Consider the following 72,089-nt stretch of genomic DNA (forward strand, 5'->3'; position numbering starts at 1 on the left):
GGAGGCACAGGTTGCAGTGATCTCAGATCACACCACTGCACTCCAGCCTGGCAACAGAGTGAGACTCTGTCTCAAAAAATAATAATAAATAAATAAATAAATAATAGTTCCACCACGGTCACAGCCTAAGTATCATCTTCTTGTTTATTTGTAAGTTTGGATATGCTGTAACATCCTAAAATAGAAGAAAAAAATGTATACCATAACTTTAGGATTTAATGTTCTTTTTTATTATTATTATACTTTAAGTTTTAGGGTACATGTGCAGAACGTGCAGGTTTGTTACATACGTATACATGTGCCATGTTGGTGTGCTACACCTATTAACTCGTCACTTAGCATTAGGTATATCTCCTAATGCTCTCCCTCCCGCCCACCCAACAGTCCCCAGTGTGTGATGTTCCCCTTCCTGTGTCCATGTGTTCTCATTGTTCAATTCCCACCTATGAGTGAGAACATGCAGTGTTCAGTTTTTTGTCCTTGCGATAGTTTGCTGAGAATGATGGTTTCCAGCTTCATCCATGTCCCTACAAAGGACATAAACTCACCATTTTTTATGGCTGCATAGTATTCCATGGTGTATATGTGCCACATTTTCTTAATCCAGTCTATCATTGTTGGACATTTGGGTTAGTTCCAAGTCTTTGCTACTGTGAATAGGGCCACAATAAACATACATGTGCATGTGTCTTTATAGCAGCATGATTTACAATCCTTTGGGTATATATCCAGTAATGGGATGGCTGGGTCAAATGGTATTTCTAGTTCTAGACCCCTGAGGAACTGCCACACTGACTTCCACAATGGTTGAACTAGTTTACAGTCCCACCAACAGTGTAAAAGTGTTCCTGTTTCTCCACATCCTCTCCAGCACCTGTTGTTTCCTGACTTTTTAATGATTGCCATTCTAACTGGTGTGAGATGGTATCTCATTGTGGTTTTAATTTGCATTTCTCTGATGGCCAGTGATGATGAGCATTTTTTCATGTGTTTTTTGGCTGCGTAAATGTCTTCTTTTGAGAAGTGTCTGTTCATATCCTATGCCCACTTTTTGACGGGGTTGTTTGTTTTTTTCTTGTAAATTTGTTTGAGTTCATTGTAGATTCTGGATATTAGCCCTATGTCAGATGAGTAGGTTGCGAAAATTTTCTCCCATTCTGTAGGTTGCCTGTTCACTCTCATGGTGGTTTCTTTTGCTGTGCAGAAGCTCTTTAGTTTAATCAGATCCCATTCATCAATTATGGCTTTTGTTGCCATTGCTTTTGGTGTTTTAGACATGAAGTCCTTGCCCATGCCTATGTCCTGAATGATACTGCCTAGGTTTTCTTCTAGGGTTTTTATGGTTTTAGGTCTAATATTTAAGTCTTTAATCCATCTTGAATTAATTTTTGTATAAGGTGTAAGGAAGGGATCCAGTTTCAGCTTTCTACATATGGCTAGCCAGTTTTCCCAGCACCATTTATTAAATAGGGAATCCTTTCCCCATTGCTTGTTTTTGTCAGGTTTGTCAAAGATCAGATAGTTGTAGATATGCTGCATAATTTCTGAGGGCTCTGTTCTGTTCCATTGGTCTATATCTCTGTTTTGGTACCAGTAGCATGCTGTTTTGGTTACTGTAGCCTTGTAGTATAGTTTGAAGTCAGGTGGCGTGATGCCTCCAGCTTTGTTCTTTTGGCTTAGGAATGACTTGGCAATGCGGGCTCTTTTTTGGTTGCAAATGAACTTTAAAGTAGTTTTTTCCACTTCTGTGAAGAAAGTCATTGGTAGCTTGATGGGGATGGCATTGAATGTATAAATCACCTTGGGCAGTATGGCCATTTTCATGATATTGATTCTTCCAACCCATGAGCATGGAATGTTCTTCCATTTCTTTGTATCCTCTTTTATTTCACTGAGCAGTGGTTTGTAGTTCTCCTTGAAGAGGTCCTTCACGTCCCTTGTAAGTTGGATTCCTAGGTATTTTATTCTCTTTGAAGCAATTGTGAATGGGAGTTCAGTCATGATTTGGCTCTCTGTTTGGCTGTTATTGGTGTATAAGAATGCTTGTGATTTTTGTACATTGATTTTGTATCCTGAGACTTTGCTGAAGTTGCCTATCAGCTTAAGGAGATTTTGGGCTGAGACAATGGGGTTTTCTAGATATACAATCATGTCATCTGCAAACAGGGACAATTTGACTTCCTCTTTTCCTAATTGAATGCCCTTTATTTCCTTCTCCTGCCTGATTGCCCTGGCCAGAACTTCCAACACTATGTTGAATAGGAGTGGTGAGAGAGGGCATCCCTGTCTTGTGCCAGTTTTCAAAGGGAATGCTTCCAGTTTTTGCCCTTTCAGTATGATACTGGCTGTGGGTTTGTCATAGATAGCTCTTATTATTTTGAGATACATCCCATCAATGCCTAATTTATTGAGAGTTTTTAGCATGAAGCGTTGTTGAATTTTGTCAAAGGCATTTTCTGCATCTATTGAGATAATCATGTGATTTTTGTCGTTGGTTATGTTTATATGCTGGATTACATTTATTGATTTTCGTATGTTGAACCAGCCTTGCATCCCAGGGATGAAGCCCACTTGATCATGGTGGATAAGCTTTTTGATGTGTTGCTGGATTCGGTTTGCCAGTATTTTATTTAGGATTTTTGCACCAATGTTCATCAAGGATATTGGTCTAAAATTCTTTTTTGTTGTGTGTCTGCCAGGCTTTGTTATCAGGATGATGCTGGCCTCATAAAATGAGTTAGGGAGGATTCCCTCTTTTTCTATTGATTGGAATAGTTTCAGAAGGAATGGTACCAGCTCCTCCTTGTACCTCTGGTAGAATTCAGCTGTGAATCCATCTGGTCCTGGACTTTTTTTGGTGGGTAAGCTATTAATTATTGCCTCAATTTCAGAGCCTGTTATTGGTCTATTCAGGGATTCAACTTCTTCCTGGTTTAGTCTTGGGAGGGTGTATGTGTCAAGGAATTTATCCATTTCTTCTAGATTTTCTAGTTTATTTGCGTAGAGGTGTTTATAGTATTCTCTGATGGTAGTTTGTATTTCTGTGGGATCAGTGGTGATATCTCCTTTGTCATTTTTTATTGAGTCTATTTGATTCTTCTCTCTTTTCTTCTTTATTAGTCTTGTTAGTGGTCTATCAATTTTGTTGATCTTTTCAAAAAACCAGCTCCTGGATTCATTAATTTTTTGAAGGGTTTTTTGTGTCTCTATTTCCTTCAGTTCTGCTCTGATCTTAGTTATTTCTTGCCTTCTGCTAGCTTTTGAATATGTTTGCTCTTGCTTTTCTAGTTCTTTTAATTGTGATGTTAGGGTGTCAATTTTAGATCTTTCCTGCTTTCTCTTGTGGGCATTTAGTGCTATAAATTTCCCTCTACACACTGCTTTAAATGTGTCCCAGAGATTCTGGTATGTTGTGTCTTTGTTCTTGTTAGTTTCAAAGAACGTCTTTATTTCTGCCTTCATTTCATTATGTACCCAGTAGTCATTCAGGAGCAGGTTGTTCAGTTTCCATGTAGTTGAGCAGTTTTAAGTGAGTGTCCTAATCCTCAGTTCTAGTTTGATTGCACTGTGGTCTGAGAGACAGTTTGTTATAATTTCTGTTCTTTTACATTTGCTGAGGAGTGCTTTACTTCCAACTATGTGGTCAATTTTGGAATAGGTGTGGTGTGGTGCTGAAAAGAATGTATATTCTGTTGATTTGGGGTGCAGAGTTCTGTAGATGTCTATTAGGTCCACTTGGTGCAGAGCTGAGTTCAATTCCTGTATATCCTTCTTAACATTCGGTCTCGTTGTTCTGTCTAATATTGACAGTGGGGTGTTAAAGTCTCCCATTATTATTGTGTGGGAGTGTAAGACACTTTGTAGGTCACCAAGGACTTGCTTTATGAATCTGGGTGCTCCTGTATTGGGTGCATACATATTTAGGATAGTTAGCTCTTCTTGTTGAATTGATCCCTTTACCATTATGTAATGGCCTTCTTTGTCTCTTTTGATCTTTGTTGGTTTTAAGTCTGTTTAATCAGAGACTAGGATTGCAACCCCTGCCTTTTTTGTTTTCCATTTACTTGGTAGATCTGCCTCCATCCCTTTATTTTGAGCCTATGTGTGTCTCTGCATGTAAGATGGGTTTCCTGAATACAGCACACTGATGGGTCTTGACTCTTTATCCAATTTGCCAGGCTGTGTCTTTTAATTGGAGCATTTAGTCCATTTACATTTAAAGTTAATATTGTTATGTGTGAATTTGATCCTGTCATTATGATGTTAGCTGGTTATTTTGTACGTTAGTTGATGCAGTTTCTTCCTATTCTTGATGGTCTTTACAATTTGGCATGTTTTTGCAGTGGCTGGTACCAGCTGTTCCTTTCCATGTTTAGTGCTTCCTTCAGGAGCTCTTTTAGGGCAGGCCTGGTGGTGACAAAATCTCTCAGCATTTGCTTGTCTGTAAAGTATTTTATTTCTCCTTCACTTATGAAGCTTAGTTTGGCTGGATATGAAATTCTGGGTTGAAAAATTCATTTCTTTAAGAATGTTGAATATTGGCCCCCACTCTCTTCTGGCTTGTAGAGTTTCTGCCAAGAGATCCGCTGTTAGTCTGATGGGCTTCCCTTTGTGGGTAACCCGACCTTTCTCTCTGGCTGCCCTTAACATTTTTTCCTTCATTTCAACTTTGGTGAATCTGACAAGTATGTGTCTTGGAGTTGCTTTTCTCGAGGAGTATCTTTGTGGCATTGTCTGTATTTCCTGAATTTGAATGTTGGCCTGCCTTGCTAGATTGGGGAAGTTCTCCTGGATAATATCCTGCAGAGTGTTTTCCAAGTTGCTTCCATTATCTCCATCACTTTCAGGTACACCAATTAGACGTAGATTTGGTCTTTTTACATAGTCCCATATTTCTTGGAGGCTTTGTTCGTTTCTTTTTATTCTTTTTTCTCTAAACTTCTCTTCACACTTCATTTCTTTCATTTCGTCTTCCATCGCTGATACCCTTTCTTCCAGTTCATAACATCTGTTACTGAGACTTGTGCATTCATCACGTAGTTCTCATGCTGTGGTTTTCAGCTCCATCAGGTCCTTTAAGGACTTCTTTGCATTGGTTATTCTAGTTATCTATTCGTCTAATTTTTTTCAAACTTTTTAACTTCTTTGCCATTGGTTCGAACTTCCTCCTTCAGCTCGGAGTAGTTTGATCTTCTGAAGCCTTCCTCTCTCAACTTTTTGAAGTCATTCTCCGTCCAGCTTTGTTCCGTTGCTGGTGAGGAGCTGCATTCCTTTGCAGGAGGAGAGGTGCTCTGATTTTTAGAGTTTCCGGTTTTTCTGCTTTGTTTTTTCCCCATGTTTGTGGTTTTATCTACCTTTGGTCTTTGATGATGGTGACTTACAGATGGGTTTTTGGTGTGGATGTCCTTTCTGTTTGTTAGTTTTCCTTCTAACAGTCAGGACCCTCAGCTGCAGGTCTGTTGGAGTTTACTCGAGGTCCACTCCAGAGCCTGTTTGCCTGGGTATCAGCAGCGGTGGCTGCAGAACAGCAGATATTGCTGAACCGCAAATGCTGCTGCCTGATCGTTCCTCTGGAAGTTTTGTCTCAGAGGAGTACCCAGCCGTGTGAGGTGTCAGTCTGCCCCTACTGGGGGGTGCCTCCCAGTTAGGTTACTCGGGGGTCAGGGACCCACTTGAGGAGGCAGTCTGGCCATTCTCAGATCTCAAGCTGCATGCTGGGAGAACCACTACTCTCTTCAATGCTGTCAGACAGGGACATTTAAGTCTGCAGAGGTTATTGCTGTCTTTTGTTTGTCTGTGCCCTGCCCCCAGAGGTGGAGCCTACAGAGGCTGGCAGGCCTCCTTGAGCTGTGGTGGGCTCCACCCAGTTCGAGCTTCCTGGCCGCTTTGTTTACCTACTCAAGCCTAAGCAATGGCAGGCGCCCCTCCCCCAGCCTGGCTGCCACCTTGCAGTTTGATCTCAGACTGCTGTGCTAGCAATGAGGAAGGCTCTGTGGGCGTACGACCCTCTGAGCCAGGTGCATGATATAATCTCCTGGTGTGCCATTTGATAAGCCCATTGGAAAAGTGCAGTATTAGGGTGGGAGTGACCCAATTCTCCAGGTGCCATCTGTCACCCCTTTCTTTGACTAGGAAAGGGAATTCCCTGACCCCTTGCACTTCCTGGGGGAGGTGATGCCTCGCCCTGCTTCGGCTCACACATGGTGCGCTGCACCCACTGTCCTGCACCCACTGTCCAGCACTTCCCAGTGAGATAAACCCGGTACCTCAGTCGGAAATGCAGAAATCACTCGTCTTCTGCGTTGCTCATGCTGGGAGCTGTAAACTGGAGCTGCTCCTATTTGGCAATCTTGGCTCTACCCCAGGTTTTAATGTTAAAGGCAGTCTCTTTCTAGGGCATGGGAATGCAATGGAAGTAAATCTCTTCCTACACAAATCCTCTTACTAAATGTAAAACTAACTTTTAGATCTGTTGAATCATCCTTTTGAATCACAGGTTCTATTTGAAAAATATAATAGAATGTCTCACAAATAAGTGCATTATCATCTAAAGGATAGCAAAATGTCTGAAATTGTAGAAAACAAAGTTCCAGAAATGTGTTTACTCACTAAGTACATTCTACAGCCCTACCTGTATCTGGTATTAAAGACAGTCACAGGGAATATAGCAGTAATGATCCAAAGCATTTGAAATAGGAACTTCTTGCTTTCGTGGAACTATTAATTTACTGGGAAAGACAAGAGATGCAGAACAACCATGACATGAAGATATAAATGTTCAGAACTAAGAGAGTGGTATGGTGTGATACAAATTTAGGTCACGAAAAAGGCTATTCCTATTAGCTTTGAAATGCCCACGTATGTTCAAGCATCCATCATTAATTCTATGCATATTCATATTTTGGTGTATAAGCCAAATATTTTGTAACTTGTGGTGTGTTAATTTTCTATAATGTTAATACTTTGACAAAGGAAGAATATAGCATGAGGGAAGTAGAGAGGAAGCTAGTAAAGTTGCATGTTTCTGAAAGGGCCCAACTCAGCCAACAAAAAATTTCAATTCAAATGTTAGTTAGTATGGTTATCAGTCCTATTCTTAATATTATTAAGAACCATCCCCCAGACCCACACCAAGATATAATTGAAGCTGCTATATTCTAAATATAGGTCAACATTTCCTAAATTGCATTCTGCAGAGTACTAACTCTGTGAAACATTTTTTAGGGTTATATTTTTAAAAAAATTTCTTCCACTGTTAAGTAGGTTTGAGAAATGCTGGCTTCATCATTCAGGGAAAGTCTTCAAGACTTTTCTGAGTCTTTAATATAATTATCCAATGTGGGGGACATAGCAATGGCACAACTCATTTGAGGACAGAATTCTTTTTCTCTTTGTTCATTGCTACACAATTTTTCTAAGGTACACAATTTGAACTCCTAAATGGATGCCTAAGGAAATTCTATTAAGCTCAAGACTAGAAACACGACATTGGCTAGAATTCACTCCCTTGTTGTCCCTGGCTGGGTCATTTAAGCCAACGTCTGTCTATCTATCTATCTGTCTATCTATCTATCTATCTATCTATCTATTTATCTATCTATCATCTGTCTGTCTGTCTGCCTATCTATCTATCTCTATCTATCTATGTGCCTGCCTGTCTGTCTATCCATCCATCCATTCATCCATTCATCCATCTCTCTATTATTTTTCTCTATTTATAAGACTTATGGGAAGTCAGATGGCACAGCACCAGGTTCCTTGAGATTAAGGCAGGTAGAGTTTTTCCAGAAGCTACAGTATTATTGGCACTAACATTATTTTTCTTAGGACAGACATGATCTGACATGGTAATCCAGGCTCTGAGGAGGAAAGTGGGTTACTGAAAGAAAATATGAATTGAAGATAATGTTTAGATTCAACGTGGTTTGCTTTAGTTTGCTTTTCTCTCTGAAATAAGAATTTAAACAAAGGCATTTTATAATATAGACATCGACACATATATAATCAAGGTTCATTCTTGTTCTTGAAGGAAAGAGAGCTGCATTCCAAGGAGGCTTGAAGCATGATTTATTGAAATATATTTCATTATGTATCACACTATGAATTCTGCATATCAGGGCACTCTACTAATGATCATCTTTCTGAGTATTAACTCTACATTTTTATTTCCTTTTCTGTCATTCTCCCCAGTGCAATTTTTTCTTATGTTGCTGTGACTCAACAGGGTATTGGTTTGAGTAGCTACCAGGACTGGCATTAGGGTGAAAATAGGTAGTAAGGTCCTGACCTCAGGGACAGAATAAGGAGATACCAAAATAACAAGCAAACCAGAAATTAAGATAAACAATATTTTAATGAAATATTTTAAAAGTCAAAATTAATGTCAAACATCTATGACAAACAAAACATAAACATTTTGAAAAATCATAGTGCTGATGTTTTAGTTTTGCCTTAGGCTCCAGTACGGCTCTGCATGGCATCAGTAGAAGCCTCTTTAATCAGAATTTCCCTGGGATGCACTCTGTCAACCTTGCATCTGAGGATGTTCGGTTGCCATAAGTTGATTTTTACATAACTGGTAGGAACAAAGACATTTGAAAACAGTTTACTTCAGTCATTTAAGGTGTTATTTTGTTAACGGCCATTAAGAACTCAGTAGCTAGATTAAACTGATTGTTTTCTTTCTCTCTAAACTGGTTTGTGAATATATAAACCCTACATTATAGATCAACGAAAAATATAAATATTACTTATTAGCATTCTCATGGAAAGCTCAAAGTCCAGGAAAGTTAACACACGGTCAAATAAATAGCATCAGATTCTGAACACTTCTAAGTTGCCTTTTCCACACTCAGGGTAAACCTTATTTTTGGCAAATAAAAAGCAAAAATCACGACACTAACTTTTTTTTTTTTACTTTTATAAATGCGTTAGAACTATTTTGATAATTTTTCTAATGGTTAGAATGAGGGATTTGGTTAGTTTTGTCTAAATAAGTCTTATGAACCATTATTCTACTGCCCTCTATTGTTTCATAGTGAATAATAATGTCCTTGAGCAGGATCAAGTATAAAGTAAAATATCTTTGACGGAGCTGTCATATATAACTGTCTCTATGTATTTATTAATAACCTAGAATATCTCCTGGAAGGCAAAACATATGTGGTTTGTCTTTGGAAATTTACGATTCACTAGGATTTTTGTAAAATGTTGACAGTCATACTTCAGCACAAAATATTAAAATTAACTACATTTAGTTTACTTATTTCGATAAAAATAGTACGTTTAAAAATAACTGTTGAAATATAGAAATGTACAAAGAATATCAAAGTTCTCTAAATCTTATATCCAGAGATAAACACTAATGAAAATTGACTCCATTCTTTCTGAGTTTACTGTACACAATTTTAGTTAAAAAAAAATCACTACCAAATATTGCTAAGTAAACTTTTGTCTTTACGCAACCAGTCTATTTTTCTTCTCAATCAGTTCTTGTTAATATTTTCAGTGGTCAATTGATTAAGAAAATTGCCCATGACGACTCTTGCTAGGAACAATGAGGGCTACTAAAAAAAATAAAACTACTCGGTAACCTCGAGTAGCATATGACAAGTATGGTTGAAACAACCCACTAAAGAACATGAATGGCAGCATGACGTTCTAAAAATGAATCACAACTAAAGAAATAAGAAGCAGAGTAGCAAATGTAGTGTAGCTCACTTCTGCTGTGTGATGATTATGAAAGGCTTTTCTATTTTGGAGAAAGCATGGATGAAGGGGAGGCAAAGGGCATTATTGCAGGTGTCATGTGAAGACTGAGTAAAGCCGAGCATGAGTCTTACTGAGAGTAGTGGAGAAAGGAAGAATAAAGAAGAAAGAGGCCGGGCACGGTGGCTCTACGTCTGTAATCCCAGCACTTTGGGAGGCTGAGGCGGCTGGATCACAAGGTCAGGAGCTCAAGACCAGCCTGGCCAAGATGGTGAAACCCTGTGTCTACTAAAAATACAAAAAAAAAAAAGAAAAAATAGCCAGGCATGGTGACAGGCGCCTGTAATCCCAGCTACTCAGGAGTGTGAGGCAGAAAGTTGCCTGAACCCGGGAGATGGAGGTTGTAGTGAGCCGAGATTGTGCCACTTCACTCCAGCCTGGGATACAGAGCAAGACTCCGACTCTAAATAAATAAATAAATAAGAAAAGAGGGAGGGAGGATCATAGAAAATACTGAGAAATACAGTATTCATATATTCAGATACGTGTTGGCATACTAAAGAGCACAGCTAATAAAAATGTCATCCATGCAAAAAAAGGAAACTTTAAATTTGATCTGAAGCACACGCAGGCAGACATTGAATTTCTGAGCAGGTGAATGATAGGGTAAAAATATAATTTGGCCTTTGGAGATATGTGCAACTGCACAATAAATAAATGTTGACATTAACTGATCATGCAGAATGGTATTTGTAATAACACATTATTGTTAATGATAATCTTCCTATAATTGTAATATACAGGGTAACATTTCCAACACTCCCTAGCCTGCTTAACCTGTCTGCTGTTTATTCATCCATTTATTCATAGGGTAAACATTCATTGTATATCTTATAAGTGAGGGGCATTGTTCCATATCTAACAAGAAAATGAAGATTATTTATTTATATATGTACTTGTGCTGTAGCTTTTCCCAAAAAGGATTTAAGGCAAGGAAGTGTATTAATATATGATTGCATTGTTTAAGAAGGTTATAATCCCAGTGGGGAAGATGATAGGCATGCATAATAAAACAAATAAAAATAAAGAAATTAATGCCATAAGTGGATGTATAAAATCATTCTGTGAATGCTCAAAGGAAGGTAAAACGAATTCCAAATTCCTGAACTAAGGGAGTCTATATAAAAGATATGGTGTAAGAGTAGAGATGTGAAGTACGTAGAATTTTAACAGGGAGAACAGAGAGGAGAGGAGACGAGAGGAGAGGAGAGGAGACGAGAGGAGAGGAGGGGGAAGGAGAGGAGAGCGAGGTATCACATATACACGATATCACCCATATAAATTGAGGTATTTGGCCAGGAATACGACAGCTACAAGTAACAGCAAAACATATGAAGAGGCTACAGTCCAGGTGTATGAGACATTGGTAGGTAGTGATGAGGATGTACTCAGTGCTAGATAATGTCACAAGATTATTGAAGATATTAAATACCATATGAAGTTTGGATTTTTCATTTCTGTGAGAATAAAAGATTTTCAGGCAACCTAGGAAGAATCTATCTGATTTTATAAAGTAATGCTAACAAGAGTATAGAAATGAAATTTAGACATAACAGTTAGGAGACAAAGGACCATAAGGAAAGTTGCTGTAATATTCCAAAGTACATATGACTAAGGCTTTAAGTTTTTGTGATGGGAAAAATGCAAAATTGAAAGTATCAACTGTATATAGTAACTAATTTTATGAGAGAGGGTGAGTATAAGGAGTTGGTGAAATATGATGATGCTTCTAGCTTTAATGATCAAGAGGTCAGTGATTTCAGAAGAATCTTAGATTTTAGAAGAAAGACTACTAATTAAATTGTTTAGGGTATGGGGATTTTTTGGATTACTGTGGTATCTAAGAGGGTATATCACACACAGAACTGTAAAGAGAGATAATAAGATATTAGGACTTCAGGTACAAATTTGGAAGTCATCTTCAGCAAGGAGATTTTAGGTTAAGCCATTGGACTGAAAACAATTTTTCAGGGAGATGTTTCTGAGCTAGAATAAATTAGGATGAAAGACATAACCTAGAGAATATCTATACTTTAAAAGCAGATAAAGGAACAGAGGCATGAAAAAGACAAAAAGAAGTGGTCATACATGCAGGAGGTACAATACAATTGTGATTTATTACTGATATATACTTCAGGTTATTAAAAAGATGTTTTTATTATATTAGACATATGTATTATATTATTCTATTAGGAATAGATATGACCCTGAGTAGCTAGCTTGATTTTATCTGAGTACTGTTATATTCTTTGGCCTATGGACAGAACTCGGATGCAAACTTGTGGTTTTAATTCTTGCAAATGTGTGGGGGCTTTTTTAAATTACCTTATTTATTAAATTATCATTCAATAAAGTTGACTTTTTCAGTGTATAATTATTTGCATTAAATATACATATTTATGAAAGTATCACCACAACCAAGATACAGAACAGTTCTGTCACCCAGAAAACTCCCTCATGCTCTATCCCACCACTTTGTAGTCATGCTCTTCCTCCACCCCATCCTCTGTTCTGTTAATCTGTTCTTCATCAATACCATTTTTTCCAGAATATTTTATAAATAAAACCATACAGTATGTAGCCCTAAAGGACTAGCTACTTTCACTCAGCATAATGCCTTTGATTTACATGCATATTTTTTCATGTATCAATAGTTTACTCCTTTTTATTTTTGAGAAGTATCCCATTGTATAGATATACTACAATTTACCCATTTACCCATTGAAGGATTTTGGGGGTTTTGTTCCAGTTGTTGGCAATTATGAGCAGAGTTGCTATAAATGTATGTTTTGCGTGAATATAACTTCACTTCTGTAAGGTAAACACCCAGAGAAGTTGCTGGTTCATAAGGTAATTGTATTTTTATCTATGTAATAAAGTACCAAACTGTTTTTTAGTGGCATTTTGCATTCCCAACAGCAGTGTATGAAAATGCCAATTGTTTTACATTTTCTCAAGTACCTACTATTTTAGCCATTCTTTATTAGTGCAAAAAGGTGGTCATAATTTTCATTCCCCTAATGGCCAATGATGTTGAATATCTTTTCATTTGCTCATTTGCCATCTCTGTATACTCTTTGATAAAGTTGTGTGTGAGGTTGTAAGGCCTATATTTTACCCTCTGGCTTTATGTTATTTCCATATCTTTATCTTTGCCTCATCTTTTGGTCTTGTTTTAATTTTTTTCATTCCTTCTCTACTGTATATTCTTTTATAAGCCACTTTCAATATTCCTGGAATAAGTTTGGTGGGTAAGATGGGAGAGAAAACATAATTACATATAAATAGTTAAATATGCAAATAAGTATAATCTTTCCTGGTTTTAAAAACTAGAGAAAATATTAAATTCTCTCGAGGGAATTTCTAATTTACCTAATCAGATTTGTAACTATGTAGTCATATAAAGGAAGCTTGGTTGAAGATTAATCAGGAACAGAAAGACTCCTATTTTTTTCCTTACTACTTCCTTATAGATAGGACTGTTTTGATGAGGACCAAAGATAGATTGGAATCTGAAATGTTTTAATCAATGAAATTCACATTTGCAGAAAAGTACAGGCACTTGCTATAAATTTAAACAAAATGCTTGTTTTTTCTATTTAGGACAGACTGGCATACAGATTGTATTACGATGACCTGAAAGCCTTAGGGCAAGAGGTACCTTCTAAATAAATACAGTACTGTTATTTCCCCAGGCTCTGAAGAGAGGTTCTGGAACATCAGCCAGAGCTTAATTAAGGAGTCTCTGCATTGCTGAAACAGTCTCTAGCAGCTTTCTCCTGGCTGCTTGAAGAACTGTCCAGCAAATGAATTGCTGAAAACCAATATGGCATTTACGCTGTAATTAGCTCAAATAAACCTGTAATAAAATGGCAGACCTTATGACTTCCATATCACATTTTCTCTCATATCACTGGTTGATGTAGAGCAATGGAAATTTTCCAAAAAGATAAAAAAAATTAAATGCCAAGTATGTTTCTGTTTTATTACCTCAAATTAACACCATATATTATGAAGTCCTAATCCCAATCTGGTTTTAAAAACTAGAGAAAATATTAAATTCTCAGGCATCACAGAATTAATCAGATATTGGCTTAGGAAATTACATGAGAATAATGTGAGAACTTAGAGAGACAATAAAATACAGGTTAGAGAACTGAGTTGGAAGCATAAAATATTTTCTTTCAAATTTTGATGATTTTCAACCCTTTTGTGTATAATTTAAGCAATAATTTTCATCACAATTTTATTAGATATTGATGTGGAGGAAGACTTTCAAGAAAAAAAACGCAGTGGAAAATTAAAATGTAATTATAAGGATTAGTCATTTCAAATAAAAATAAAGTTATTTCATATGGTTCTTGGATTATTGTGAAAAAATGACATATTTTTGAATTTATTAAAATTATCTTCATGCAGAGAGACATTTCTGACAGCCTTTAAATCAAGCTTAATTCAAAACCTATTAAAATACACATCTTTAAAAAGGCTTGCTGATATTAACTTTTTTACACTGAATACATGCTTAATTTCCCTTTAATATACCTCTTTATTAATCAATATTTAAATGAAAATGCTATTTCACATTAATATCTGCCTGTGGCCAAAATTCTAATTCTCATTACCCATGTTACTATTTGCTGGAGATAATTAGAGGAAGAATGAGATATCACATAGACCCTCTTAAAATTCACAGCATACTTTACAATAATGACTTCAATGTTTTTCCATGCTCTAGAAAGCTTATGCAGCAATTATTCATTTGCTTCCATTTTCCTGTGATGCTTCATCATTGCAAACAGAAAAGAAAAGAGAATACAATCTGAGCAAGAAGGTGAGGTTTTGAATGCTAAAAGAAAAAGAAAAAGAAAAGAAAGAGAAGTTCTATTGGGCTCTGAGCTATTGTGAAGGAAATCAAACAAAGTGAATGATCCCAAGGGCTAGCCTTGATGCTTGCAAAATGTCAAAAAGCAGTGACTGAGTGACATTACTTGGGACTTAAAAAGAAACCTGGTGTGACTGCAATTCATAAGATCTGATGCAGGAATGGGCATCAAATCTTCCCTCTCCTTTCCTCAAGGATATATATATATATATATATATATATATATATATATATATATATGTATGTATGTATGCAAAATAAAATGAACAGTAATTATCTATATACTCACAATTGTTAGGTTAATACTGAAAACTGAATCCTAAGTACCAAATAAGTAGAGAAATTAAATCAAGTATTTCTTCAGGACTGGCATCAGCTTTTCAGCATAATCTTTTGAGACTGGTGATTAGTAAACTGTATCTTGTGTTACAGGTCAGTTATTTTCAAAGTGTGTTTTCTGGATAAGCAGCATCAGCATGACCTTGGAACTTAGACCCCAGAACTACTAAATCAGAACCTTTGCATTGGGTATTCCAGCAATCTTCATTTTAACAAGCCCTTTTGGGGGATTCTGATGTATTCTAAAATTTTAGAACCATTGATCTAGGTAAAACTATGACACACTGGTGTAATCTAGAGGTAGTTTTTTTTTATTTATTTGCTTATCTATTTATTGAGCTTCTACTAGGTGTCAGGCCCTAGACATATTGTGAGCAACATAACCTAGTCCCTGACCTTGAGCGGTTTACAATCTAGAAACAACAGACAAGCAAAAAGCAAGCAAATAAAATAAAGTTGTGATATAAAGGTTATTAAATAAATAAAGAAAGTACTGGAATAGGAATAACAGGGAGAAAACTACTTTAAATGACAAGATCATGGAAGGTTTTTTTTTTAAGGAGATAATAAAACATCTATTTTCAACAAATGGCCTGGGGTTGAAAGCATCATCATTACTTAGGAGCTTATTTGAAATAAAGAATCTCAGGACTTACTCAAAACTTTCTGAATCTGTGTCTGCTTTTGAACAAGGTCTCTAGATGTCAGATGATTTGTAAGCACAATAAGAAGCCATAATGTAAAGGAAAAGAAAAAGCCAACCATGGTGGGTTGGCATGCTGCAGTCAGTAAAATCATCATGTGCAAAGGCCCTGTAACAGGAAAAATCTTAGTATGAATTTTAGAGTCTCCATGGAATTCAAACATTTATTCCCATGCAAGCAGATTTAATCCCATTAGAAGCGCATAAGAAAAGTTGCTCTGCCACTTCCTGTTATTAAGAACATAAAATCATGGTCCATCACCCATTTTTTTTCCGGTAAATCCCAGAAAAACTGTTTAGAGGTATCTGTAAGGAAATTTAATTTCCTGACCCTTATTTTTCTTGATGACAAAGCTGTGTGGTCACGTTCTTATTCGTCTCACAATTCTGGTTATATATAACCACTCAGGATTTGCATGACTTGTGATTTTTGAAAAAGATGACTTAATTAAATAATTTAAATATTTTATGTAACTACTTCATTGCATGAGCAATTTTGATACTCCAATAACCGTTATTGTTATAAGTACTATTCATATAACATAAAGAGACTAAATATACTCAGAGGTAGAGATTGTTAAATTCTAGAAAATTCAGCTTTTTGTCAGTTCACTTAATGTGATATTCAATTTTTGATACAGTGATAACCAATATGAGGCATGGAACTGAGAAACGGAATAAAAACCTGGAAAAGAATAACATTACTACCTCACCCTATGGATGATTACTACAAGATACCTATCCCTGAGCTACGCACTAGGTGTAATAGAGAGAGAGACATCTAACAAGAAAATAATTCTGTAACATTTGTATTCTCATATCCTGTATCTCATATTTTCAGTTGAAAATGCTAAGAGAGTCAAATCCCATTACTGGGTATATACCCAAAGGACTGTAAATCATGCTGCCGTAAAGACACATGCACACGTATGTTTATTGCGGCACTATTCACAATAGCGAAGACTTGGAACCAACCCAAATGTCCAACAATGATAGACTGGATTAAGAAAATGTGGCACATATACACCATGGAATACTATGCAGCCATAAAAAATGGTGAGTTCATGTCCTTTGTAGGCACATGGATGAAGCTGGAAACCATCATTCTCAGCAAACTATCACAAGGACAAAAAACGAAACACCGCATGTTCTCACTCATAGATGGGAATTGAACAATGAGAACACATGGACACAGGAAAGGGAACATCACACTCTGGGGACTGTTGTGGGGTGGGGGGAGGGGGGCGGGATAGCATTAGGAGATAATACCTAATGCTAAATGATGAGTTAATGGGTGCAGCACACCAGCATGGCACATGTATACATATGTAACTAACCTGCACATTGTGCACATGTACCCTAAAACTTAAAGTATAATAATAATAAAATAAAAAAAGAAAATGCTAAGAGATTAATTATTTTTCTGAGGTTTAGACAGTAGGACACACTGGCAGGGTAGGGTATGCAGTAGGGGAGGCGGCTGGACTGAGTGGCAGAATTTAAACTCAAAGCTGTGTGATTCTCAACAATTACTTGAATTACGGTGCTTTCCAAACATCAGCCATTATTTTACTTCTATTGCAATACTGTTACACCCAAATGAAACTTATACTGCTATTACTTTATTTACATAAACAAATTTTAAATGTATCCCTCCCATAAATGAAAGTATATGCTTTTAAATTGATAGAAAATACACTGACAATAAATTAAGCAAAATGATAGTATTTAATTCTATCTATACACTGTTGATAACCTGATGCTGAGGATTGTGAATTGTGAGGACCACTCTAAAAAATAAAAATTACCTTATGGTCAAGAGAGTTAGAGCAATGACGACCAGACTAATGCTGTGGCTAATTTTGGTTGAGCAAGAATTGAAAAGGGAGTAACTTGTTCACCTTCAATATCATTTAATGTCTATTCCATAAATCACTTAATTGTATATGGTCAGAGTAGAGCAACCCAAACACTGAGAACTATTAGATTACACTTCATGTTCAAATGTTGAAGCGAAAACAGGCCCTTTTCCACTATATTTTTAAGTAGTAAGCTTATTTCCTAGTTGATATTGTATTTACAATGTCAATGGATCAAATAACTTTAAACATATTTCTTATGAATATAGAATGTAATAGAGTAAAATCAAGAAGATGTATTGAGATTAGATGATCCCTGAGCACTGGACCAGCTCTCATGCTCCATCATACTGATTCTGGGATAAATAGAGACTGAAGAACAGAGACCTGGGTTCAATCTTGGACTGCCACAAATTAGTTTGGTTACCATGTCAGGTAACTTCTTTAGGCCATAGTTTCCTAAGAATAGTAAGAGAAAATAACAAGAGTGACTAATTGATAGCATTATTGGGTGTTTAAATGAGACAGCATGTAAGATTTAGTAAGGTACCTAGCACATGGTAAATGCCCAATATATGTTGCTATGATAATAATTATTATTATATGCAACAGTGGGGTAACAGAGAAGAAGCACCAATTTTTTGAATGCATACTATTCTTCATTTGCAAATTAAGCTGCAAATGGCAAGTAATGGCATGTCTTTCTTGGCAAATTTTTAGTACGATTTCCATCAGATAGATTGCTGTGTGTAAATAGGCTATTTGTATGACTTTTGAAAAATGTATACTAATTTTTGGAGTAAATTTGAACTCAAATAAATTCCAATGATACCTGGAGTTATTTGAACATCACAGCATAGACTATGCTTTTCAAAAATTTTTGTTTCTGTTATCCACCTTCACAGTGCCTTCCCCGCCACAGTCATCAGAATGAAACATTGATATCACGATGATCATAACTCAAAATTTGACAGTCATATGCAGTATTTAAAAATTACTTCCAGTCCCTGGGACTTACTCAGCAAATAGGAAAAGGTTTATTTTTTAAAAAACTCACAAATCTTCAAAAAGTGGATTGTTTCAACATTAATAGAAGTATATGGAAGAAGCACATTATATAAGAAAATATTTTTTTCTTACTAGATATGATTTAAATTATGACCATTATGATGACTCTTTATTCTTACAACCAACACATTCTGGGCATCTGTCTGCTATGTTCGTCTCTCTAGTCTTATGAATAAATAACATATTTGGGGAATTATAAAATATATAATACATATCATATTCTGGCATGAGTTTAAAAATTGCAATATAAGGAATAGCATGCATTTTACTCAATGCTTTAATAGTTAACATTTAGTAATTGCAGCATACTTAGTTTCTTCTGTTCTATGTTATAAGTATTAACTCACTGAATCCACTCAGCAAGAACCCGTATTACAGATGATGAAACTGAGATACAGCCCAAGTCCCACAGCTAGTAAGTGGTGGCACAAGGTTTAAACTCACAGTCTGGTGTCAGTGGTGACCATACTCCAATGAGTTTATAATTATAAATAATGATAGTAGCAATAACAATTAAGTCTCTTTTATGAACTGCAGGTATGTTTATACCAATTTTTACAAGCAACTTTGTTTTTATCTTATTGATTGCAAAACCATACACTGTACATTATAATGAATAAAAAATAGAAGAAAATGGAAGACAGTTCTTTCTGTAGTTTTTTCTCAGATGTTATCTACTGAATAGTTGATAAAGCATTGAGTCTAACCTTCTTTCATCATGACAATGTTTTTTTTTCTATTTAGAGTATTTAGTATCAGGTTTCATGACCTTTAAAGCAAATTTCTTCTGGATTCATGTGCTGGAAAGCAACCCAACTAATTCTATTCCCAAGACAAGTACCTTCTCTGAACTTCATATAGATGTCTTCCAAAACTGAAACACATTCAGAAATCTTTATATAGCAGTTTCTGTGTTTGCTATATAATGTCTTCTTGCTGGTCACTTGTTATTTTATACACCATCTTGATTTGCTGACCGTGATTCTCAACAGCCAGTAGAACTGTGGATTCTGGAACTAAACCAAGTATCATCACACCTTTACTTAATTGTACAATTTAAATAATTAAAACAGTGTAATTAGACTGTAACACAAGGGGTACATGTTTGAGGGGATGGATACCCCATTCTCCATGAAGTGATTATTTCACGTTGCATGCCTGTATCAAAAAACATCTGATGTACCCGAAAAATATATACAGCTACTATGTATTCACAAAAATTAAAAAATGTTTTTAAAAAGTATCATCACACCTAGGTCAGCCACCACTTTTTATTTCTCAATCATATATAAACTGAGACACACCATGTAATCAACTATCAGGAATTATTCCATGAAAGCATTAATAAAAATGACATAGTTATTAGGGATGATCATAACATTGAATTTCATGGCCCCTTTTCCTCCATGAACTCTCCTCTGCTAACAGAAGTCTGTTACCTGATTTCATTGCCAAAGTTACCTGTCTGTTTCTAAGATTCATATGTATTTCCATGAAATAATCTTCTTTAATATATAAATTATTAGAAGTAGCAATGGAATAATCAAGAAAACAATAGAAAAATTAAAAGTATAATGATGGTAATTGAAAGAAAACATAGACTTTCTTTATACTTGCTATGAGTCCCTAGGCCAAGTGCTTTCCATACAATTTCATTTAATCCTCACAAAATTCCTATGCTGTAAGTACTATTTGTGTGTTTGTCTTCAAAATGAGAAAACTGAAATTCAGAGTACTTAAGTAACTGACCTAATAGAATACATTTTGTAGGTATCAGGACTAAAAATACAAACCCAAGTCTGTCTTATGTGAGGTAAATTATTTGAACTCTGCAGGTAGTAAATAATAACATCTAATGTCTATAAAACGAGCAGTTCACAACATCCAGATGGAAATTTGGAATGATCTTTTAAAATGATGTCATATATGAAAATTAATAGTTTAGAGTTAAAATAATATCAGTACTTATGTTCTATGTTGCAACAAAGTTAATGGAAAATTATACTCATGATGAGAAATATGAATTACACCTTGCAGAATGATGTGTAGTTGAATGCAAATGAGCCTCACTTTGCAAAGTGCCTATTGAAGAGTTCAGTGTCAGCAAAACTGACCCGCTCATTATCGACTGGAAAAGGTCTTAATATTTGTTTTGGATAAAAATAAACTAGAGATGAAGTCAGTGCTCCGAGGTAAGTTATTTCCTGCTACTAGGGTGAGAAGTCAGATGTACTTAAAAAGCTTGCTGAGCAAGTGTACAAAGTTCGTCATATTTTCACATATAGATGATGGTGATTGGTGACTAAGACTCATGCTTGGAAAGAATATTCTATTAGCAATGATTTAAAAATACTACTGTTTATTAACTCAAATGTAGTTAGATAAGGTACCACATGCTGTATCCACAAGATAGAACAAAACATTATTCATGTTACAAAAAGAAACTTGAAACTGCTAAAGGTGCCTAGCTGATGACATAGATAATAGAGACAGGCAAAACTAGAGAGATGAACTATCTTTCAGCAACATCTCCTGTAAGATAGGTTGCTACATTAGAAAAAAATATTGATGAATATTTAAGAGATTTATATACTATCAGTGGCTCTAGGCTTATCTGATTTTCTACCTCTTTCTTATTCATAAGAAAGATATCCACTGGATAAGATAACATCAAATATTTATTTAGTTCTGAAATACCTTGATTTTAGAATTCAGCGGCTAGATCTTTAACTCTGCCATAATCATGGACTTCTTGTTAGCTACTGAATGGCTACAAGTAATTTTGGAAAGATAACTTCACATGATTTAGGGATCTGATACTTGAAGTGTTCAAAATTAACAGTCTACTGATCAACTATTCTGTGGCAGACTGAGTGCTAAGTACTTTACACTGCTGACTTATCTTCACAACTCTGTAAGATCCAAGTGGTGGCTCTATTAGAGATAGGGAAATTGAGATTTACAGAAATTGCCTAAGGTCACACTCCTAGTGAGGGACATGCAATAATTAAGAGACATTTTTAAACATTGTTGTTTATCTGACATTCAAATTTAACTGGGTATCCTGTATTTTTATTTGCTAAATTGGGCAACCTTAATCTAGGTTCATCTTATTCCAAAGTCTTCAAATGTATTGTATTCTGCTGAATTTATTGTTTTTTTATCCATTTACATTTTCTCATGAGAATTTCACAATAAATCTAAGAGGAAGACAGTATTTTCCATGTAGTATTCCGGATGTAAAAAGAAGTCAAATATTTTTCAATGTCAAATGAGTATTGTTTGTGAGATGCCATTTTCCTATGTTGCAATTATAGGATTTTGATGCTATAAAGTCCCTAGGCTTTGAATAAAATTTCAGCATTGTGCATGGTACATGGTAAGTGTTTAATAGATGTTTATTGATGATGATTTTGTTAGTGCCATCATCATTACTGTTATTACTACAGGAGTCATCAAGACTGTCTAAGATTTAGAATCTTTTGTATACACAGATACATAGGGTTTCTCTAGAAAAATAGGAGAACTACAAACCACTGCTCAGTGAAATAAAAGAGGATACAAACAAATGGAAGAACATTCCATGCTCATGGGTAGGAAGAATCAATATCATGAAAATGGCCATACTGCCCAAGGTAATTTATAGATTCAATGCCATCCCCATCAAGCTACCAATGACTTTCCTCACAGAATTGGAAAAAACTACTTTAAAGTTCATATGGAACCAAAAAAGAGCCCGCATTGCCAAGTCAATCCTAAGCCAAAAGAACAAAGCTGGAGGCATCATGCTACCTGACTTCAAACTATACTACAAGGCTACAGTAACCAAAACAGCATGCTACTGGTACAAAAATAAAGATATAGATCAATGGAACAGAATAGAGCCCTCAGAAATAATGCCACACATCTACAACTATCTGAGCTTTGACAAATCTGACAAAAACAAGAAATGGGGAAAGGATTCTCTATTTAATAAATGGTGCTGGGAAAACTGGCTAGCCATATGTAGAAAGCTGAAACTGGATCCCTTCCTTACACCTCATACAAAAACTAATTCAAGATGGATCAAATACTTACATGTTAGACCTAAAACCATAAAAACCCTAGAAGAAAACCTAGGCAATACCATTCAGGACATAGGCATGGGCAAGGACTTCATGTCTAAACACCAAAAGCAATGGCAACAAAAGACAAAATTGACAAATGGGATCTGATTAAACTAAAGAGCTTCTGCACAGCAAAAGAAACCACCATGAGAGTGAACAGGCAACCTACAGAATGGGAGAAAATTTTTGCAACCTACTCATCTGACAAAGGGCTAATATCCAGAATCTACAAAGAACTCAAACAAATTTACAAGAAAAAAACAAACAACCCCATCAAAAAGTGGGTAAAGGATATGAACAGACATTTCTCAAAAGAAGACATTTATGCAGCCAAAAGACATGTGAAAAAATGCTCATCATCACTGGCCATCAGAGAAATGCAAATCAAAACCACAATGAGATACCATCTCACACCAGTTAGAATGGCAATCATTAAAAAGTCAGAAAACAACAGGTGCTGGAGAGGATGTGGAGAAATAGGAACACTTTTACACTGTTGGTGGGACTGTAAACTAGTTCAACCATTGTGGAAGTCAGTGTGGTGATTCCTCAGGGATCTAGAACTAGAAATACCATTTGACCCAGCCATCCCATTACTGGGTATATACCCAAAGGACTATAAATCATGCTGCTATAAAGACACATGCACACATATGTTTATTGTGGCACTATTCACAATAGCAAAGACTTGGAACCAATCCAAATGTCCAACAATGATAGACAGGAGTAAGAAAATGTGGCACATATACACTATGGAATACTATACAGCCATAAAAAAGGATGAGTTCATGTCCTTTGTAGGGACATGGATGAAGCTGGAAACCATCATTCTCAGCAAACTATTGCAAGGACAAAAAAACCAAACACTGCATGTTCTCACTCATAGGTGGGTATTGAACAATGAGAACACATGGACACAGGAAGGGGAACATCACACCCCGGGGCTTGTTGTGGGGTGGGGGGAGGGGGGAGGGATAGCATTAGGAGATATACCTAATGTTAAATGATGAGTTAATGGGTGCAGCACAGCAACATGGCACAAGTATACATATGTAACAAACCTGCACGTTGTGCATATGTAACCTAAAACTTAAAGTACAATTAAAAAAAAAGGAAAATAGCTTCACAGATGACATATTGTCACATCTGATAAGCAACTTGAAATCATTCGCAAAACAGGAGGCAAACACAAATGTTGAATCAGAGAAGAAATTGGTCATGTTTGAGAGGCTACCAATGGGTCTCTGACTAATTTAACTGGACCATAAATGCTTTAGGAATCACCAGAGTAGAAAAACAAAAAATTGATTTAACTTATAAGTACCCCCCACTCCTCTGTTCTCTACAGGGAAGAGTACAACATGAAGGAAAATTGATTCTGATTTACCCTTCTCTGACTATCCACATGACCTAGGACAACTTATTTGGCTCCTCTAAACTCTGGGTTTACATCTTTCAAATGTGGATAACTTATATCATTGGGTGGTTGTGGCTGTTAAATGAGATACATGTGCAAAGTGCTCACTTAGCACATTGTCCAAATAAATGCTGGCTATTAGTATTGATAATTTTCTTTCTCCATTCCTATTTAAAATACTTTGGTGCCCTTTCACAAATTACTTGAAATGTGATTTAACTGTGGTTTCTTTACTGTGTTTTTTTTTTTGTTTTGTTTTGTTTTTTGTGAGACAGAATCTCTCTCTGTTGCCAGGCTAGAGTACAGTGGTGTGATCTCAGCTCACAGCAATCTCTGCCTCCCACGTTCAATCAATTCTCCTGCCTCAGCCTCCTGAGTAGCTAGGACTACAGGCGTGTGCCACCACGCCCAGCTAATTTTTGTATTTTTAGTAGAGACAGGGTTTCACCATGTTGACCAGGATGGTCTCAACCTCTTGACCTTGTGATCCATCCACCTCAGCCTCGCAAAGTGCTGGGATTACAGGCGTGAGCCACCGTGCCCGGCAATTTAACTGTGGTTTCAATGAAGCTGACTCACCTGGTTAAATCTGTCAAAATAATTTATGGCTGTAGATTTAATCTAAGTTGCCTATACCCTAATATTTGGGCTCAATTAGGCCAGATTAATTAATTTTTTTCACGGCTGTCCCACTGGGCTGTTTAGGATTAATGGCTTAATGGCTTTGTTCCCACCTTAACATCATTTTTCAGGAGAACTAACTCGTGCAGGAAACGCCCATGATGCTGTAATAAAAAACAAACTAAAATTAATAAAATTAATCTTTGTAAATTCTTCCAAACAAAGGCCTAGTATAACTAGCACTTTTTACTGCTACTCTTCCCTTCGTTTCCAGTTTATACTGGGGTTTTAGTTTTAACGTATCTCTTGGTAACAAATGTTCACAAAGCTTCCAGCCACCATCACTGAACATTAATACCTTATTTTAACTGCGGCCGGGCATGGTGGCTCATGCCTGTAATCCCAGCACTTTGGGAGGCCAAGGAGGGTGAATCACTTGAGGTCAGGAGTTCGAGACCAGTCTGGCCAACATGGTGAAACCTCATCTCTACTAAAAATACAAAAATTAGCCAGGCGTGGTGGCGCACGCCTGTAATCCCAGCTAGTCAGGAGGCTGAGGCATGAGAATTGTTTGAGCCAGGGATGTGGAAGTTGCAGTGAGAAGAGATCCTGCCATTGCATTCCAGCCTGGGCAACAGAGCAAGACCCTGTCTCAAAAAAAATACCTTTTTATAACTGGATTTCAAATTATTTTCTTACTCACAATCTTGTTCATCTGTCTTGAGATAGACTTATTAAAAACAGTCAAACTGTAATCACAGTGATGCCTTGTAAGCGATTATTCTCTGCTGGGAGGCTATAGCAGGTTTTAAGCAAAAACAAACAAACGAACAAAAGCTGAAATCCAGAAATCAACTCGCAGTCTACTTCTGCTTCTATCTGGGAAGGCTATGTCAACACTTCAAGTTGCAACTTATTTTCATACTAAAAAGTGTTCCTGGCTGGGCATGGTGGCTCACATCTGTGATCCCAGCACTTTGGGAGGCCGAGGCGGGTGGATCACGAGGTCAGGAGATAGAGACAGTGAAACCCTGTCTCTAGTAAAAATACAAAAAAAAAAAAAAATTAGCTGGGCGTGGTAGCAGGTGCCTATAGTCCCAGCTACCGGAGAGCCTGAGGCAGGAGAATGGCATGAACCCGGGAGGCGCAGCTTGCAGTGAGCCGAGAACACACCACTGCACTCCAGCCTGAGCAACAGAGTGAGACTCTGTCTCAAAACAAAGAAACAAACAAACAAAAAACACAGTGTTCCTGTCCAAAAGTAGAATTCAATCGCCCAAGGGAAACTTTTAAGATGATTACCTGGAATAGTATAGTGGCATTCACATCCAATTTGCTTCTGTTTCAGGAAAAACAAAAAAATAGAGCCACTCACAATGTTAGAGGTCACTGTCTCCAAAGTCTACAGGGCAAGATAGGTAACAGCAGCTTCTAACCTACAGTTGATGTCTGCCTTGTAGGAATAGAGTCTGGTGCTGTATTATTCTGCCATTTTTCTACACAAGAAGAAAGAAGTATAGACTTTGAGTGAAGTTGTTGACTGTTAAATATTGGCAGCTAATTTAACTATTTGAAATATGTTTGTTACTCAAAACTTTCAGGCAAGACCCAGTTGATGAACTATTGGATGAAGACTTGTTTTAACAAGTCCTGAAAGATTGCCCAAATTCATTATTTTTAAAAGATCTTAACTTGAACATAAAATAGTGCTAGAGTTAGTGAGATGCACTATCATTTTACAGGTACGATATGCAGTATCTCTGCAGTTTGTCACAATTTTTCCCGGCCTTTGTTGACCATTGGCTTAATGAAGTCCACTGTAGGATACACACCAAAGGAACTGTGATATTTCTTCCTATTGAGTGAAAAGAACACTCTTTGCTAATGCCATAACAATAAGCCAAAGAGCCATGTTCCTTTAGGCTCTTCCCTTGGGAACTCTCCTTTAATTACTGGTAATATTATAATAATTATCCTCATTGGGTAGGTTCTCTTAATTTTTTTCTATTACTCCGCTTCATGTGACTCCAGACCTCCAAGTCTGACAAAGAATAATCAGTGATAACATGCCTGAGACTTCATAATAGGTTACATTATTATATTTAGGGAGTTGTCTCATCCTATGAACAACAATTATCCAATAATTTTAAAGATGAGTACCTTTCTGCCAAGTGACAGAGAAGGAGCATTGCTTTCTTGGACAAACAGCATCATTTTAAGTTCCCCTTGATTAAATCCAGCCTGAAAACATCAGCCTAATGACTAATGTCAGCATGACCATAAACCACAAGTGACATCTCTGACCAGAAACATTCCAACCCTGAGATAAACCCCCCTCTGACCAGAAACATGGCAGCCCCGAGATAAGCTCCCCTCCCACCAGAGAGATTCCAACCCTGCAATAAAACTCTCCTCCACACAGAAACATTCTGAGCCTGTGAAAAGCTCTCCCTCCCTAAACTACTTTTTTTTTTGTTTTTTTTGAGACAGTCTTGCTCTGTCGCCCAGGCTGGAGGGCAGTGGTGCGATCTCGGCTCACTGCAATCTCCGCCTCCTGGGTTCACGCCATTCTCCTGCCTCAGCCTCCCAAGTAGCTGGGACTACAGGTGCCCGCCACCACACCCAGCTAATTTTTTGTATTTTTAGTAGAGACAGGGTTTCACTGTGTTAGCCAGAATGGTCTCAATCTCCTGACCTCATGATCCGCCCGCCTCAGCCTCCCAAAGTCTGGGATTACAGGCATGAGCCACCATGCCCAGCCTCCCTCCCTAAACTCTTAAATACTCTTTAGTCTGTAAGAGACAATGCTCCTGACCGAAAGTAGCCAGAAGCCCCTCTCAGGTTTATTCTCCAAAATAAACCTGTCTTTGACTGCTGAGCCACTTTTTGTGTTTTTTCTTCTTTCCTTAACTCTTTAACTCTTACATTTATTGCCAAAACCCAGTATGGGTGTTGGGGGTAGAGGCTCTCTTGGAACCCAGGAAGCAGTTGGCAGCAGCAGCTTGTCCTACACTAACTCCTGGACCCTGAGAGTCTTTGGCCACACACTCCATCTTTCCTGTCACTTCAGTTTTTGAGCAATTTGCAAAGGAGGAAAACTAATCTGAAGGGAACTGCTAGGGTGGGGCTGGGGCTACTCACTGGTGGGCTCTCAAAACCCTCAAGTCTCAGGAATTCACCTCTGACTGTCCACAATGGGTATTTCACTCTCTCACCCTTGTCCCCTCTTCCTCCCTCCTCAAGGTCTCTGTGTCTGTCTCTGTCTCTCTCTCTCCTTCTCTCTGCCTCTTCCTTGCATGGTTCCAGTCTTGGAGGCCCTTTGCCAATTCCAATCAGAACATCCAGCATCAAACACTAATCCAGCTGAATGATAAGATTTGCCTTCCCCTGGCTTTCTCACAGTACCCAGGAAAGTCAGGTCTGCCATCTCTGTCCTCGGAGGACCAGTGGGACTAAGCTAGCAGAAATCTTAGAGATACCCAGTTTGTTCTCAGCTTAACCATCCTCTTCAGAAAGAGGATTCTGGGTCTCTGTCTTTTGTCTGGGGATGCCTAGAACAAAAACAGACACCCTCAGCCTCCTCTTACCACTCCACGTGGGTGCCAAACAATCCCACATTCCTCCCCACTGAGCTGTCTCCTTCACAACCTTGCCAAACTTGGCTTACAGGGGAGCCTAAAGCCAAAGCCTTTAGTTTTTTTAATTACAGCATGGTCTGGCCCCAATACAAATTAGATAATGACAGCTGATGGCCCAAAAATGGCACCTTTGACTTTCAAATTCTCAAGGATCTTGACAACTTTATAACCAGGAATGGCAAATGGCAAGAGGTTCCCTATTCAGGCTTTCTTATACCTTAAATCCCAACCCTCTTTATGTCAAGCTTGCACCCCTCATGCAATCCTTCTTCATGAAAACCCTCTCTGGGTATCTTCTTCCACTAAAACTAATGTTTACTTATTATTTAATTTTCTTATCTCATTACATAGGCTAGCATTTCCAAAAACTGTGGACAAAACACATTAATAGTAGGAATCCTTGTTTTAGTTCCTATTAATAGAAATATCTCAAGTGTTCCACTGTTATATTTGAGGTTCTTATTTGATTTAATAATCTAAGAATTTTTTAAAATTTTTTCGGTATTAGTTTATTATGTGTTTTCTTTAGGAACTTGTGTTTAATTCTCTATAACGATCTTTAGCAGCACCCAAGACAATTTTGTTCTGCTTGGTTTATTAATGTGATTCATTAGAGATGTTGAACCAAGCTTACCTTCCTAAAATAAAGTCAACTGAATCACATAAAATTATTTATTATGCTGTAGATATACTTTGAAAATGACTAGTATATTTATATCTATATTCAAAAGTAAGATTATTATACAATGTAATGTTTCAATGTTGCCTGGATTATTTCTGAATGTATTTCATTTCCCTCTTTTACAATACTTCTTCTGTCCATATTTAGAAGACCATGTCCTTTCTTGGGAATATAAGACTGACAGAATACCTTAGAACCAGAGGAGAAAATGCAGCAGATATGACAGTCAAGAAATGAAATGTTAGCAACAGAAAATGTACTGTCACTCAGAAAAAAAAAGTTGATGTAAAGACACAGGAGAAATCTTTTTACTGTATCTCCAAAGTAATAATTATCCATTATGTAGTATGGTTTGATAATATGTCTATTTTCATGTCTACATATTGTCACTTGAGAAAATGAATGAGAAAAATAAACTTAATACCTAAGAGCAGGAGAATATTAAATTTAAATGCTACTTTATTTATACAATTGCTTGTCATTTTGGTACATAGCTCCAATATTTGAGTGTTTTATTTTATGATACTTTAAATAAAATAAATTTCAATGTGAGTTTTTTACTCTCGATATATGCATTTAATTATTTTAGTTAACTAGCTATATTCACCCTAAAATTAATGGAAAGAAACAGCAAAACAGGTATTTATTTTTAGATTTGGGGCTTACTCAAATATTATGCTCTACTGGAGAAAGAGAAAATTAAGGAAAAAATGAAAATTATCTTTCAAAATCATAACTTCCATAAAAACTGTCAGAGTATCTTATAAAAAGTATCTATCACTGCATCTCAATAAGGTAGAAATCATTCTCATTTTAAATAATTGTTTGTCACCTTATAGATTAACATAGCTGGAGATTTTACAGTAATTTACAGAGTTCCTTTATAAACTCAATTGCTTTTACATAAATTAAAAAAATCTCCATATAAAGGAATAATATATATTTAGCAAGAATACATATAATTAAAAATAAATTCATTAAGCATGATAGGAGGACTGCCTATAATGAAAAGAGAAATGGGAATAGAGTGTGTAGGGGTAAGTGACAAAGAAGAAATTTGACAAAAGCTTCTTATGATTAAGCTACTGTAAGTAAGTAAACTAGATATTGTTGGATGCTACCCTGAGACTTTTAGGGTATAATTAGTTGTTGTCAAAAATAATAGTTTTCTACTGATCTAAAGGTGATGCCACCTCTAAAATCTGCTCATTAAAAACCAGGGAAAGATTAACATGCTAGGAAAATATGGCCCCTTACTTTTGTCTGATTAAAGATATTATATAGTTCTAATTCAGAAATTTTTTATGTATGTATCATGGGGAAAACTCTTGAACCTCCTGCACTCACATTCTTTTCTCAGAGACGAAAAAGAAGATGGTGAGTTCACTTTTCACCTCAATAAAACCCTTTACATAAAGTTTGCTAACTGCCATATATTGTAGGACCTATTGGGCCAATTTGGGAAGTTTCGATGGAAATTTTGATTTCTGGCCTATCTTGTGGTAAGAGTTGGGGCTAAATATTTTGAAGACTTCACATTCCAACCAGCTATGATTGGCAGGTGTTAAAAAAAGCTCCTTCCCATCTAGCAGCCCCCATCCTGCCATTAAGATGTTATATCACTTGAAGTTTGTCACAATCTCCACCTCTAATTATTCCCTGTCTCACACTGAGATGGAGTATTTATTCATATTCATCATTGTGTTTACATAGCAGTTTTCCTAGTATCAGAAGAAATGGGATTTATTATCTCCTCCCATGTCGCTGTGAGAAAAGATCATGACAAACTAAAAGGCCTGGCTATTTTAGCATAAATGGAAGAAAGCAATTCTCTAGGTAGAAATGATGATTCCATTCCACCTGATCTCCTTCAATCAAGTTACCACCCTGGCCCATGAAAGCATTTGTGTTTGGGATTTCCTCTGTACATAATCACAATTATAAATAACTAAAATTAATACTCTAATAATTAAGACAATATTTTTCATGCTAGTTTAGAGGGTTGTGGAATATTTCTGGAAGATTCTTAATGCATAGTATTACCAGTTTTAGTAAATTAACTGATTAACCCAAATAAGCATAAACCTTTAGGAGAGAAATCATAGTAACCCTTATGAATTACTGCCTCACACTCCAAACTCATAAAACTTCCTGACTGCCTTGTCTCCCTGGGAGCAAAATATTTGGTAGATTTAGTAATTTTCATAAAACTTCAATCGAGCATTTTAATTTCTAGCCTATCTCGTGGAAAGAGTGGGAGCTAAAAATACTGAATTTTGTTTACTGTGTAAAATAAACATTCTTTCTGTGTTGCTATTGTTGATATTTTCCATGGTTTAACCAAAGGGGGATTATATAGTTCAGGGGATCTCAAATTTTAGCATGCATCACACTCACCTGGGAGGCTTATTAAACATAAATTTCTGGGCCCCTTTCCCAAAGTTTGTCATTCAGTAGATCTGGGATGGGGTTAGAGAACTTTCATTTTTAAAAGTAACTGGGTGACACTATTAGTCCAGAGTTCAAATGTTAAGAACCACCACAGCCACAATGTAATTGTGAAGTGAAATGTTATGCATTTTAAATAACAGATTATTAATAATATTGCTGCCATAAGAAATATTTATAACTGCAAATAACATTTTTATATGAAATCCATCACCTTAGGCCTATCGATAGAATTTCCTAAAAAATAAGGCCTCTCTTTAAGGAATTCTTCCAATATTTCTGGTTGTATAACAAGCCTCCAGTAAGCATACAGCATGGACTTGCAAAGCCAATACCCTTTTTGATGTGTCTTTAGTTAAGACATAGGAGAAGAATACTAATAACTTAATAACTTGCGAAGAGGAAAGATATATAGCTCAGGATTTTATAAACAACTTATTGATTTTTAAAGAAGAATCATAATAAGGATAGTAAAATGCATTAATCATTTAAAATTTACAAAAGTAAGTTGTTTTATTGAAAAGAAATATTAACATTTTTTCATACACATACATAGTCTCTGACTACATATCCCACTGCCCATGGTTAAAATTATATATTTTACTCAAGCCCATGGGCCCATGTACTATATTATAATGTTTTGTGTATTAGGTAAATTATAATTTTGAAGGATTCGTGTATTTAAAATATAGCTTAAAATATTTATGTGCATTATCACACATCTTCTATGTGGTAAGAACAATTATTTTAAATAGGTTAAATGCAACATCTAATCTTATTGCTAAAACAAATTTTATACTATCTTATTAATATTTAACAATTTAAACTCTGCCTTAGATCTTTCACAAAATACAGCTATCAGTATTCTTAAAAAACAAAATTAAAAGAACTACCTCTATTAAAATATTTTATTTAAATACTTTATTAATATATGCTTTAACAGTTTAATGCCTGCATTGTTATTATTACCTACATATATGTTCTTAACAGTCAGTCATATACGTCATATATGGAAATAAACAAAAACTATCTGTCTTAGTTCATTTGGGCTGCTATAAGAAAATCCCATAGAGACAGTAGCTTATAAATAGAGGAAATTTATTAGTTACAGTTCTGGAGGCTGGAAATTCCAAGATCAAGATGCTGAAAGATTCAGTGTCTGGTGAGGGCCCACTTCCCGACTCAAAGATACTGACTCCTCACTGTTTCCTCACATGGTTGAAAAATCAAGGCAACTTTCTGGGTTCTCTTTTATTAGGGCACTAAACTATTCATGATTGCTCCACCCTCACAATCTAATCATCTCCCAAAGTCTCTGCCTCCTTACATTATCACCTTGGTGATTAGGTTTTCAACATATGAACTTTTGGGGAACCTAAACATTCACACCAGAGCAAAACCCAAATGAGAACACAGGCTATTTATTTAGAGCTTTCAACAGCAAAGAAGATAGTCAACATCACTTGTGTTTAACAAAGACTCAAAGGCCGACTGGGGGAAGAAGACCAAACTTTATAGTGAAGGAAAAGAAGCCTTCAGGTTCTTTTTCTGATTGTAGGTTAGCATGAAGAAGTAGTAGGTGGACTAACTAAAAGTTGCTAATTTATGTGAATGGTTTGGGAAGCATATTTGACTTTCCCTAGTTGGTCCTGAATTGAAAGCAGAGGCAAATATAGGTAAGTTGGCAGTTATTGACCCAGTCCTGGATATTTTGGACTAATTGCTACAGAAGTTATAGTTTGGCTTCCCAGATAAAAGAGTTTGTAGATCAGAGTTCTGCTTTCATCTATGGTCTGGTCACTATCCATTTGTATATTCAATAAGTTATCCATATTATATTTAAACAATAGGGATCCTACATCTTCATGTAAACCTACTATCAGCAATAGATGAACTCCTAAGGGTGCACCCAGAGCTAATAAAATTATCTTTGTTGGTATTCCACAATATAAATCCTGATTAAATGAATAAGATGGGTGCTCAAATAGTGACTTTTAATCCAGCATAATATGCTGTACACACATAATGCTGATCTGAATAAAATGTACTTGTTCACTCAACAAATATTCATTGAGCACCACAGTGTTTGTCAAATCCTATGCAATTTAAAATACTGCTCTGACACTTACTTTACCTTCTTGTACTAGAATCTGGCTTTCCCTTGTGGGGGTTCCCTGAAGATCTCATAATTGGGTTTTTTTTATACTTAAGCTCTGGGGTATATATGCAGAATGTGCAGGTTTGTTACACAGGTATACATGTGCCATGGTGGTTTGCTGCACCTATCAACCCGTCATCTAGGTTTTAAGCCCCACATGCATTAGGTAATTGTCCTAATGCTCTCCATCCCCTTACTTCCCATCCCCTGCTAGGCCCCAGTGTGTAATGTTACCCTCCCTTCGTCAATGTGTTCTCATTGTTCAACTCCCACTTATGAGTGAGAACATGCAGTGTTTGGTTTTCTGTTCCTGTGTTAGTTTGCTGAGAAGGATGGTTTCCAGCTACATCCACGTCCCTGCAAAGGACATGAACTCATCCTTTTTTATGGCTGCATAGTATTCTATGGTGTATATGTGCCACATTTTCTTTATCCTGGATTTGGGTTGGTTCCAAGTCTTTGCTATTGTTAATAGTGCTGCCATAAACATTCATGTACATATGTCTTCATAGTAGAATGATTTATATTCCTTTGGGTATATACCCAGTAATGGGATTGCTGGGTCAAATGGTATTTCTGGTTCTAGATCCTTGAGGAATCGCCACACTGTCTTCCACAATGGTTGAACTAATTTATGCTCCCACCAATAGTGTAAAAGTGTTCCTATTTCTCCATATCCTCTCCAGCATCTGTTGTTTCCTGACTTTTTAATGATTGTCATTCTAACTGGCATGAGATGGTATCTCATTGTGGCTTTAATTTGCACTTCTCTAACGACCAGTGATGATGAACTTTTTTTCATATGTTTGTTGGCAGCATACATGTCTTCTTTTGAGAAGTGTCTGTTCATATCCTTCACCCACTTTTTGATGGGGTTGTTTGCTTTTTTTCTTGTAAATTTGTTTAAGTTCCTTGTAGGGTATGGATATTAGACCTTTGACAGATGGATAGATTGCCAAAATTTTATCCCATTCTGTAGGTTGCCTGTTCACTCTGATGGTAGTTTATTTTGCTGTTCAGAAGTTCTTTAGTTTAATTAGATCCCATTTGTCAATTTCGGCTTTTGTTGTAATTTCTTTTGGTGTTTTAGTCATGAAGTCTTTGCCCATGCCTATGTCCTGAACGGTATTGGCTAGGTTTTCTTCTTTTATTGTTTTCAGTCTTACATTTAAGTCTTTAATCCATCTTGAATTAATTTTTGTATAAGGTGTAAAGAAGGGGTCCAGTTTCAGTTTTCTGCATATGGCTAGCCAGTTTTCCCAGCACCATTTATTAAACAGGGAATCCTTTCCCTATTGCCTGTTTTTGTCAGGTTTGTCGAAGATTGAATGGTTGTAGATGTGTAGTGCTATTTCTGAGCCTTCTGTTCTGTTCCACTGGTCTATATATCTGCTTTGGTACCAGTACCATGCTGTTTTGGTTACTGTAGCATAGTTTGAAATCAGGTAGCATGATGCCTCCAGCTTTGTTCTTTTTGCTTAGGATTGTCTTGGCTACAAGGAGCCTTTTTTGTTTTCATATGAAATTTAAAGTAGTTTTTACTAATTCTGTGAAGAAAGTCAATGGTAGCTTGAAGGGAATAGCACTGAATCTATTAATTACTTTGGGCAGTATGGCGATTTTCATGATATTGAGTCTTCCTATCCATGAGCATGGAATGTTCATACCAGAATTTCTGGGACACAGCTAAAGCAGTGTTTAGAGGGAAATTTATAGCACTAAATGCCCACATCAGAAAGTGGGAAGATCTAAAATCGACACCCTAACATCACAATTAAAAGAAGTAGAGAAACAAGAGCAAATAAATTCAAAAGCTAGCAGAAGACAATAAATAACTAAGATCAGAGCAGAACTGAAGGAGACAGAGACATAAAAACCCTTCAAAAAATCAATGAATCCAGTAGCTGGTTTTTTGAAAAGATTAATAATTGGGGTTTTCAACTGCTACATCCTAGACCTGTAGATGAGTAATTGATGACCTTGCCTCTCATTGCTGCATTCAAATCACCATTCTTGCCTTCTCCCTGATGAAACTTCCCTGCTCTTTGTGTCAGACTGCACCATTTGCTTCCAAACCTGTACCTGCCAACTACAGACTGGCTTTTATATTCCTTCAGGATATTAGCACCTTGTTCAAATACTCTCTTGCATCTTCCATTTTTTTTTTATTTGTGATTTCACAATTCAAATAAACAATGCACCCATTACCTTCATTTTCTTGCTTCAAATAACTTGAGAAATGTGCATGTGTTTTCATGTATGTGTGTATCTGTCGAATGATTTCAATGTGTAGGTGAAGATGCAAACTTGTATCTTAAGCCAGATGTTCTCCTTGACAGCATCTTGGACGTTTTTTTATGAATCAGTGTCAGCCACGCATCATGGCTCATGCCTGTAATTCCAGCACTCTGGGTGGCTGAGGCAGGCAGATCTCTTGAGCTCAGGAGTTCAAGACCAGCCTTAGGCAACATGGTAAAACCCCAACTCTAAAAAACGGAAATGCAAAAATTAGCCAGGCATGGTGGTGCACACCTGTAGTCCCAGCTACTCAGGAGGATGAGGTGGTAGGATCACTTCAGCCCAGGAAATCGAGGTTGCAGTGAGCTAAGATCACGCTCTCACTCACTGAACTCCAGCCTGGGGCAACAGAGCAAGGTCCTGTCTGAAAATTATATATATATATATGCATATGTGTGTGTGTGTGTGTGTGTGTGTGTGTGTGTATGTATAAGTCCTGGTTCTCCAGCCCAGATCAATTAATGTCATCATTTTTTAAAATGGGGGAAGACAACAGTGTTCTTTAAAATAAAGGAAGAAAGGCAAGGAAGAAGGAATACATAAATATATGTTTTGTTTTGATAGATGAATAAATACACAGATTATTTAATTAATTAAAATAGAATTTCCTGAGGGATTATAAAAAGTTGAAAAATGGCTCCACTCTTGACTTTTCCACTGTGAATAGCTTCCCCACTCTGATTTTTTTTCTTATCTGTCCCTATTAAATCTCATTTCCCTCAAATAGCCTGATATCACTAACTCTTTAACCACATAGACACTTTTAATTTGTTGACCCTTCTCCTTTGTATTCTCATTTTCCTCCCTAACCAATTTAGATTCCAAGTCCATCATTTAACTAACTCCCTTAACAAAAAAATTCTTAATTCTTGTCCCACTATCTTTCCCTAACTTAATGATGAATTGCTCTTTCTCCATTTGTTTGTACCATCACCTCTTGCTCGCTCTAGAATATTATTTCTGCAGTTGTCTGCACATTCATCATTAATCTCATTCATCATTAATGTCTTCTTCACTGGATAATTTCTGTCATTAAATATTTTTGTGATAATTCTGGCATTTAACAATAATCTCTATTCGCATCTTTCTTCAGTTATCACTGCCTTATCTACTTCTTTTTATGACAAAATTTTTAAATGCTGTCTCCATTTGTTATTCTTACATCCTTTTTTTAATTCTCCCTAATCACCAAATCACCAAATCAAGGTCAGTAGTGACTTCTACATGAAAAGGTTCAATGGCCACTTTTAATTATTATATTATTATGCCTATTAACTAACATTTGAAGTAGCTGATCACTCCTTTCTTCTAGAAATACTGTCACTGCATTATGTGATACCATATACCTTTTTCCTCCTTCCTCACTTAGCCTCCTACTTCAGTGTCTCCTTTGCTGAATTTTTATTTTCTTCCCAAACTCTAAATACAGAAGATCTGTCCTGGGATATCTTCTTTCAATTATCTACCCCCATTCCTTAGGTGATCCTAGACTTTCTCCTTGTTTATATTCCACCTTTACACTTATGACTCACAATTTAGTTTCTCCAGTCTTTCCTCTGAACTTAAGGCTCTTAGATCCATCTGCCTCCTTTATTTATTCTCTTGGATGCCTCAAATTTAACATGTCCAAAACCAAACGCTTTATTTTTCTTCCCTGTTTGTTCCTCACTCTTCCTTTTCTCAGTAAATAAGAATGGCACTTTTCCAGTTCTCAGAATTTAAAAATTGCGTTTTTTTAAAAAATTACGGCCAATTTATTATATACTATCAAAATTATTTTAAAAGCTTTTTTGAGGTATAACTGATATGCAAAACCTGCACACATTTAATACAATTTGATCAGTTTGGACATATTCATAAACCTGTGAAATCATCACCATAATCAATGTAATAGATATTTCCATCACCTCCAAAAGTTTTGATGTATCTCTTTTGCTTTTCTTTTTGTGGTAAGAACGTTTAACATGAGGTCTATCCTCGTAAACGTTTAAGCATCCAATACGTCATTAACCACAGGCACTATGTTGTACAGCAGATCTTTAGAACTTCATTCATCTCGTACAAATGAAAACTTGTACCCATTAAACGACAAATCCCCATGTCCTCATCCCACTAGCCCATGGAAACCACCATTCTATTTTCTACTTAATTTAAAATGATTCCTCGTGTAACTGGAATCTTGCAGTATTTGTCCCATGTCACACATACCTCACTTAGCATAATGTCTTCCAGGTTCTCCATGTTGTCATAAATGGTAGGATTTCCTTCATATTTAAGGCTAAGTTCTTAAGAGCCCAATATGCAAACAACACAAATGTTCACTGAAAGATGAATGCAGAATGGATAAAGAAAGTGTAGTTTTATACCCCAATCCATAAGCACATTTTGCTGTTACTTCCTTCAGAACATACCCCAATTCTGATCACATTTTACCTATTCCACTGCCCAAACCATGTGTTACTGGTGGAGGGTGACCAGATTCTTGGCATTTGAATAAAGAATAGGACAAAACGCACAAACAAAGCAAGGAAAGAATGAAACAACAAAAGCAGAGACTTACTGAAAACAGAAGCACATTCCACAGGGTGGGAGTGTGCCTGAGCAAGTGGCTCAAGAGCCAGGTTACAGAATTTTCTGGGGTTTAAATATCCTATAGAGGTTTCCCATTGGTTACTTGGTGTACACCCTATATAAACGAAGAGGATGAAGTGAAGTTACAAAGTTATTTACTTGGTGTACGCCCTATGCAAATGAAGAGGATGTTTCCTGTCATAGCTGAAGTTACAAAGTTATTCACTCAGTCTTAGAAAGTTGGGGTTTTTTCCATTTGATTTAGTTCTAGGAAGTCCTGGCCCCCAGAGCCTATTCTGCCTCAATGGCACCATCATCTCTGACCTGGACCATTCAGCATCCTTCTAACTAGTTCTTGTTCTACTTTTACACCTGTGTCATGCTGTTCTCCACGCATTAGTCAGAGTGACTCTTGCCCAATATAAATAAAATCAATCATTGCTCTCTACAGAAACTTCTGATGCTATCACCTTTTTAAATAAATACAATATAAATGTTTAACATGGTCCCTGAATATCTCACTTACGATTTTGTATTGCAGCCCCTTCTCTCCAGGCTTAATGAAATTTTTCTTGCTCTTTGAACATGACAAAAACCTCAGGGATTTTGCATATGCTATTCCTTGTCTGGAAGGCTCTTCTCCCAGATGTCTCAATGACTTCCTCCCTCACTTTATTCATACTAGTACTGAAACAGCACCTCCCAAGAACACTTTCTCTGACTGCCATGTTTATTTTTTTAATATTATTTTTTTGAGATAGGGTCTCACTCTGTTGCACAGGCTGGAGTGAGATGGCATGATCACAGCTCACTGTAGCCTCGAACTCCTGGACTCAGGCAATCCTCCCACCTCAGTTTCCCAAGTAGCTGCGACTACAGGTGAGCACCATGACACCTGGCTAATTTTTTTTTTTTTTTTTTTTTTTTTGTTGAGATGGGATTTTGCCAAGTTGCCAAGGGTGGTTTCAAACTCCTGGCCTTAAGCAATTCTCCCATCTCAGACTCCCCAAGTGATGGGATTACAGGCAAGAGCCACGGCACCTGACTTGACTACCATGTTTAAAAGATCACCTTCCATCACTCTCCATCCTCTCCCTATGTTACAATTTATTGTAGATTTTTGTCATTTTATTTACCTACTTATATGATGTGTCTTTGCTGTTCCTGATGAAAATGTAAAATTGATAGAAGCAAAGGTTTTGTCTATTTTATCTGTTGCAACATTTTGGAGTCTAAACCATGACTGCCACATAGTAGATATTCATAGCAGATATTCAAATAAACACAAAGATATGGATAAAGGAGCATTAACTATAAGCCAGGCTTTTGTTCTGGACCTGCCCTCTTGCAACATGTGTTGAATATCAAAGAGAAAATAAACAACCAAAACAAAAGCCAGATAATTACAGATGGTGATAAGTGCTGCGAAAGAAATGCAGTAAGTGATGTGTTTTGCAGTGACTGAGTGAGACAGCCTGAAGTGGGCCGAGCAAGGCATTTCTGAGGAAGTGATATTTAACGAGAGCCTGAAGGTTAAGAAGTTAACCTCTGAAAAAGCTAAAGGAAAAATACTTCCATAGAGGAAATCATAAATATCCGAGTCCTGTATTAAAAAAAAATCAAATGCTATGCAGCTGACTTAAGACAGTAAGACTACCAAAGAGAAGCCGTATGAATAAATGCATGAGTAAACCCGAGAATAAATTGATCTAACAGCAAGGAAAGAGATGTACTTAAGAGTATTTGTACAATGATCTAAGCCTATGGTAAGATTTAATTTTCTGATGATCCCGAGAATTACCTTTGCCCTCAAAGCCAAAATATAACCCTGACCTTTGCCCAAAAATAACTAATTTGCTTGTATCACATGGGCTAAGCTATTACACACTCATTCTTTTATTTTTTATTTATTTATTTTTTTTTTTTTTGAGACGGAGTCTTGCTCTGTCACCCAGGCTGGAGTGCAGTGGCGCCATCTTGGCTCACTGCAACCTCCACCTCTCCCAAGTTCAAGTGATTCTACTCAGCTTCCCAAGTAGCTGGGACTACAGGTGCACACCACCACACCCAGCTAATTTTTGTATTTTTAGTAGAGACAGGGTTTCACTATATTGGCCAGGCTGGTCTCGAACTCCTGACCTTGTGATCTTCCTGCCTCAGCCTCCCAAAGTGCTGGGATTACAGGTATGAGCCACCGCACCCAGACTACATACTCATTCTAACCAGCACCACACTAGTTGCAATGCTTTCAGAATATAAAATATGCAGATGGATGAGGCTAGCCTGACACCTATTTAAGCAACTCAAAATGATTTTTAAACAGTAGTACATGAGCAACAAAGACAGAGAAAAATAAATTCTAGTTTCAGGTCTGGCAACAGCTTAAAAGGCAGCCTTGCATTCATAGCAGCAAGTTACTGCATCTTCATTAGTTTTTTTATCTTAAAAATAATGAGGAAGCTTTGACTACATCATTGGTTGTCAGATTGTGCACAGTGGAACTGACAAAGATGTTGGTTCCCTTAGGGAAGAGCTAACCAGAACAAGTAGACTTTTGGGCACTGAGTTCTGTTGTGACCAGAGAAGCATTGCATTTATTACCTGTTTAGGAAATACTGAGGTTCCACGTAAGATTTAATTTTAAAGTAGATTTCTGTGCATATACTGATAGATATATGATAAAGGATTTATAGTTAACATTTTAATGGTAGATTCTAGGTTCTTAGAATATGGTATTCACTCTAAAATTATTTCAAGTTTTCTCTAATTTGAAATTTTAAAGACTAAAATGTTGTTAAAAACATGGGTTCTACTAAAAAAGTTATAGAATCCTTTAGTGTACTGAAAGCTCTTAATAGCTCTTATGTCCTATAAATCAATGAAGTTTGTAATCTAGCATTTGTATTTTAGAAACAGTTGTTGACATAATACTAACGTATCGATATGTAAATTATTGAGTAATTATTGAATCTACATAATCTTATAGAGGACTACATGCAGCTTTAAGGCAGAAATGCTCTTATTTTTTTCTAGGTTAACAGTTATCAGCACAAGAACGAGCTCAAAAGAGTCACGTACACGGTGTGTGTGTGTGTGTGTGTGTGTGTGTGTGATTTTCAATAAAAGAGTAAAGAGATGGCATAATAGTCTTTCAGAATTTTGCTCCTTAGTTCAACTAAAACCAGATTCCTGTCACACAACCAGGAAAGATTAGCAACGTGGACACCTGCAGGGTGAGTAGAGTGGAATACATTGGGTGAAAAGAAAAAAAGAAAAAATAAACTCTCAGCAAAATGAGAGGAGGTTCTTCAAACAGGCCCCCACCTCACAGACTGATTCCAGACCACCACACCAGAGCTGAAGAGGCCAGGCTCCTCCCCCTTGCACAAGGCCCTTGCACATTGCTCTACCTTGTTCTCCCAGTGTGCACGCAGGTGGGAGATTCTCCAGGGGCCCTCTCCTTTATCTGCCTCTTGCATCTTTCTCTGATGATGCAATTTCACTTTAGTCAGTATCAAGAACCTGTTACTATTATGTCCTCAAAATCATTTCATACATTTGAGTTTACGAGGTAGATTTTGCACTTGTGCAATATTCTTTCATTTCTCCTCTTTTGAAGATGTTAAAAATAATAATAATAATGCAAGACAGAGTAAGAGCAGTCTGAGTTAGGCAAAGTGAAACCACCATTGCAAAACTGTAACTGAGACAGTGAAAGAGATCTGACCTAACCACCTCAATCTTGCTTCTAGCCTTCAAGCTGTTGTCCTTGTTCATTCCTGGGCATAGGGTGAACTAACTTTGGGAGGAACCCAGGAACTGACTCAGTGGCAAGAAGACTGTTACCACTCACTACAATTTCCATCTCTGACCTGACCAATCAGCACTCCCGGCTCACTGGCATCCCCACACCCACCAAGTTACAGAGAACGCCACAATGATACTCCTCGAGAATAGCAACTCCAAGACACATAATTGTCAGATTCACCAAAGTTGAAATGAAGGAAAAAATGTTAAGGGCAGCCAGAGAGAAAAGTCGGGTTACCCACAAAGGGAAGCCCATCAGACTAACAGCGGATCTCTCAGCAGAAACTCTACAAGCCAGAAGAGAGTGGGGGCCAATATTCAACATTCTTAAAGAAAAGAATTTTCAACCCAGAATTTCATATCCAGCCAAACTAAGCTTCATAAGTGAAGGAGAAATAAAATACTTTACAGACAAGCAAATGCTGAGAGATTTTGTCACCACCAGGCCTGCCTTACAAGAGCTCCTCAAGGAAGCACTAAACATGGAAAGGAACAACCGCTACCAACCACTGCAAAATCATGCCAAATTGTAAAGGCCATCGACGCTAGGAAGAAACTGCATCAACTAACGAGCAAAATAACCAGCTAACATCATAATGACAGGATCAAATTCACACATAACAATATTAACTTTAAATGTAAATGGACTAAATGCTCCAATTAAAAGACACAGATTGGCAAATTGGATAAAGAGTCAAGTCCCATCAGTGTGCTGTATTCAGGAAACCCATCTCACATGCAGAGACACACATAGGCCCAAAATAAAAGGATGGAGGAAGATCTACCAAGCAAATGGAAAACAAAAAAAAGGCAGGGGTTGCAATCCTAGTCTCTGATAAAACAGACTTTAAACCAACAAAGATCAAAAGAGACAAAGAAGGCCATTACATAATGGTAAAGGGATCAATTCAACAAGAAGAGCTAACTATCCTAAATATATATGCACCCAATACAGGAGCACCCAGATTCATAAAGCAAGTCCTTAGTGACCTACAAAGAGACTCAGACTCCCACACAATAATAATGGGAGACTTTAACACCTCACTGTCAACATTAGACAGATCAACGAGACAGAAAGTTAACAAATATACCCAGGAATTGAACTCAGCTCTGCACCAAGCGGACCTAATAGACATCTACAGAACTCTGCACCCCAAATCAATAGAATATACATTTTTTTCAGCACCACACCACACCTATTCCAAAATTGACCACATAGTTGGAAGTAAAGCACTCCTCAGCAAATGTAAAACAACAGCAATTATAACAAACTGTCTCTCAGACCACAATGTAATCAAACTAGAACTCAGGATTAAGAAACTCACTCAAAACCGCTCAACTACATGGAAACTGAACAACCTGCTCCTGAATGACTACTGGGTACATAACGAAATGAAGGCAGAAATAAAGATGTTCTTTGAAAACAACGAGAACAAAGACACAACATACCAGAATCTCTGGGTCACATTCAAAGCAGTGTGTAGAGGGAAATTTATAGCACTAAATGCCCACAAGGGAAAGCAGGAAAGATCTAAAATTGACACCCCAACAGCACAATTAAAAGAACTAAAAAAGCAAGAGCAAACACATTCAAAAGCTAGCAGAAGGCAAGAAATAACTAAAATCAGAGCAGAACTGAAGGAAATAGAGACACAAAAAACCCTTCAAAAAATTAATGAATCCATGAGCTGGTGTTTTGAAAGGATTGACAAAACTGATAGACCGCTAGCAAGACTAATAAAGAAGAAAAGAGAGAAGAATCAAATAGACGCAATAAAAAACGATAAAGGGGATATCACCACCGATCCCACAGAAATATAAACTACCATCAGAGAATACTACAAACACCTCTATGCAAATAAACTAGAAAATCTAGAAGAAATGGATAAATTCCTTGACACATACACCCTCCCAAGACTAAACCAGGAAGAAGTTGAATCTCTGAATAGACCAATAACAGGCTCTGAAATTGTGGCAATAATCAATAGCTTACCAACCAAAAAGAGTCCAGGACCAGATGGATTCACAACCGAATTCTACCAGAGGTACAAGGAGGAACTGGTACCATTCCTTCTGAAACTATTCCAATCAATAGAAAAAGAGGGAATCCTCCCTAACTCATTTTATGAGGCCAGCATCATCCTGATACCAAAGCCTGGCAGAGACACAACCAAAAAAGAGAATTTTAGACCAATATCCTTGATGAACATTGATGCAAAAATCCTCAATAAAATACTGGCAAACCGAATCCAGCAGCACATCAAACAGCTTATCCACCATGATCAAGTGGGCTTCATCCCTGGGATGCAAGGCTGGTTCAATATATTCAAATCAATAAATGTAATCCAGCATATAAACTGAACCAAAGACAAAAACCACATGATTGTCTCAATAGATGCAGAAAAGGCCTTTGACAAAATTCAACAACGCTTCATGTTAAAAACTCTCAATAAATTAAGTATTGATGGGACGTATCTCAAAATAATAAGAGCTATCTATGACAAATGCACAGCCAATATCATACTGAATGGGCAAAAACTGGAAGCATTCCCTTTGAAAACTGGCACAAGACAGGGATGCCCTCTCTCACCACTCCTATTCAACATAGTGTTGGAAGTTCTAGCCAGGGCAATCAGGCAGGAGAAGGAAATAAAGGGTATTCAATTAGGAAAAGAGGAAGTCAAATTGTCCCTGTTTGCAGATGATATGATTGTATATCTAGAAAACCCCACTGCCTCAGCCCAAAATCTCCTTAAGCTGATAAGCAACTTCAGCAGTCTCAGGATACAAAATCAATGTATAAAAATCACAAGCATTCTTATACACCAATAACAGACAAACAGAGAGCCAAATCATGAGTGAACTCCCATTCACAATTGCTTCAAAGAGAATAAAATACCTAGGAATCCAACTTACAAGGGACATGAAGGACCTCTTCAAGGAGAATTACAAACCACTGCTCAGTGAAATAAAAGAGGATACAAACAAATGGAAGAACATTCCATGCTCATGGGTAGGAAGAATCAATATTGTGAAAATGGCCATACTGCCCAAGGTAATTTATAGATTCAATGTCATCCCCATCAAGCTACCAATGACTTTCTTCACAGAATTGGAAAAAACTACTTTAAAGTTCATATGGAACCAAAAAAGAGCCTGCATCGCCAAGTCAATCCCAAGCCAAAAGAACAAAGCTGGAGGCATCATGCTACCTGACTTCAAACTATTCTACAAGGCTACAGTAACCAAAACAGCATGGTACTGGTACCAAAACAGAGATATAGACCAATGGAACAGAACAGAGCCCTCAGAAATAATGCCGCATATCTACAACTATCTGAGCTTTGACAAACCTGACAAAAACAAGCAATGGGGAAAGGATTCCCTATTTAATAAATGGTGCTGGGAAAACTGGCTAGCCATATGTAGAAAGCTGAAACTGGATCCCTTCCTTACACCTCATACAAAAATTAATTCAAGATGGATTAAAAACTTAAATGTTAGACCTGAAACCATAAAAACCCTAGAAGAAAACCTAGGCATTACCATTCAGGACATAGGCATGGGCAAGGACTTCATGTCTAAAACACCAAAAGCAATGGCAAAATTGACAAATGGGATCTAATTAAACTAAAGAGCTTCTGCACAGCAAAAGAAACTACCATCAGAGTGAACAGGTAACCTACAAAAATGGGAGAAAATTTTCGCAACCTACTCATCTGACAAAGGGCTAATATCCAGATTCTACAATGAACTCAAACAAATTTACAAGAAAAAAACAAACAACCCCATCAAAAAGTGGGCGAAGGACATGAACAGACACTTCTCAAAAGAAGACATTTATGCAGCCAAAAAACACATGAAAAAATGCTTACCATCACTGGCCATCAGAGAAATGCAAATCAAAACCACAATGAGATACCATCTCACACCAGTTAGAATGGCAATCATTAAAAAGTCAGGAAACAACAGGTGCTGGAGAGGATGTGGAGAAATAGGAACACTTTTACACTGTTGGTGGGACTGTAAACTAGTTCAACCATTGTGGAAGTCAGTGTGGCGATTCCTCAGGGATCTAGAACTAGAAATACCATTTGACCCAGCCATCCCATTACTGGGTATATACCCAAAGGACTATAAATCACGCTGCTATAAAGACACATGCACACGTATGTTTATTGCGGCACTATTCACAATAGCAAAGACTTGGAACCAACCCAAATGTCCAACAATGATAGACTGGATTAAGAAAATGTGGCACATATACACCATGGAATACTATGCAGCCATAAAAAACGATGAGTTCATGTCCTTTGTAGGGACATGGATGAAATTGGAAATCATCATTCTCAATAAACTATCGCAAACACAAAAAACCAGACACCGCATGTTCTCACTCATAGATGGGAATTGAGCAATGAGAGCACATGGACAAAAGAAGGGGAACATCACACTCCGGGGACTGTTGTGGGGTGGGGGCAGCGGGGAGAAATAGCATTAGGAGATATGCCTAATGCTAAATGACGAGTCAACGGGTGCAGCCCACCAGCATGGCACATGTATACATATGTAACTAACCTGCACATTGTGGACATGTACCCTAAAACTTAAAGTATAATAATAAAATAAAATAAAAGTTGTCTTTAAAAGCTCTGATCCCTTAATGCTCCAGGAGACTGATTTGGGTAATAATAAAACTCCAGTCTCTTGCAGAGCTGGCTCTGCATGCATTACTCTTTTTTTATTGCAATCCCCATGTCTTGATAAATCAGGTCTGTCTAGGCAGCAGGCAAGTGAAGCCATTGGCAGGTACAAAAGTACTCACCAAAGAAAGCTCTGTCAGCTATTTAAGGCATCACTTCAGCAAGGTACACAACTAATTGTCATCCTAATGTCTTGAACACTTTGCAGTGATTAGCAAATCCCTCTCTCCACCAAGTCTGGTGAACAGGGACAGCTTTTTTTCTTTCCTTTTTCAAAACATTATCAGATTCCATTTAATCTCAGAATGTCAGTCTTTGAAGACTTGGGATATAATTCAGGTTATCTAGGTCTGGCATTTGTTACAAACACTGATTTACCTGTGTCCAATGGCAAAGAGATAGGGATATTAATTCTTTTATGAGTATTCCTTAAGGACATCTTAGAAAAGCCATTTGCTACAATATATATCAATACAGGAAATAATGAACGAAAACCTGATGTTCTAATATTCATACTGAAAAACTAACAAAATATACAAAAGATTTTTATGTTTGTTTCACAGATTATAGAGCCAAGTATTCAGATATTTCAATTAATATTAGCTGCATTTCATGACAATGACAGCAGGAGGTTACGAGCAGTTTCATCCGTGATCTGCTGATACATTAGTGAGTAAATTATGTCTCCTCAAATGGCTTCTGCTAAGTGAGTAAACATGCAGGGAATTTTACTTTTGTTCAAATGGAATTTTCTTCCATACTTTAATGACTTTTAGATGGTCTATGTTCATTTTACTTGTTAATTACAGTCTTGTGCACACTGAAGCTGATGAAACTGTGATGCATTCATATTAGGAACAAGTAGTGTATTTCCAAATGGCTTCACTAATGAGAAGGTAGTTCACCTACATAGCAAATCAGAGTTTCAAACAGCCAGCTAAGAGAGGTTATACCCCGATTCACTATGGTTTTCCAAATGGCTTCACTAATGAGAAGGCAGTTCACCTATATAGCAAATCAGAGTTTCAAACAGCCAGCTAAGAAAGTATATACCCTGATTCACTATGGTTTGGCAGTCACTAACCACTGTGTTTTAATAAGGAGATAAAGAATGACTAACTGAATGCTTATTTCACACCAGGAACTACAATAAATGTTTCACCTGTTGTATTTTACAGAATTACAACAATCTTTTGAAGGAGATCATTTGTTCTTAATTTCAAAGATGAGGAAACTGAAAATTGACAAGGTAACCTGTTCAAAGTCACATAGCTGGGAAGTGACAAAGCTGGAATGCCACCCAGTGCTGTTTGACTCTAAGGCCCAAATATTTGACCACTGTGTTTGATGGTCCCTGTCCAATTACAGTTCACTATAATCCAGCACCAGACTGGATTGGAGGAAATTAATTTTCATCCAGGACACTTTTGTTTGCAAAACAGTTCAGTTTTATGCAAACAAAAATTTGATGACCATCAAGGTACCAACTCTTATTGACATATTCTTTCTGAATTCTCTTAGCATGTGAAAGTGAAAATTGAAAATAAATATATTTTTGTTTCCAACTTTTATTCTAAGTTCAGAGGTACATGAGCAGGACGTCCAGGTTTGTTACGTAGGTAAATGTGTGCCATGGTGGTTTGCTGCACAAACCATCCTATCACCTAAAAATTAAGCCCAGCATCCACTAGCTATGTTGCCTGATGCTCTCCCTTTTCCCATCCCCCACCCTTCGACAGGCCCCAGTGTGTGTTGTTTCCCCCCACCATGTGTCTATATGTTCTCATCATTCAGCTCCCACTTATAAATGAAAACACATGGTATTTGGTTTTCTGTTCCTGCATTAGTTTGCTACTGATAATGGCCTCCAGCTCCATCCTGTCCCTGTAAAGGACATGATCTCATTCCTTTTTATGGCTGCATAGTATTCCATGGTACCTATGTACTACATTTTTTTAATCCTATCTATCATGGATGTGCATTTGGATTGATTACATGTCTTTGCTATTGTAAATAGTGCTGCAATAAACATACGTGTGCGTGTATCTTTATAATTTAACAATTTATATTCCTTTGGGTATATATGTAGTAATGGGATTGTTGGGTTGAATGGTATTTCTGCCTTTAGGTCTTTGAGGAATTGCCACACTGTCTTCCACAACAATTGAACTAATTTACACTCCCGCCAACAGTGTAAAAGTGTGCCTTTTTCTTCTTAACTTCACTAGCATCTGTTTTTTTTTTTTTATTTTTTAATAGTAGGCATTCTGAGTGGTGTGAGATGGTATCTCATTGTGGTTTTGATTTGCATTTCTCTAATAATCAGTAATGTTGAGCTTTTTTGATATGTTTGTTGGCCGCATGTATGTCTTCTTTTGAGAACTGTCTGTTGATGTCCTTTGCCCACTTTTTAGCAGGGTTGTTTTTTTGTTTCTTGTTAATGTAATTTCCTTATACATTCTGGACTTTAGATCTTTGTCAGATGCATAGTTTGTAAATATTTTCTCCTGTAGATTGTCTGTTAACTTTGTCGGTAGTTTCTTTTCCTCTACAGAAGCTGTTTCATTTAATTAGGTCCAATTTGTCAGTTTTTGTTTTTATTGCAATTGCTTTTGGCATCTTCATCATGAAATCTTTTCTGAGGCCTATGTTCAGAATGGTAGTTCCTAGATTATATTCTAGGGTTTTTATAATTTTAAGTTTTACATTTAAGTCTTTAATCTATCTTCAGTTGATTTTTATATATGTTGTAAGGAAGGGTCCAGCTTCAATTTTCTGTCTATGGCTAGCCAGTTATCCCAGTACCATTTATTAAATACACAGTCTTTTCCCATTGCTTACTTTCATCACCTTTGTCAAAGATCAGTTGGATGTGGGTGTGCAGCTTTATTTCTGGGCTATTTATTATGTTCCATTGGACTATGTGCCTGTTTTTATACCAGTATCATGCTGTTTTGGTTACTGTAGCCTTGTAGTATAAAGTTGGGTAACGTGATGGCTCTGGCATTGTTCTTTTTGTTTAGGATTGCCTTGGCTATTCGGGTTCTTTTGGTTTCATATGAATTTTAAAATAGTTTTTTTCTAATTCTGCAAAGAATGTCAATGGTAGTTTAAAGGGGATAGCATTGAATCTATAAATTGCTTTGAGCAGTATGACCATTCTCATGATATGATTCTTCCTATCCATAAGTACGGAATGTTTTTCTATTTGTTTGTGTCCTCTCTGATTTCTTTGAGCAGTGGTTTGCAGTTCTTGAAGATGTTCTTCACTTCTCTTCTTAGCTACATTCCTAAGCATGTTATTCTTTTTGTGACAATTGTGAATGGGAGATCATTTACTATTTGGCTCTCAACTTGCCTGTTGTTGGTGTATAAGAATGCTAGCAATTTTTGCACATTGATTTTTTTTTTTTTTTTTTTTTTTTTGAGACGGAGTCTCGCTCTGTCGCCCAGGCTGGAGTGCAGTGGCGCGATCTCGGCTCACTGCAAGCTCCGCCTCCCGGGTTCACGCCATTCTCCTGCCTCAGCCTCCCGAGTAGCTGGGACTACAGGCGCCCGCTACCACGCCCGGCTAATTTTTTGTATTTTTAGTAGAGACGGGGTTTCACCTTGTTAGCCAGGATGGTCTCGATCTCCTGACCTCGTGATCCGCCCGCCTCGGCCTCCCAAAGTGCTGGGATTACAGGCGTGAGCCACCGCGCCCGGCCACATTGATTTTTTTATCCTGAGACGTTGCTGACCTTGCTTATCAGCTTAAGAAGTTTTGGGGCTGAGATGATGGGGTTTTCTAGATGTAGGATCATATCATCTGCAAACAAAGATAGTTTCACTTCCTCTTTTCCTATCTAAATACCCCTTATTTGAATACCCCTTATTTCTTTTCCTTGCCTGATTGCCCTGGCCAGAACTTCCAATACTGTGTTGAATAAGCGTGGCAAGAGAGGACATCTTTGCCTTGTGTTGGTTTTCAAGGGGAATGCTTCATCTTTTGCCCATTCGGCATGATTTTGGCTGTGGGTTTGTCATATATGGGTCTTATTTTGGGGGGTTATGTTTCTTCAATACCTAGTTTATTGAGTGTTTTTAACGTGAAAAAGATGTTGGATTTTATCAAAGGCCTTTTCTGCATCTATTGAGACAATCGTGTTTTTTGTCTTTAGATCAGTTTATGTGATGAATCACACTTATTGATTTGCATATGTTGAACCAAACTAATATCCCGGGGATGAAGACAGCTTGATCGTGGTGGACAAGCTTTTTGATGTGCTGCTGGATTCAGCTTGCCAGTATTTTTTTTTTTTTTTTTTTGAGGATATTTGCATCAATGTTCATCAAGGATATTGGCCTGGAGTTTTCTTTTTTTGTTGTTGTATCTCTGCCAGGTTTTGGTATCAGGATAATGCTGGCCTCATAGAATGAGTTAGGGAAGAAAGAGTCCCTCTTTGTCAATTGTTTGGAATAGTTTCAACAGGAATGGTACCAGCTCTTCTCTGTAACTCTGGTAGAATTCAGCTGTGAATCCGTCTGGTCCTGGGCTATTTTTGATTAGTAGGCTATTTATTGGTGCCTCAATTTCAGAATTTGTTATTGGTCTATTCAGGGATTTAATTTCCTCCTGGTTAAGTCTTGGTGGGTGGATGTGTCCAGGAATTTATCAATTTCTTCTAAATTTTCTAGTTTATATACGTAGAGTTGTTTATAGTATTTTCTGATGGTTGTTTCTTTTTCTGTGGGGTCAGTGGTGATATATCCCTTATGACTTCTAATTGTGCCTGTTTGAATTTTCTCTCTTTTCTTCTTTATTAGTCTAGCTAGTAATCTATTTTTTTTTTTCCAAAAGTAACAAACAAAAACACTCCTGGATTTCTTGATCTTTTGAAGGGTTTTTCTTTTCTCTGTCTTCTCCAGTTCAGCTCTGATCTTGGTTATTTCTTGTTTTCTGCTAGCTTTGGGGTTCGTTTGCTCTTGGTTCTCTAATTGTTTTAGTTGTGATGTTAGGTTGTCAACTTGAGATATTTCTAGCTTTTTGATGTGGGCATTTAGTGCTATAAATTTCCCTCTTAACCCTGGTTTAGCTGAGTCCCAGAGATTATGGTAAATTGTATCTCTTTCCTCATTTGTTTCAAAGAGCATCTTGATTTCTGCCTTAATTTCATTATTTACCCAAAGGTAACTCAGGAGCAGGTTGTTCAATTTCCATGTAGTTGTATGGTTTTGAGTGAACTTCTTAAACTTGAGTTCTAATTTGATTGAGCTGTGGCCTGAGAGACTGTTTGTTATGATTTCAATACTGTTGCATTTGCTGAGAAGTGTTTTACTTCTGATTATGTGATCAATTTTAGAGTAACTGCTGTGTGGTGATGAGAAGAATGTATATTCTTTTGTTTTTGAGTGGAGAGTTCTATAGATATCTATCAGGTACACTTGTTCCAGAGCTGAGTTCAGGTCCTGAATATCTTTGTGAATTTTCTGTCTCAGTGAGCTAATACTGTCAATAGGGTGTTAAAGTCTCCACTATTATTCTGTGGCCATCTAAGTATCTTTGTAGGTCTCTAACAAATTGTGTTATGAATCTGGGTGTTCCTGTATTGAGTGCATATATATTTAGGATAGTTAGCTCTTCTCGTTGAATTGAACCCTTTACCATTATGTAATGCCCTTCTTTGTCTTTTTTGATCTTTGTTGCTTTAAAGATTGTTTTGTCAGAAACTAGGAGTGTAACTCTTGCTTTTTTCAGTTTTCCATTTGCTTGGTAAATTTTCCTCCATCCTTTATTTTGCGCCTATATATGTCTTTGCGTGTGTGATGGGTCTCTTGAAGACAGAGTACCAATAGGTCTTGGTTCTTTATCCAGCTTGCTATTCTGTGTCTTTTAATTGGGGCATTTAGCCTATTTACATTTAAGATTAGTAACATTATGTGTGAATTTGATCCTGTCAGCATGTTAGTTGGTTATTATGCAGTCTTGTTTATGTGTTTCATAGTGTCACTTGTCTGTGTGCTTCGGTGTGTTTTTGTAGTGGCTGGTAACAGTTTTTCATTTCCATATTTAGTGCTTCCTTCAGGAGCTCTTGTAAGGCAGGTCTGGTGGTAACAAATTCCCTCAGCATTTTTTTGTCTGAAGAGGATCTTATTTCTCCTTTGCTTATGAAGCTTAATTTGGCTGGATATGAAATCCTGGGTTGGAAATTCTTTTCTTTAAGAATGTTGAATATTGGCCCCCAATCTCTTCTAGCTTGTAGGGTTTCCACGGGGAGGTCTTCTGTTAGTCTGATGGGCTTCCCTTTATAGGTGACCTTGCCTTTCTCTCTGGCTGCCCTGAACACTTTTTCTTTGATTTTGACCTTGGAGAATCTGATGATTATATGTCTTGAAGATGATCTTCTCATGGAGTATCTTACTGGAATTTTCTGGCATTTTCTGACTTTGAATGTTAGCCTGTCTTGCTAGGTTCAGGAGGTCATCCTGGGTGATATTCTAAAGTATGTTTTCCAGGGAAAATAGAAAATATTTTTAAAAGCTTCCTGGACTTTGCAAAGATAATATTTTGGCAAGGAATGTATATATTCATAAAATTAAGTTGGCCAACGTATAATGACCAGAAGAAAAAAATGGTAATAAATTAAATAAATTTCACTTTCAAATTATGTTTTTATTTGGCAGTAAAAGTAAAGATATGACACCAACCAATTAATTGGTTTGCTAACGCTTATCCTTTACTTACAATCTTTAAATGTTTACTGGGCTTTGGAATACTATGATCTGTATTGATACTCCACAAATATTTGATATTTCATAATATTTTATATTTTAACTATAAATAACTGATTTATACCACAGAATTAAAGTCAACTTATGGCTCTCAAAAAACTGGCCGGGTGAGGTGGCTCATGCCTATAATCCCTTTGGGAGGGACCGCTTTGGGAGGCCAAGGTGGTCAGATCATTTGAGGTCAGGAATTTGAGACCAGCCTGACCAACATGGTGAAACCCCATCTCTACTAAAATACAAAAATTAGCCAGGTGTGGTGGCAGGCACCTGTAATCTCAGCTACTCAGGAGGCTGAGAAAGGAGAATTGCTTGCTTGAATCCAGGAGGCAGAGGTTTCAGTGAGCCATGATCACACCGCTGCACTCCAGCCTGGGCAACAGAGCAAGACTCCCCCCACCCAAAAAGCAGAAAAAACCTATGCCTTGCAAAATTACATTTTTGTCTCTCTTTTCCTCATATGTAACCCATCATTTTATTTAAACTTGATGTAGTGATGTCACTGAATCTGTCAATGTCCCCTTTCCTGTCTGCTAAATAATGCCTTGATTTTATTCTAAAGTACTATCCCACCTTATGCACATATCATGTGAAAAAAGCGGTCTGAGACTAGCCCGGAGATTGGGGGTTAAGCATATCATCAGTCAGAGGTACATATTTTAATTAATTCAGTATGGCCAAATGATCCAATACAGGCCAATGTCCTCAAGCCTAGGACTTCTTTAGGGGACTGAGTTAGGAAAGACAGTATCTTTCAAAAAGGAATGCTGATCAATAAATGTAATATACCACATTAATAGAATTAAGGATAAAAATCTTATGATCATCCCCACAGATTTAGAAAAACTTTTGACAAAATTCAACATCTTTTCATGATTAGAACTCTCAACAGCTAGGTAAAGAAGGAATGTTCTTCAATATAATAAATGCTATATATGACAAGCCCACACCTAACATCATACTCAGTGGTGAAGAGCTGAAAATCCTCCTCTAAGATCAGGAATAAGACAAGGATTCCCACTCTTATCCTTTCTATTCAACATAGGTCTGAAAGTCCTCACTAGAGCATGTCGGCAAAAAGCAAAGAGAGAAAGAAAAGAAAAAGGAAGAAAAGGCATCCAAATTAAAAAGGAAGAAGCTAAATTGTTTCTGTGTGCATATAACATTAGTTCATATATAGAAGACACTAAAGACTCTACCAAAAACCTCTTATAAACGATAAGAAAATGCAGGCAAGTTGCAGGATACAAGATCAGCACACAAAAATCAGTAGTATTTCTGTACAGTAACAACAGACTATCGATAAAGAAATTAAGAAAACAATCTCATTTGCAATAGCATCAAAAAATACTCAGGAATAAATTTATTCAAGTGGGCATAATATATGTACACTGAAAAACTATAAAATATTGATTAAATAAATTGAAGGAGTCATAAGTAAATGGAAATATGTCTCATGTTTATGAATCAAAATAATCCATATTGTCAAAATGTCCATTCTATTCAAAGGAATCTACAGATACCTACTAAAATTCCACAGGTATCTTTTCATAGAAATAGAAAAAAAATCCAAAAATACATATGAAACTGTAAAAGCCTCCAAATAGCTAAAGCAATCTTGAACAAGAGCAAAGCTGAAGGCATCACATGCCCTGTCTTCAAATTATATTACAAAGCTATAGAAATCAAAACAGTGTGGTATTGACATAAAAAAGACACATAGGTCAATAGAAAAGAATAGAAAGCCCAGAAATAAACTCACATATATACAATCAACTACTTGTTGATAAAGGCATCAAATATATTCAATGGGGAAAGATAGACACTTAAATAAATGTTGTTGAGAAAACTGAATATCCACATGCAAAAATAAAATAAAATTGGATCTTCATGTTTTATCATAAACAAAAATCAACTTACAATGTGTTAAACACCTAATATATTAAGAAGACCTGAACTGTAAAACACCTAGAAGAAAATAGGGGAAAATCTCCATGGCATTAGTCCTGGCAATTATTTTTTAGATATGAGCCAAAAATCACAGGAAGCAAAAGCAAAAATGGACAAATGGGACTACATCAAACTAGAAAGTTACTGTGCAGCAAAGAAAGTAGCCAACAAAATGAAAAGGCAGCTTACAGAATGAGAGAAAATATTTGCAAGCCATATATCTGATACAGAGTTAATATGCAAAATACAGAAGAAACTCATTCAATTCAATTGCAAAAAAAAAGCTAACAACCCAGTTAAAATACAGGCAAAGGAATTGAATAGACACATTTCTAAAGAAAACATACAAATGACCAAAAGAAATATAAAAAGACGTTCACCATTACTAATCATCATGGGAATGCAAATGAAAACCACAGGAGATAATACCTCATACCTGTTCATCAAACAGGTGTGGCTATCATCAAAAAAGGCAAACGATAACAAGTGCTGGTAGGGATTTAGAGAAATGGAAGGCCTTATATACTGTTGATAGGAATATAAATTGGTAAAACTTATGGAAAACAGCATGGAGGCTCCTCAAAAAAAAAAAAAAAAAAAAAAAAAAGCTACCAGATGATCCAGCAGCAATCTCACTTCTAGGTGCCTATCCAAAGAAAATAAAATCACTATTCAGAAGTACATCTGCACTCCTATGTTCATTGCAGCATTATTCACAATAGTCAAAATACGGAAACAATCTAAATGTTTCTCAACAGACCAATGGATTAGAAAAGTATAATATCTATTATAAGTACATATATATATAACAATATATACTACAACTTATTTATCCATTCATCTTCAAGAGATACTTAGATTGTATATTGTATATGTAGAAATTGTACCTATACAACATATGTGTATATACACACACAGTGGAATATTATTCAGCTTTAAAAGAGAAGAAAATTCTGCTATTTGCAATATGGATAAACCTGGAGGACATTATGTTAAGTGGAATAAGCCAGATATAGAAAGACAAATATTCCTTGTAGAGTCTTAAAAAGTTGAACTCATAGAAACAGAGATTAGAAGTATAGTTATCGAGCGTCAAGGCATGAGGGAAATGGGATGTTGGTTACAGAACACATATTTTTAATTATAAGATGAATAAGTTCTGGAAATCTAATGTAAAATACAGTGACTGACTACAGTTTTGTTTTGTTTTGTTTTGTTTTGTTTTGTTTTGTTTTGTTGTTGTTTTTGAGACAGAGTCTCACTCTGTCACCCAGGCTGGAGTGCAGTGGCACGATCTCGGCTCACTGCAAGCTCTGCCTCCCGGGTTCCCGCCATTCTCCTGCCTCAGCCTCCCAAGTAGCTGGGACTACAGGTGCCCACCACCACGCCTGGCTAATTTTTTGTATTTTTTTAGTAGAGACAGGGTTTCACCATGTTATCCAGGATGGTCTCAATCTCCTGACGTTGTGATCTGCCTATCTCGGCCTCCCAAACTACAGTTAATAATAATATATTATACACTAGAAATTTGCTAATAATATAGATATTAGGTGTTCTTATCACACATGCACAATGGTAACTATGTAAGGTAATGGATATGTTAATTAGATTGATTGTGGTTATCATTTTATAACATATACATATTTTGAAACATCATGCTGTACACTATAAGTACGTATTATTTTTATTTATAAACAATGTATGTTCACGCAAAAAAATGAACCAGTACTGCTAAGTGAATAGGATGTGAGCCTGGATCTGCTATTAATCCTTCTTCTACCTTAAAGGAAGGCTTGACAGAGACTAACGTCACCCTAAAAGGAAGCATACTCAAACAAAGGAAAGAGAAAGTCCTGAAAATATCATTTGAGCACCTGGACTCAGCTCTGTCAGAAGCTTAGACCTTCCCAGGTAGATTTTTATTTCCCAAGGCTATAAAAGTCCTGTTTTGTATAAGCCTTGTAAGTGGGTTTCTGGCACTTGGACCAGAAAGAGTCCTGTTAGTGTAATTTGGCCCAAATGAAAGAAATATTCACCAAGGTGCAACACACATACAAAATTGAGATTGCTTATTTCAGATTAAAAATCACCTTCATATGGAAATTCTACTCTCTATGTTGGAAGGCAATTAAGGAAAAAAAGGGTGGCAGTTGCATAAAATAGATTTTTAGCCTTAGCCCCGCAAATCACTAAACAAACCCAACATAATATAGGTAAACATATCCACTTATTCTCTCATTGGCTCCAAAAATTCTATAGATTCTTTTTGTTGTGAAAATGTAGCATTATTGACTGAAAAGACATAGCTTCTTCATAAGGCAAGAAGATAGTTGTCAAGGGATAAGGCAATACAATGAAGTTATGAGGCAGTAGACCTAGTCCTAAAGGTGTATCAGTTTCTTTTCCTCTGATTGTCAATGTTCTCATCAATTAAATGGGGATAATAAAATTTTCTGTGCTACTCAGGTTTATTGATAAAGAATACAAAAGAATGTTTATGTGTAATCAATAGGAACACATGATACACACAGAAAACTGCAAAGATTTGTTGTTTGCATTAATCACTAAAATATACTTCACAACAGAAAGACAATTTTAAATCATAAACGTAGACCAATATTTACATTCCCAACAGAAATGTCTCTTTTGAAAATAAAAAAAGTATTTAACTTGTATAAGGCTAGCTTCCTGAGTTTACCTTCCACTTGAGGAATAAAAAAGGGATAAAATTAGACGCATCTACCTTCTGCATGTTGAGAACCATGGTATCTCTGAGCCTGTAGAAGCAGATGTCCCAATTCCAACTGCAAAGTTACTGATATTTTTTCTGTTTTAAAGGGAATCTGAAATGATTCCTGCAGCAGTCACAAAGGTTAAATGTTGTTCTCCTTAAATGCTATTGGCAGGTCATCTCTCTGTTCTAGCAGGTAGGTGTAGCGTCTTTCTGTTACCCTGCTGACACGATCACTTCACAGATGGCTTTAGCAGCACTTGAACTGACATTGCAGTTGATTGCCAAATGAACCCTTAACCTTTGCCAATAGTCTGGATATGAAAGGACAAATGTGACCCCACTGACCTTTAGAAGCTGCCTGTTGGAGGTTTTTAGAAGAAACCATAAAGAAGAATTCTTGAATGTATTATCATACTCAAACCACCATCCTTGTCACACCTACTGCTGTGAGTCACTGCACAAAGTGCCATGCTTATGAACTTGCATTAATTAGCAAATGTAATCAAAGTTGATTATAATTAATTACACAATTATGAACATTTCAAGTTTAATTCCACCAAAATTATTTCATAAACTATGTTTTGAATGATGTCTGGCTAAAGGAAAATAGATATGAATGTGTATGTGGATTTCTGATCATGTACCCAACTACTAAAAAAACATTAATATCCCTAATTTTGTACTCATTTTCAAAGACATGGTCTAAAATTCATGTTGACTTTAACATATGATATTGCTTAGTGACCTCTTAAATTGAGCCGTGACCTATCGTGGTACATGTTGCTCTGGTTAAGCTGAAAATAAGCCCTCATTTCACACACAAAATCGATCTTTACCTCTCTGACTCTGTCCTTCCTTATCTCCTTCTCTTCCTTCCCTAATGTTTATTGAGATCTTTCTATATGTCAGATATTATGCTAGTATGCAGGGGATACAACATTGAACAATACAAAAGTTCTCTTTCCTTCAAACAGACTAGAATCCAACAGAATATAGTAAATTTGATTAATGGATAGATACACATATGGACAGATATGTGATAATGCAAATATAGCAAAATGATAATTGTGGAATCTAGGTGGGGAGTAAATATAAGCTGTTGAATCTATAATTCTTTCAACTTATCTGTATGTTTGACAATTTTCACTATAAAATTTGAGATAAAAATTCAGCAGCAGACGTAGAATATCTACGAAGTGCAAAAATTCTTATCATGAGAGATGTGCAAATTATTATGGGAGTTAATCTTTTCTAAGGAATCAAGGAAGGAGTCTGAGATTTTTGAGATGGAGATCATAGTGGGCATTAAAATAGTTACCCCAACAATTATTTTGTGAAACCATGTGTTTGGTAGAGATGGACTCTATCTCCCAGTTGTGGGTTCTATTAATTCAACTAACCTAGGCCTAAGCTAGTCAGCATATGACAATTTCCTGTAATTGAGACCGGGTAAGAAATAAGGCATGCAGGCCAGGTGTGGCTCACGCCTGTAATCCCAGCACTTTGGGAGGCCGAGGCGGGTGGATCACGAGGTCAGATCGATATCATCCTGGCTAACACGGTATGAAACCCCGTCTCTACTAAAAAATACAAAAAATTAGCTGGGCGTGGTGGCGGGCACCTGTAGTCCCAGCTACTCGGGAGGCTGAGGCAGGAGAATGGCATGAACCTGGGAGGCGGAGCTTGCAGTGAGCCGAGATCGCGCCACTTCACTCCAGCCTGGGTGACAGAGCGAGACTCCGTCTCAAAAAAAAAAAAAACAACAAAAAACAAAACAAAAAACTAAGGCGTGTGACTGACTTGGGGCCAAAGCAGAAAGAGTAGGTGTTTTCTGGGGATATAGGGAGCTTTCTTTCTTTGATAGTTTAAAAAAAAAAAAAAAAAAAAAAACTATCGGAAGCCATTTCTGTCTCTCTTTTTTGGTAGTGTGATATCATTTGTTTGACTACTAGGAATGGGACATTCGTTTTTTCTATTATGATAGAAACAAACCTTAAGACGTGGCTGACAACTCAGAGGGTCCCCAGTGATGTCTTAGAGCCAGTGACAAGGCCGTATTTACCCATAGACTTTCAAATTATGTGAGCCAATAAAGTTATTTTAAAAGTTATTTTAAATTACCATTTTCAATTATTACAGCACAGAGTCCTGGAAGATATAAAGGAATATTTTTATTGTTCATTTTGTTTTTAATATACATTGTTCCTAATTTGTCAATTTTAAGTGACTTTTTCAGTGATTTGCCACACTTGAAATGCAGCCTCAGGTGATTGGTCAAAAGACAATATGAATAAAAATACATGGTAATCTTTTATTATTATTATTATTATTATTATTATTATACTTTAAGTTCTAGGGTACATGTGCACAATGTGGTATTCTAATCCTACCTCTAGCTCGTGGGACATTCTATTCCTACTTCTAGCTACCTCTAGCTGGGGTACTTTGATTCTCTCTCATTACCTCCAAAATTGCTCAGTTGTTGTCAATCCCAGGACATCATAGGTATCCTAATCTGATTGTCTTCCAACATTCCAAAATTCTCAATTTGGTCATATATTAAAGTCTGACAACAAACTTTTAACAGTGTTACATTCATTGGACCAAAAGTCTTTATCTTCTTATCACAGGCAATTAAAACAAATGTCTATTTGGAAATAATTCAACCCATCTGTTACTATCTTTTTTTTCTATTTTTAAACCAAAACCTACTCAAATGTTTATAATTATAGAAGGATAAACAAATAAAAGCAAATATTGTCATTGTTTAAAAAATACATTCAGTGTTTGGGAAATGAAGGATTACTTTCTATATAAATATTCAGTACCTAATATTGGCATACTTTATGACTACACCCACACATTCATTCAGGAAAATACTGAAAAGGGTTCTGACTACATTGCGGGGGGCGGTCTGTGGATCAACGAAATATATTTTGCTCACTGCACTGACCTGTAGAAATTCTAAATTGTCCTCCATTTTCATTGGTCATTCTTGCAGATTTAAAGCAAAGATCTTTTGATCTGTAAATCACGGTAATATTCTACAAAAAGAGGTAATTCAGGGTGGAAACCCAAGATCAGGAATGAAGATCAAATATGTCTTCAATAGTCTTCAAATTACTTTTCACAGTATTTTTCCTCTTCCTTCCAAATTCTACTTCCCATCTCCGAATATCTATACCTAAGACACTTGGTGCTGGTATGTTGTCTTATCTATATGGCTCACTTGTTAAAAGACCAGCTTTTATTCCACATCTCAGCCACTTCTGTCCTTTTATTAGTTTTCTATTGCTACCAAAACAAATTACTACAAACACAGTGACTTAAACAACAGAAATTTATTATATGAGAATTCTGTAGGTTAGATATCTGGGCATTCCCGGGCTCAGCTAGTTTTCTGTTCCAGGTTTTGCAAAGCCAGAATCAACATGTTACTGTGTTACTTTCTGGCATCTCCAGGGACAAATTTGTTTTCAAGGTTATTCAGGTTGTTAGCCAAATTCAGATCTTTACAATTGTACGTCTGAGGTTCTCATTTTCTTGCTGGCTGGTAGCAATGGGTGAAGTGGGTCGTTCTCAACTTCTGGCAGTTGAAATGCCCATCCTTGGCTCATAGCTTTCTTCACTCCATCTTCAAAGCCAACAGCACAGTTAGTTTTCATGCTTTGCATCTCTCTGACCTCCCTGTTAGCCTCATTTCTCCTCTTGCTTCTCTCTTCTACATCCCTCTGACACTTCTGCTTCCCACTTCTGCTTTTAAAGACTCGAGATTACACTGGGCTCACAAAGACAATCTCCTTATGTTAAAGTGAGTTGATTAATATTCCAAAATGTCTTCTGCAAAGTTCTTTCACAATATCATCTGGATTAGTATTTGACTGAAAATTCGGGGGATAGTAATAAAGTTGCTCCCTAGACTTTTGCCCTACCACATTCCTCCATCCTTCAAAAATGTAATCATCTTCCCATGTTCCATTCTGTCAACTAGGAAAATTTTACTTAAGATTTATGGTGATAGGAGCTTATTAGCATCCTTCTTCCAAGTGTGCCATATATATATATATATATGTAGCTTTTTTTTAAACTATCAAAGAAAGAAAGCTGCCTATATCCCCAGAAAAAACCTACTCTTTCTGCTTTGGCCCAAGTCAGTCACATGCCCCAAGTCAGTCACAGCCAATATATATGTGTGTGTGTGTATATATATATATATATATATTTTTTTTTTTTTTTTTTTTTTTTTTGAGACGGAGTCTCGCTCTGTTGCCCAGGCTGTAAGGCAATGGCACGATCTGTCTTAGCTCACTGCAGCTTCTACCTCCCAAGTTCAAGCAACTCTCCTGGCTCAGTGTCCCGAGTAAGCTGGGATTACAGGCACATGCCACCATGCCTGGCTAATTTTTGTATTTTTAGTAGAGATGAGGTTTTGCCATGTTGGCCAGGCTGTTCTCAAACTCCCAACCTCAGGTGATCCGCCTGCCTCGGCCTCCCAAAGTGCTGGGATTACAGGCTTGAGCCATCGCGCCTGGCCTTAATATATATTTTTAAGATGTTTATTTTAACTAATTGGAAATGCTGATGAGGGAAAATATTTTGGAGGCTCTTTTGAAATATCCTTTAAAATAACGCTTTACATATGGTTATATTAGAGTGTAATTTGCGGGGTTTTTATGAATTCCCTACAGAAAATAAAGAATGAATTCTACACTCCCACTTTTAGAATACTGAACCTCTTTCTTGTGTTTCCAGACTTCCTCATCTTATGACTATTCGTCTTCCACCGTAAGAGCTACAGTGCTGTGACAGAGGCATGTGACCTAGCCGCAGCCTGGTAAGTGCATCAGAACCAGTCATTAAAAAAGTGAGGGGGGTAATAATGGATCGCTTTCTCTTTATAGCAACAGTAGCAGTACCTGAAAATTATAGGACCAAGCAAAACTTTCAGTTTTATCAATGAGCCAATTTATTATCCAGTTTTGAACATAGTTTCTGGCTACTAACTTTGAGTTTTGTTTTCTAGGACCGCAACAATTATACAAACTCCCAATATCCTTTTAACAAATTCATTGTCTGTTTAATCAGCCAAAGTCTTCTTTTGTTGTTTGTAACCAAGAACACTGAGTAGTACAAACAATATCCAACGTGCTAGTGAAGACTTTGAAGGACGCCATGACACTTCACAAGGAACCCGATTTACTGCAACCCATGGCTCAGATTCTCCGAGAATGGACTACAACTTTGCTTGTCCTAATGGATTTCTGCCACTCATCCAGGGATTTTCCTTTGAAATAATTTAACTATGCTTTTGGAAATTGCCAGTTTAATTCCTACTTTATTTTTGTTTTGATATCAAGTCACTTTTCCCCATTTACATGACTAAGTGTTCAATGAGTTATAAACAAAATAAAAATTGATGTCAATTTTGATACATTTGCATAAGAAATTAGTGTAATGGTTTTAAATTGCATTCCAGTGAAATAAATTCATAGTCACGGTAATTCAGAAAAAAATCTGCATATTTTTTCTTTAATGAAATATGGAATTTTTCACTTAGAAGATTAAAATTCAACTCCTTATGCTCTTAGGCAAGCCTCGAAAGTAGTTTGGAACAAGAGCAACAGAAACAACAAGAAAAAGTCAAAGTATAAACATATCCTTAGCCTAAATGATTTATTTGGGGCTGGACACAGTGACTCACGCTTATAATCCCACACTTTGGGAGGCTGAGGCAGGAGGGTTGCTTGAGCCCAGGAGTTCAAGACCAGCCTGGGCCTCATAGTGACACCTCATAACGAGTCCTCATCTCTACATCTACCCCCTTTCTCCAAAAAAATTTTAAAAACACCTGGGCATGGTGGTACGCACCTGTGGTTCCAGCTACTCAAGAGACTGAGATGGGAAGATTGCTTGAGCCCAGGAATTTGAGATTTCAGTGACCTATGATTCCAACACTACACTTCAGCTTGGACAATAAAGTGAGACTCCCTCTCTTAAAAAAAAAAGGTCCTTTAAACCATGACATCTTGGTGAATCATGATTCTTCCCCAATATCTTCAAAGGAAACTTTCACCAGAAATACTATTTAATTTGTACCAATTTTAAATTCATAGAATACAGATAGTACACTAGGGAAATTATAGTTAACAATAATTTGTTTATTTCAAAATAGCTAGAAAAGAAGAATTTTAATGTTTCCAACACAAAGAAAAGGCAACTGTTTTAGTTGATGGATGTCCCAATTACTCTGATTTGATCATTTCACATTGTATCTAGGTATCAAAATATTACATATACCCCCAAATATGTATGACCATTATATAGCAATAAAAACATGTATACTTTTATAGAATACATATTCTGGAACTTTCTTTGTAAGCTGTGACTAGCTCTAACAAACCTTTATTAGCAAGTCATTACAGGTAACTGTATTGTTACACTAGGTTCATTTAATCTTACCTGACTCAAATGCTATAAATTTAAAAAGCATTTTTTGAGCACTAGAGTGTATTTGTATAAAAGAGAGAGAGAGAGACAGTGTGTGTGTGTGTGTGTGTGTGTGTGTGTGTGAAGCATTCAACACCTTTCCTCCTTGGAGGGCAATTCTTCATTGCAAATATAATTGGAATTGGTGGGTTACTGAACATCACATCCCTCTATAGAAGCTAGGCAGACAAGAGCTATAGAATCCTATTCTGCCCACTTAATTAACAGCCATATGAACACACATGCACAAATCACATGGTCCCCAGTCGACTCTTTCTTACTTGATTGGGAGGTAAACAGGAAGGACAGTTGTATTTTTTTTTTTTTTTTTGAGATGGACTTTCACCCTCATTGCCCAGGCTGGAGTTCAGTGCAATCTCGGCTCACTGCAATCTCCGCCTCCTGGGTTCAAGGGATTCTCCTGCCTCAGCCCCCCCACCCCACCCCCGCCCCGAGTAGATGGAATTACAGGCACGTGCCACCACGCCCAGCTAATTTTGTGTTTTTAGTGGAGATGCAGTTTCACCACGTTGGCCAGGCTGGTTTTGAACTCCTGACTTCAGATGATTCACCTGTCTTGGCATCCCAAAGTGCTGGGGTTACAGGTGTGAGCCACTGTGCCCAGCAAGAACAGTTGTATTCTTTTTTTTTTTTTTTTTTTTGAGACAGAGTCTCACTCTGTTGCCAGGCTGGAGTGCAGTGGCGTGGTCTCGGCTCACTGCAACCTCCGCCTCCCGGGTTCGAGAGATTCTCCTGCCTCACCCTCCTGAGTAGCTGGGACTACAGGCATGCACCACCACACCCAGCTAATTTTCGAATTTTTGTAGAGATGAGGTTTCACCATGTTGGCCAGGATGGTCTCTATCTCTTGACCTTGTGATCCACCAGCTTCAACCTCCCAAAGTGCTGGGATTACAAGTGTGAGCCACTGCCCCCGGCCAAACAGTTGTATTATTATTTTTTTAAATTTTCTTTCTTTCTTTTTTTTTTTTTTTTTTGAGACTGACTTTCACTCTTTTTGCCCAGGCTGGAGTGCGAGGGCATGATCTCGGCTCACTGCAAACTCCACCTCCCAGGTTTAAGCAATTCTCTGCCTCAGGATCTCAAGTAGCTGAGATTATAGGTGCGTGCCACCACGCCCCACTAATTTTTATATTTTTAGTAGAGACGGGGGTTTCACCATCTTGGCCAGGCTGGCCTTGAACTCCTGACCTCGTGATTTATCTGCCTCGACCTCCCAAACTGCTAGGATTACAGGCGTGAGCCACCGCGCCTGGCCTGTTGTATTCTTAAATATGATACCAAGCTCCCTGCTTCCAAGCCTTAGGCAAGCTTTTCCTCTACCTCTCCTGCCCTCCTCATACCTTACAAGTCTGATTCTCCAGACTTTAGTCTACTCTGTGAATTCCTAAAGCTTTTTATTAAATTTGTTTTTTTCCTCAGGGTATCGAGAGATTGTTTCAGTTGCTTTCAATGAGGAAACTAAACACTCAAGAGTGACGTACTATAAGTTTTAAAGAATGGTATTGACTACTTAAAACAGTGCCAGATATTTGGGGAAAGTAATTTTATGTATGAAGGAAGGGCATGAAAATGCATATTATTGTTAGGTTTACAAACATTACTGATTATCTGAATCACCCCTCTCTTTCTAACTCCTTTTTTAATAGCATTAGAAATATTCTATGTAAATAGTCCAACATTCTCCTTTCCAAGCAAGGTCGTCCAGTTTTTCCACAAATAAAAAACTATCAGGTTTAAAGCTTGGATTTAGCAAATATGTACTCTTTCAAAAAGACTGAATGAAAAACTAAACAGAAATATTTGTAAAATCAACTTTGACTGCCATGATGATTATATACAAAATTTTAGAAAACTGATTATTCTTGCTTCCCCAACCTTCTCAAATTGAGCTTATGCACTTTCACTGTTTAAATTTTATTTGACATAAGTGAGAAGCTAAGTAAGTAAAAGCACTTTTAAAAAGATCTGCAATGAGGATCATTGTATTAGAGTTTCAGACAAGGAACTCAGCTCATGAGCTTGCCTTCAGATTTAATTCTAGATGTCCTTTCTCTCTTGCACATGTGAATAAACAGAAAAAAGATTTCCGTTAGCTCGATCTCTGGTTTAAGCAGAAATGCAATCATCATGGTTCCTAAGTGTTGTGTGTACACTTTCTAACTCAATTTTCTCAGCATTATTTAGACACGCTCACTGCTAAAACCTGATAGGAAGCCTTCCCACCCATACCAATTAACCTAACCCTGCAATTTTGTGTTACCCAGTCGTCCTTGAATCCTCCCTTGTTCTCCTCTATGCTGCTTATTTGAATTGGTTTGAATCCTTGCCCAGAAAATGTTTGTAATCTAAAAATTGTCTTAATCTTTTTGGTACAATTTTTCCTGCTTTTTAATTTCCTGAGAAACCCAAGTGAACTTCCGGACTTTTCTGCAGATCGCATGGAACACTATTTTTTAAGTGCAATTTTCTTTTTGTGTTTTGCCCATAGGAACTGGCATGTTAAAAACAGCAGTCATTGGCCAAACCACAGTAAAGAGCTTCTCTCCCTTCCATTCTCATGGGCTTTCTAGGTGTTTCCCTCAGCAAGATCCATGAGGGAAAGAAAAGACAAAAATAGTACTTATCTATCAAGTTAACAGTCTCTGAAAGTTAGGCATTGGAAAATATACATCAGTTGAGAGCTATGAAGTCAACTGTGCACTTGGAGTTACAAATTCTATGGATATTTGAGATTGGGTTTATACAAATGAATGAAGCTTAGAGAAATCTACAAGATGGCTCACATAGAAAATTAATTACTAATGCATATTTACTTAGGATCATAAAAGTAAGAGATAGTCACAAAAGTAAGAGACAGTCGTTAGAAGGGATGAGTACGTTCTCTGAAAAGGTTTCATTTAAAACTTGGTACTCTTTAGGTCATCACCTTTAGCCCTTCTGTAAGTAAACTTGAAATTACAGAATGGGTTCATGGATTTAACTGGATTATTTGGAATGCACAAATTTATGTATTTGTCTTCAAATAAGGACAAGGAGGTAGGTATCCACACTCCTTCAGTTTCAGAAAGGAAGTGACTGAGACTTAGAATTGTGACGTGTCCAGAGTTGCATAGCTAGTAGCTGGTAGAAGCAGTATTTGAATGCAGGTCTATGTGGCTACAGAGCTAAAGTTCTTAAACACTTCTCATCTCCATGGAGAGCTACAATGTTTATGTCATAAGTATAAATCTTACACGTTAAAACTTATTTGAGATGAAAGCTGTACCTGGCAGGAACAACTGTACTTGTGCTGTTTTTTATCCTTGGCAATGGGAAGGGAAGTCATTCCCACGTAGGCCAGAAATTTTTCCATTTGTGCAATAATAATTTGCCTTTCTCTTAAAAAATAGAGAGGAGTTGACATTTCACAAAGGACATGACATGAATACAAGCCAACCTAGAGCGTTTGCTTAATCTGCAATTATAATAATCTGTATGTTCAAAAGCTCCAACTATGAGACCAAACCTACTTATAAGCAGTGATTTGGTGATTCAGTCCTTTTGTAGAATTATTTGATGGACCAGGATAGAATATATTCTAGATATATAGGAGACTGGTGTGGTTTGAATGGCTTATTTTTAATGCATGTGTGTGAATGTGTGTGGGTGTTTGTATGTAATGGACATAGATAAAAAGGACAATATTCAATACCATCTAGTTTCAAATAATTATTTTAAGAGTTACCAAATGATACATGGGTTCAGGGTGTACTGTGTTTTTATTCTCTTATTCAGATAAACCCATGTATCCTAGAATTCATGCATAAATTGAGTTTTCTTTAATAGGTTGACTGTCTTCCTCCTTTAAAAGCATATGATCAAAATTGCATACTCTGAAATTGTCTTTCTTATATTCTATTTACTGCTGAGATGCTTCCCACATCAAAATATGTCAGAAAAAGCTGGAATAAATAGCTAACCACATTACAGAATACATCAGTAAACTATGGTAAGCCTAGAACTATGTATATTGTATTACTATGTCTTCTCAGTTTTCAAGCTAAAGACAATTTATAAAATAACTGTTTTTCCTCAGAACAAACATTTCACCAAGAAATATAATTTTTTATTTGTTCATGTCCTAATATATTTGAAAGGCAATTTTTAAAAACTAATGTGTCACCGGGTGCAGTGGCTCATGTCTGTAATCCCAGCACTTTGGGAAGCCGAGGCTGGTGGATCACGAGGTCAGGAGTTCGAGACCAGCCTGACCAACATGATGAAACCCTGTCTGTACTAAAAATACAAAAATTAGCTGGGCATCGTGGTGTGCACCTGTAATTCCAGCTACTCAGGAGGCTGAGGAAGGAGAATCACTTCAACCCAGGAGGTAGAGGTTGCAGTGAGCCGAGATTATGCCACTGCACTCCAGCCTGGTAGACAGAGCAAGACTCCGTCTCAAAAAAAATCCAAAAAACAGGCCAGGTGCGGTGGCTCATGCCTGCAATCCCAGCACTTTGGGAGGCCGAGGTGGGTGGATCACGAGGTCAAGAGATCAAGACCATCCTGGCTAACACGGTGAAACCCCGTATCTACTAAAAATACGAAAAAAAAAAAATTAGCCGGGTGCGGTGGCGGGTGCCTGTAGTCCCAGCTACTTGGGAGGCTGAGGCAGGAGAATGGCGCGAACCTGGGAGGCGGAGCTTGCAGAGAGCCGAGATCGGACCACTGCACTCCAGCCTGGGCAACACAGCAAGAATCCATCTCAAAAAAAAAAAAACAAAAAAAAAACCCAAAAAACAAAACTAGCGTGTGTGTGTGTGTGTGTGTGTGTGTGTGTGTGTGTGTGTGAGAGAGAGAGAGAGAGAGAGAGAATGTGTGTCGTAAGTCAGAGCCCACAAAATTAGAGTCTACGGACTTTTGTTAGTCCACAGAAAGGTTTTACTTGAACATAAATTTAAGCCAGTGTTTAAACCATATGAAAATATAGACTCTGGATTTCATCATGAACTCTCCTATATTAAAAAGCAGTAGTTGGACAAGATGATCCTTTAGCTCTTTTGGTTTGAAACAGTCAGAGATGTTGAGTCACCCTTTGCTGAAGGTTGAGAGTTACTATCTACCATTTTAAAATAAAAGATGCTCTGTCAGTTACCACTAAAGTGGTACTTTACCATGGTAGAGCTGGAGAGGAGGTTAGTTAGTAGGAATGAATGGTAAAGTTGTTTGCAACTTTCTAAGGCAACACCTTTCAAATTTTAGAGTATATAAGAACTACCTGTGAACTTGTGAAAATGCAGATTCTCTGCTATACCCTCAAAGGTTATGATTTAGAGATTTGGGATGGGGACCTGAGTATTTGCATTTTGAAAAAGATTCCCAAGTGAGGCTGATGTTGATATACAGACCACAGTCCCACAGTTAGCACAGACTTACTGGAAATAGAATCTCAACCATTCAATTGACATCATATACAAAAATCAGCTCAAAATGTAATCAAAGTCCCAAGAGTTCAGAGTTATAACAAAACTATAGAATCTTAGAAGCAATAAAAGTAACTATAAAACCTTAAAAGAAAATCTTCATGATCCTGAATTATGCATTTTTTTTAATATCTGACACAAAACACAAGCATCATTGTCAACAAAAACAAATGACCAGGCATCATCAAAATTGAAAACTTTTTTTTTTTCCTTGAGATAGAGTTTTGCTCTTGTTGCCTAGGCTGGAGTGCAATGGCGCAATCTCAGCTCACTGCAACCTCTGCCTCTCGGGTTCAAGCGATTCTCCTGCCTCACCCTCTCGAGTAGCTGGGACTACAGGAACCCACCACCAAGCCTGGCTCATTTAGTGTTTTTATTAGTGATGGGGTTTCACCATGTTGGTCAGGTTGGTCTTGAACTGCTGACCTCAGCTGATCCACTGGCCTCGGCCTCCCAAAGTGCTGGGATTACAGGCGTGAGCCACCGCACCTGGCTGAAACCTTTTTTCCTTTTGCTTGAAATGACACCAGTAAGAAGGTAAAAAGAATTCAATGTAGTAGAAATTTTGTATAAATAATATATCTGATGAGGGACTTACACCAAAAATAGAAAAAAAATTCTTACAAGTATATAATAAAAAGATAAATAGCCCAATTTAAAAATGGCAAAGAATTTGATAGACAGTCATCCAAAGCAGGGTTGTACAGAGGCAGCCACAGCAACACACAGAGCCATCTGTTGGGTCGCAGGTGGGATAGGAGACTGAAAGGCCTGCTCCAGAGGGAGGATGAACACTTTAGAGGAAGATAACTTCTTACTGTCTTTCTCCTCCACCTCTGCTGAACAATTTTATTCTGTAGCTGGATATTTATACTACATTATGGTGGATAACGAGTTGTAGTTATTACAGAGAAATTTCTTGGACATATACTGTCAGGAATTTGAAGACAAGTTAAAGAATAAACTCACCTACATGACTACTTTTAATGAATATATTTATTTGGTGGAAAAGTATATTAAAGACCAGCTGCTGGGGCAGATGCTTGGATTTAACATGGCAGCCTTATGACATTACAGCACCATAAAGATGAAGCGGTTGGTGACATATTTGACATACTGTTCACATTTACAGGTTTGATAGCATTTAAAGAATGATTTCTGGACCACAAAGAAGAAAAACAAGGCTGGGGTTGGACTTAAGCAGTGGTTTACTGGTGACTTCATTGTGTAAATCATCTTCTATGTTAGCTTCCCAGAACGATCTGAAGCACTAGGTCCTACCTCCAGCCAACGAATGAGATCATTCTGGATGTCACCAGGCCAAAAGGCCAATAGGCTCAGCTAATAATGACTTAAGAATAAATTTCGGAAAGACTTACTGTGTTCTGCAACTATTCCCTCACGTTATGTATTGATGGGCCAAAACCAAAATGACCTAACCCTCCTGGACATATTTCTCCTGAAACACCTTCTTGTATTCATTAACCTTAGTACGCCTCCTGAAGTGTTTAGGAACCCTAATACTCCTCTCCTCCCCAAGTAAACACTGCTCTCACATGCTTCTGAGTCAGACCCCTCTGAAGAAAGCCCATGT

General features: G+C 37.1%; 1 pseudogene; it reads left to right on the plus strand.

Moving 5' to 3' along the window:
* ARL2BPP5 (ARF like GTPase 2 binding protein pseudogene 5) lies at positions 71,283 to 71,763 on the plus strand (annotated as a pseudogene).

This window comes from Homo sapiens, chromosome 5 (genome assembly GCF_000001405.40).
Source record: "Homo sapiens chromosome 5, GRCh38.p14 Primary Assembly".
NCBI classification, from domain to species: domain Eukaryota; kingdom Metazoa; phylum Chordata; class Mammalia; order Primates; family Hominidae; genus Homo; species Homo sapiens.